Below are 72,089 nucleotides of genomic sequence, written 5' to 3' on the forward strand. Positions count from 1 at the left end.
CTGCAAATTTTCCACTCGGTTTCTCTGTTTCCTGTGAAATGATTGTGTGGTTGGTGGGTAAACCTAAAAGTCAAAACGAAATGACGAAACTACCATTACTAATTTGATGAATTACGAAAATACCAATATATTTATACGACACAATGTAACTTAGGGTGTCAACATATCATTTTTATTTATTTTTATATTAATTTCTCTTAACTATTTTTTATAATGCATCAATATTCTTCTAAGTATAAAATATATCGTGATTTTTCTTACAAAAATAAAAAATTATTCAATTGATTAAGAACAAAACACGTCCTTCGTGTATCATCGTGTTTAAATTATCCATTCCAATAGTTTCTTAAATGTCTGGTGTTTCTAAAAAAATAATAATGTACAAAATCATTTGGATTTGATCCGCCTCGTTAAAACCCTTACCAGGAAAATCCAGTGGGACAAAACCATGGTGAAGGGAAAAAGAGTGTATAACATATTTATTTCTCTCCCTCAGGCATACATTTATATGTGAGACGATATTCTTTGTAGTTAGGGGTGTTCGCAGTGCGGTTTGGGCGATTTTGACGCTAAAAATCATCTGAACCGCAAAAGAAAAAATGTGCGGTTCGGTTTGGTTTGGTTGACTTCTAGAAATAAAACCGAACCAAACCAAACCAAACTAATGCGGTTTGGATTGGTTTGGATTGGTTCGGTTGGTTCGGTTTGTTACAAAAAGTTTATTCAGTCATACATACACATATAGAGGAAAATATAATTTTGTGTTTAATCGTTCATACATTACCATAAAAAGTTTATAATTGTCAAAATAAGTTTATAATTTGATACATAAAAATGTTCTTACAGTTTTATATTAGGTCTAAAGAATGATATACATGAAATTACATTCGTAAATAAATATTATACAAAGAAAACGATAAAATATATTTTGTCAAAATAGAATTTATAAATGAATAATATTTTGTTTTTTGATGATATATAAATTAAAATAAATATCATACGAAGAATATGATAAAATATACACATAATATAAGTTGATTTCTCTAAAAAAATTAAAGAAATATATATTGGTTGGTAAGATTTTGTAACATAATGCAATTTGGTTCGGTTTGCAAAATACAAGAAAATGGCCCAAACACATCCGAACCAAACGCGGTTTTTTGCGGTTTTGGTTTGGTTTGGTTTTGCAGTTTTCTATTGGGCTGGTTCGGTTTTGAACACCCCTATTTGTAGTAGTTGCTTAAAATTTCTTCTTCAAAGTGACTTCATGTAGTGTTAATAGTTATGTAGGATTTGATGAAGTTGTTGCCATGAGTTGTTTCATAGATCTCTAAGAAATAGATGTACCATCACATGTAAACAAATAACATGTTTTTGATCTATCATTGCGAGGATCTGACAAGTAACTTACATCTCTAAGATAACGAAGTATATGTTTGACTCTGTTCCAATGTCTTCGTGTAGGTGAATATGTTTGACCACAAATGATATATCAATACATGTATAATTAGCAAGGTACATTAGGGCTCCAATTGCACTAAAATATGGTACTTCAGGACTAAACAATTTTTCATCATTTTCTTGAGGACTAAAAGGATCTTTCTCTACATCTAATGATATAACAACCATTGGAGTAGACAACAGATGAGATTTGTCCATATAGAAGCGTTTCAACACTTTTCTATATAACCTTCCTGATGTATAAATGTTCCATTGTCCAAATTCTTAAATTGTAAGCCTAGACATAAATTTGTTTTTCTTAGGTCCCTCATCTCAAACTCTTTCTTTAAGCAATTTATAGCCTTTTGAAGCTCTTTAGGAGTTCCAATAATATTTATGTCATCCACATAGGCAACTATTACTACAAATTATTTTCCATATTCTTTTATGAAAATACAAGGGCAAATTGAGTTATTTGTATATTCATCCTTTAGCAAATATTCACTGATGCGATTATACCACATTCGTCCATATTGTTTCAACCCATAGAGAGACTTGTTCAATTTGATGGAGTAGTTTTCTCGAGATCCAAAATTACGTGCCTCTGGTATATTGAACCCTTCAGGGAGTTTCATGTAAATGTCACTATTAAGTGAACCATACAGACAATCTGTTACAACATCCATCATGTGCAAATTAAGCCCTTCACGTGCTACAAGACTTATTAAATATTGAAAAGTGCTTGCATCTATTACAAGTGAATATTTATCATCGAAATTAATTTCGGGTCTTTGCAAAAATCATTGAATGATAAGTCGATCTTTGTATCTCATAATTTCATTATTTTCGTTTTGTTTTCGCACAAAATTCCATTTGTATCCAACTGGCTTCACACCTTGAGGTGTTTGAACTACAGGTGCAAACACTTGTCTCTTGTGAAGTAAGTTTAATTCTGCTTGAGTTGCATATTTACAATCCTTACTTAGTGTACAAACTTTAATAAACGTTGATTCATGATCCTCTTTGTCATTTATCACATTTAGCGCTATATTGTATGAAAATATCATCAATGTCGACTTCGACTCTGTTTGGTAAAAATAACGGCTGGGTGATAAGCTAGCTGATAGCTTATAGCTTATGGCTGATGGTTGATAGCTTATAGCTTGTAGCTGATGGCTGATGACTGATAGCTAATAAGCTAATTAAAGTGTTTGGTAAAATTAGCGGTTTAACTAGCTGATAAATGTAAAATGACATTAAAAGGTATTTTTTTAATTAATAATTAAATGTATACTTAAAACAATTAAAATTTATAAGGGTAATAATGGAAGAAAAAATGATAAGCTTTAAGCTAAAACGTTATTTAAAATAGCGTTTGGAAAATAAGCTATAAGTTAGTAAAATAAGTTATAAGCTCGTGATGAAAGACTGTTACCAAACACGTATTTTATTATCATACTAGCTTTTAAGCTATAAGCTATAAGTTATAAGCTCAAAATTGAGCTTTCCAAACAGAGCCTTCATGTCAGTTCCAATGTATTCCATTATGGACATAATTAATCAATATCTATTTATTTTCATAAGTTTCAGGTACCTGATCAATCTCTTCTAGAGATATAACGTTTATTATGTCTAAAGATTCTTTTAGATTTTTTATATCCTCAGTTGGGCCATATTTATTCTTAGCTCCCTTTATTTTTCGATGATTTTTATCTTTGGAAACGTTTCAGACGTGGTTGAGACTAATTGGATTGTCCAGCAGGAATATCAATTTTTATTGGAGCATTAACAATTGGTATATATGATTTAGTCACACCTTTTGGACTAGTGAATGCATTTGGTAATTGATTTGCTAAGTTTTGCAGCTGAATTATCTTTTGTACTTCTAGTTCACATTGTTTTGTTCGAGGATCAATATGAGATAATGATTACTCATTCCAACTGATCTCCTTTTCCAACTTCTTATTCTCTCTCCTAATGCTGGAAAATTTGATTCATCAAAATGATAATCAGCAAAACGAGCAGTGAATAAATCTCTTGTTGTTGGTTCAAGGTACTTACGATAGATGGAGATTTATATCCAACATATATTCCCATCCTAATTTGAGGACCCATCTTATTGTGTTGGGGTATATAAATTGGGACATACACTGCACATCCAAAAATTCTTAGATGAGAAATATTATATTCTTTACCAAAAACTAATTGTAAAGGGAAAGAGGTGTGGTAACTTGTTGGCTGATGTGAATAAACTTTGCAGCATGAAAAATTGCATATCCCTAAGCAGAAACTGGGAGTTTGCATCTCCTAATAAGCAGTCTTGCAATTAATTTCATATGTTTAATAAATGATTCTGCAAGTCCATTTTGTGTATGAACATGTGCTACTAGGTGCTCAATGCAAATTTCAGTAGACATACAATACTCATTAAATGCTTGAGATGAAAATTCTATAGCATTATCAAGACGCATTTTCTTGTCAGGATAATCGGGGAAATGAGCTCTTATTCGAATAAGTCGAGCTAGCAATCTCGCAAATGCCTTGTTGCGAGTTGACAATAAACAAACATGTGACCATCTAGTTGATGCATCAACTAAAACCATAAAATATCTATATGGTCCACATGATGAGTGTACTGACCCATACATATCACCATGTATACGCTCTAAAAAACTTATGGCCAAATTATCAATTTCCATTACGAGCAAGAGTTGCATGAGAACTTATTTGACTAAATAATTTCCCGGCTCATTAATTGATGACCGCATAAATTTTCAATTATTTTTTATATCATTATATAACTGTGATGGCCCAACCGGTCATGCCAAATTAGAAATTTATCATTATTTGTAAACTTCAGATTTATAGTCGTTAATATTGAAACTTACTTTCCTACCACGCTTCATGCACGGTTTCAATTCATTTGCAATATAAGATTATCCAACCGGAGAATCCACATCGATTGTAGTATTAGAAGTTGTATTTGGTTGTATATAATTTATAAATGAAAAATATTTCAAACTTATGATTCATATTGATTTGTACGAGGATCAAGATTTAAAATTGTTTATTTGAACTTCTCGTTCATTATTTTAGATGCTTATTCTCTCCCCCTAATATTGAGAAAAATAATTTATTAAGTGATAATCAGCCTACTGGGCTGCAATCAAGTATTTTATATTTTTTCAATATTCTTTCATGACTCATCTTAATGTATTATATCGGAACAATTGAAATATACACAACACATCAAAAGGTTCACTTAGATGAGAAGTATTAGAATGAATTATAAGTTAATGGAGGACTAAGATATAGTAACTTGTTAGCTTGATGCGAATAAATATTTTAATATACTTGATTGCATATTCCTAAAGCATAATTTAGAAGTTATAATCTCATCAGTATCAATCATACAACTAACTTTAGACGTATAAAGAATGAATCTTCAAGTCCATTTTTTTCATATGAACACATGCTACAAGATGTTCAATATCAACTTTTAATAATATATGTGATATTTATCAAGAAAGTTCTGGAAAGAAAAAAATTCAGAAAATGAGATTGTAGTTTAAGAAAACAATTTCATAAACTTCTGGTTGTGAGTAGACAATAAATATTTTTAATAATATTTTGGTTGATGCAACAATTAATGTCATGAAAAACTCAATTTGTTTGATTTTTAATTTCCTTTAGAAACACAAAAATTTACTGGATTGAAGAAACTTCGGGTTTTTCAATATTAATTATTCACATTATGTTATATCCGAGATGACTCAACAGATTTTATCAACGACACATTTAAGTTTAATTTGTAAACTTATGGTTTACAATGGCACGTGCTTCAATTATACTAATATAAGTGTAGTAGAAACTCGAGAAAAAAGTTGGTAGTTGTTCAATTACAAATGTCATCCATACACTATACTTGTAAATAGAAAAGAATAGCATAATCAAGATTTATATGAGAAATCTAAGCACTATTAGAACAACTTTAAAATATATAGCAAATTTATATTTATTCATAACAAAAGTATGATATAAGTAGTGTAATATAATTAATATAATTTATATTTATTCCTGGTAAGTAAAGCAACCATGGGATGGATGGAGGATACCGCAGGGTGTGACTCTTGGTGTGTACATAATAAGTCATTTTGGTGCTGCAAAGGGCTTATTTGGATAAATTAATCACTTTACAGGTTCATCCAGTGCATTTGTTGTAGTAGTATAAATACATTTTGTTCTCAGGTCTCAGCCATTACTATCAATGATTTGTTGTGCAGAACCTTTCCAAAATTCATTCCATCCCAAAGAATATATAAGGAATCCTGAATTTTTGTGATATATGCACAAGTGTCTGCAATATATAAGGAATCCTGAATTTTGTGATATATTCAAGCATGTCTCTCCTGTCATTTTAACATGTTTGTCTTTCAACTATTTTATCTGTAAAAAAAAATCGTGTTGATTTTCGTTTCCAGTATGGTGTGCGATTTATTTTTTTAGTCTTTAGTGCAGTTTTTTTATGATAGCATTCAAAGTTTCTGGGGTTTGTGTTTGTTTTGATTGTGTGGTTATAGCACAATAGTTTGATTGTTCATTAATGTTGTGAGGTTGATGTGAAAGTATCCTAAATTATGTGGTTTACGATTTTTTCCTAGAGGATATTATTCATGAATGTTATGTGGGTTCTTTTCAGTGATCAAGAGGAATTTGAGGTTGTACAGAAAGTGGGAAGGGGAAATATAGTGAGGTGTCTGAAGGCGTAAATGTTAACAGCAATGATCAATGTGTTATCAAAATTCTCAAGCCTGTCAAGAAAAAGAAGCAGGTATTAATTGTATAAGAACAAGTGGTTTCCATCACAATAATATATATATATATATATATATATATATATATATATATATATATATATATATATATATATATATATATATATATATATATATATATATATATATATATATATATATATATATATATATATATATATATATATATATACCATACTACTTAATTGTATAAGACATTAGTAGTAGCAAGTATTAGAACATATCACATGCCAAAGTACTTAATTCTAATATCATTTACTTAATCATCTTAATTGAACTAACAAGTTTTACAACTGTAGTACAAAGCTTTTTATTTTATTGTATAATATTGATAATAGTTTTCAATTAAAACAAAAGTGAGTTTTCCATTATATGTACAATACGTTTCAAACACTATGTCAGGTTTGTTTGAGAAATGATTCAAAATGCAAATTTTGGTTGATACATAATAAAATCTTTGGCTTGGTTAGATAATGGTTTGGTTGGTTTGAATTGATACTATAATTTGTATTGGTTACAAAACATGGCTGTGGTTTTGGCTTATGTGTATTTCTAGATAATGAATAAACCCTGCTGTAAAAAAAGTGTTGTTATCAATGCACAATAGTCTATGAGAGGATAGCCGATAATGTTTTATAAAATATGATAAGTACTTGCATTACATTATAATTGGTACTTCAACTATTTGTGTATAGAAATACCATGGAATTATTTCCATTAAGTGAAGCATTTCTGCTCACTTAAATGTTTTAGATTACTCTAAATAAAATGGATTTGTAAGTATTACTTACTTGCATAATAACAAAATGGAGTTAGTTGCATCACCTGCCTTTATATGGTGCAGAAACCAATTTCTGTTTTTCCTAACAACTAACATTGGCTATTATTAAAACTTCTACTCTGCCCTTTCTTCTTTCCTTGCCTATAATCCATACTCTGTATATTTGTAATGTTCATAGTTGTAAAATGATCTTTCCAATGCCTGTCTCCAATTTCTGTGAAGCCTAATTAATGATCAAGAACTAAGTATCATGTATCAACTAAGTATCAACTTTGTACTCAAATAGGGTATTTAATTACTTTAAGCATTTTTATACAATTTTTAGTATGGACATTTCTATTTCACAATTAGTTTTTGTAAACCACCAAACAAAACATTTCTTATAACCATTAGTTATTCAGCTACCTTTAATAGGGACTTTTCTATTTTACAATTACTATTTGTTGCTTTCGGATATTGCTGATTCTTAACTAATCCTATGCAAATTTTATAGCACACTTATCATGTTTCCGACTGTTGGACTGCATCGACCAGTCCAGGGCAACATGTAATACTAGATATTTATTTATTGTTTTCTATTGGAAGTGACAGCACATAACAACTTTATAAAAATCTGTTTCCTAGGTATTTCTCTTTTACCAATGTTTGGTTTATAAAAAGTTTCTTATATTATAGTAACTTTTTGCAATGTTTATTAGATTTTTCTCTTTTTCCTGATTTACGTTTCATGTCCTATCACAGACTTTGCCACCTAATCGTACTTTGTAACATATTAAGAAATGTCATGTTTTATGAGTATTGATGGTGTTTGAAATAGGTTAGTTATTTACATGGGACAAATGGATGACAAAAAGAAAACATATCAGGTCTTACGTCTCTACGCATATTGTTGCCTATGACTTTTTAACTTCATTTCCTGTAAATCGGTTGACATTTAACATGCCATCCTTGAGTGATAATGTTTGTAATTTTAGCTTTCGAACAACTATGACCTATGTTGCAATAAAATGTAAGTGTCAATGAGAATTTTCATGTGGAATGTGATATTACTGTTTCTAATTTCAAGGCACTATTAGTAGATTCGTTATATTACCGACACTGTTATTGGCACTATGAATTTTCTATTAGCAATTACTCTTAAATTTAGGAACATAAATTAGGTACTGCAATGTTTACTTTTAATTTGGAATAGCATCCTTACTGCATGTTACATTTTGTAGCCACATATTTACCTTACAACATTATTAATGTCAAAGCATGTAATAACTTTCAACTTTAGGAACACAAAATAGCCACTGCAACTTGGATTATTTAAATGTTGTTTTTTTCACGCATTAATTTATTAAAGACCATTTTATTGCCATAGAACTTTGGTTAGTATATACCACCACTTCCTGCTCTTTTAAAAGGAGTAGTTTTTTTTTTTTTTTTTTACTTTTGTATATCTGTCTTTTGTGTTTGGAGAATGTTCTTTTCCCAACAATTTTCAGTAGAAAATTTCTATAATATGTGAGTATTTCTACTGACAATTTTCTTTTCCCATTTTGTAGGATTGTTGTTCTCTTCAATTGCTCACAAGTTTTTGTCTTATCATTATCTTCTATGTATGAGTCATGATTGAATTTCAATTTAAAAACTATTAAGTTGTTCTTACTTTTGATATTCAATGAATGTTGATACTTTTACTTCCTGTTTATTACAATGAACTGTTTCATTATATTAACATCCTTTATTACTCTATAAGGATTGTTTACCATTATATGAAAATTATTTTCAATTTCTCAAATATTAAATTCTTTTCATTTGAACATGGACCAGTTAAGATATTAAATACATTCATATTATTATTTAATATTAATTATACAAAATATTATGTTTAGCATTTTATTTCATTTAATATTTATGGAATGAACTAAAAAAAAAACAGTTAACTTACCTTTATGTCACACTTCTTTAGCTTAAAATCAAATCAATTAGAATTAGAAAGTCTGTGTTGGAAAACTTAGATAACTTTGATCATGTCTTGGAAATCAATTAGAATAAGCATGAGACTTTTACTAAATGTTTTACATTAACTATATCTGAATATTATTGTTGTAAAGCTTGACAAAGAAAAATTTTCATGGGTCACTATCATCACAATACCTTTTTAATTTTAATCAACAAATTTTTTGTAAATATTTATAGTTATTAGTAATATTTATAAATATTTATAGTTATTAGATACGTTGAATTTATTATATTGGTGATATGCTACATATTTATTTTTAAATATTTGCAGTTATTAGTGATTTTATAATAATAATTATATATCAGTAACATCTAAGCCGATCTAAGATACTGAATTTTATTACTGAAACTCACTATTTTTACGGGTCACTATCACTATAATACTATTCTTAGGTGAATTTTATCACTGAAACTCACTATTTTTACGGGTCACTATCACCATAATACCTTTCTTATGTGAATTTTATCATTAAAACTCATTACTTTCACGGGTCACTATCACCATAATACCTTTTTGCCTATTGCATTTCCAACTTCTTTTTTTAAAATAGCTACTATATAAAGCTTCATTACATCTATATTATGTTTTATGAATCTTAATTTAACATTTCTCATTCGCGTTTTTAAACTTCTTTTTATGCGTTTGTAATACATGATTCATCTTAAGATTTGAATTACCCGTGCGGATGCACGGGTCCGCACGGGTCTTCTACTAGTTATCCTAATCAAATAAGATATAATAGGTTAAATAACTAATATATTTTATGAAACTAGAACAAACAAAGAAAAATATACCTGAGAGCTTCGTGCTGATAACGTGAAATTCACCAAAACAATATAGAGATGGATGAGAGAAAGAGAAGAGAGAAAGTAATCTTATTAATTAAAGTTGTTAAGTCATTGAAGTAAATTTTGGAGCCAAAACTAAGGTTAATTTAGTCATTGTTAATATTGATTTGTTTTTATTTCAAACAATTTAATAATTGTCAATATTAATTTATTTTAATATATTATTTAATTAAATAAAAATATTATAACTTCTCCACTCCTATAAATTTAAGGAACCACTCTCCACTCTCTCAAACTAATCTCTACTATCTCTAACCAATATTCACTCTATATATTTTGCATTGCATTCATAATGTTCAACTATCATAATTCTTTTCTGCTTTTTCTTTCTTCATAATACCACCCACCACTCCTTTTACTCTATGTTACATTCAAATTAACAATATATTGTATCGCTATTTTCAAAACTTTTTTATATTAGACCAAATCGTTTGGTTCAATTGAGAGAGTAGTAAGTTTATTGGTTTGATTTCAATTTTATCTTAGAGTGTGTTTGGATTAAGCATTTTAATGAGGGAAAGTAATTTTTTGAGAGAATTGAAAATGATTTGACTAAAATCCATTGTTTGGATGAAAAATATGGAGAATTGTTAAAATGATGTAAATTTATGAAGTATTTTATTCATGTTAAATTTAAAGAATTTCAAATGACACCAAAAAATAAAGAATTTGAAATTGCTCCATAACCTGAGTGTTAAATTGTTTATTATTAATTTTTCTAAATTTGCAAAATGGTCCTTATATTTTATTAAAATTATAAATTTATCCTAAAATTTTTCATAAAATTGCAAATAAGTCCCTGATAATTTTCCAAATTTACAAAATGGTCCTTAAAATTTTCAAAAATTGCAAATTAGTCCCAAATTTTTATATTTTAAATTTGGCCAAAAATTTTAAAATTGATAAAAATGACCAAAAAATTTAACAATGAATCATTTTAATACTTCATCCAAACAAAAAAATTTAAAATTGAATGAATTTCAATTGAATCATTTGAGTTGCTTAGAATTTTAAATTCTTTGAAAATTCTTAATTGCCTCATCCAAACACACTCTTAGTCAGTGTTTTAAAAACCAGACCGGTCATCGAACTGGTGAGGGTACTGGGTCACTGGTTTATCGGTCGAACCACTGGGTCACTGGTCGAACCGCAAGATCAAACTGGATTAAACCGGATTAAATCGGATAACTCGGTTGAATAGACCTGTCATTACATAGGTATAAAACCGGTCGAACCGGATGATTCAGTCTCTAAAAAAATATAACTAGCTTTTAAATTTTTTAAAAATATCATATCATAAATTCACAATTTCATAACTTAAATTCAAATTTTAAACAAAGGTATCACACATAACAAAATAGTAAAAAATTACAAAGTCTAATTGCAAACAAAGTCTAATTACAACATAATCTAATTGAATAGTTTATAACAAAATAACTCCAATGTGTACCAAATTTAATTCAAAATAGGATCCTCCTAAAAAGAAAATCAAATAAAATTCAATATGTTTATGCTATTTAAGAAAATTTATTAGCAAAGATAACAAATAGACAATAAAGTTTTTAATTTGTCTCTAACGAAAAAACTATGTGAGAATGCTATTTAAGTAATACACTACTAAATATATTAAAAAAAAAAGTTTAAAAGAAATGTTAAAAAAAATTTAAAAAAAAAAGTTAAAAAAAAAAGCAATTAAACCACCGATTTTCCGGTTTTCCCGGTTTTCACCGGTTTCCACCGGTTTGATGGCATACCCGATCTGACTATTGAACCAGATCGGTTATCTGGCCAGTTCTCGGTTCGACCGATCCGGTCCGTTTTTAAAACGCTGCTCTTAGTGTTCCTTAATTAATCCATATTTTCCCTAAAAAACTTATAATCCTTTAATATACTCTAATTTTTTTTAATGTATATTCAAATCTATTTGATCATATATAATATTTAATTTTAACAATTTTTTTTAGGTTCAAATATCTTTGGCATATTTTTTTGATACATATATTGTTGAAAAAATTCTATGTAACTTTTATAAAAGAGGGATGATTATGTTTTTTATAGTACAAACTTTGGCAACACAATTTTTTTTCTCTTTTTGATATTTGTTTTTCCGATCAAATAATAATAAAATAAAGAAAAAACCTAATTACTAAACTCATGTTTCTAAATAGCTAAAATATCCACTTGCTCTATGTTATATTTGATTTTTTTTATTACTATAAGTCATTATTAGTTTTAACTCTCAATACTCATTAATAATTAAATAATTTAAATATTAACTAAAAAATAGGATTATATCGTTTTCTTCTCATGGCTAAAAGATAGAAAATATATTTCTTGTCCTGGACTGAGTCAAGATTCAGCCCAGTCTAGTTTCGGCCTAATTGGACTTGGAGGCCCTAATCATCTCTAAGCACATGAGGAGCAAACACGTGCTCGGCTCCTTTGAGACCCAATGACGTTTGAGCACTGCAGTGCGTCCTCGGCATTTGATGCTCCTCGCGAGCGTCCCATCTGACGAGGACTTCCCTCCTCGTCCAGACTCAAGCTTACCAGGAACGCTCCCTGCGAGCGTCCCTTCCGCCGAGGGCTCTCTTCCTTGCCACCTTATGCCGAGGACCCCCCCTCCTCGTAGGGTTGCTTCACATCCAAACCCCCGAATAATACGGAGTCCACGTAGTCCCTGAAAGACCGCGTCTCCCTTAAACTTCGGAGTGGTTAACCAGGACGAAGACCACGTACTGGTCTCCGATATTTCCGCCTGGAATCCTGGAAGTCTCCTAACTAGGCCTAGGCATCTCTAGTCCAGTAGCGAGATCTTGGCCCAGCGCTGGGGGCTATAAATACCCTCTTTCACTAGAGGGTCAGGTATTCACTTCTTCTATCCTTTACATTGTACTCGCGCTTTGTTGCTCGTCTTCTTACTTTAGCATCGGAATACCTTCTGTCATACCCCAAAATTTCATACCCCAAAATTTGCCTTCCACATTTCATTCACAATGATTCAAAGCTCAAGAGTTTCATCAAGACATTCTCCTAAGCAAGAATCTCCTAAAGCTAGGGTTTGGTACTCCCCTAAGGGAATTAGCAAAGCAATACCTCTAACGAAGTGCTCCATGACCTATTATGATCCAAGGTACCTTCATGTCAAAAGTCAAGGCCCAATTCCAAAATTTACTTGTTCAACAGCTCAGATGATCCACAGGCAACTGATTTGACCTAAAAGTCAACCATAATCAAAACACAGTCAAAACCTCTGACTTTTGGTCAACATCAAGTATGGAAGAATATATCCATCATTTGATCAAAGGTTGATCATGATTCATCAATAGAAACTCAGAAAGGAACAAATGCAAAAAGGTTCAAATTAGGGTTTTTATAGGAGAAAGTCAACTCAACTTTGAATGACCATAACTTTCACATGGAATATCAAAAATTCCTCGCTAAAGGCCTATTTTAAAGGAAATTGGATTCTCTACAACTTTGTCTCTCACAAGCCAAGGCCAGAAATGCTTCATTTGGGAGATATAGCACAAAAGATTATAGGTCCTCTTCAAAAGTCAACCAAAGACAGTTTTTTGTCAAAGGGCATATCATCAAGATAACATCTCCAAATGAAAAATATGTTCCAAAGTGGCTTATAGAGGACCTCTTGAGGTTTCCAAAAAGTCCTAGAACTCCTTCATAGCTTAAAAATTGAGAGAGATATGCCTTGTCAAAATTGGGTGATTTTGGAGGCAAAATGTGAAATAAAAGAGGTTCAAATTGGAATTTTTTGCAAATGGGCCTATATTTTTATGATTCAACCTTGGTACACAAGTTACTTATATTACCCAAACCAAGTGCCACGAATTCTATCTTTTTATTTGATTTTATATGATTTTTATTTCATTTAAGAATGATTTAAAATGATGTAATTAAAGGAAAAATCAAATATTGTGTTAAAAGATTCACATTGACCAATTCCAATCATATTTATGACAAAATTACAATATATTTTCGTGGTGGATTGATTGGGAAAGGATTGGTATAAAATTTGACAAAAATAGGAAGATTCCATTCAAGAATAAAATCAAATTTCCAAGCTTAGCAAGATTGAATTCAAAGAGATTTTGGTTTGTTTTGATTGACCTAATTCGTTGCCTATAAGTACCTAACACATGCCACATGAATAAGGGTTGAAAATTCTGTCCAGAGGTACACATATAAAGAACAAAAAATCACCAAGAAACTCAAATTCGGTTTGGGAGAATTAGAGCATTACAAGAAGAACAAAAGGTTGCAAAAGATTCCTGGGATCATTTTGAAGGTGTTTGGATCACTACGCTTCATCAACACCCCTAGATTATTCTCCAATAAGCCAAAGTAAGTCACTCTAAATCTTGGATCGATTAGCATGATGTGTGCATATTCATGATGGTTTGATGGTGTATTTGGCTTTGTCTAATTGCTATGAATGTTTCTGGAGTGTTAATTAAGTTTTTGTGCCTTCTAGCGTGATCGGCCATTGGAGGCCGAGTTGAGCTTTAGGGTTTAAAATTGGGGATTCTATTTTAGGGTTAAATTAGATCAAAACGAGGGTTGGGTTGAATTCGCATGAGGTAGACGAAGGGATCTGACAGGTCGCGAAACATTTATGTGAAGGGATGTGTTATTCGCTATTTTTTTAGGTTGGTTTGCTATGACATTATCCCCAGCAAAATCGTAGCAAATAGTTGCAGGTTTTATGAGACCTGTGAGGAAGATGATGAGTTGGCTTCCTCTGATTTGCCCATTTGAAAATTCGCGCGCATTGTTCATTGCAATTTGTTTGTTTTTATTTATTTATTATACTATGTTTTGTTAACACATCATGGATATGGTTGGGTTGGCGCGTGTGTCTGTTGGTTACCCCAAGGGTCCAGGGTTCGATCCCTGGCCCTTTATATTATTTTTCCGAATATTGCTACATAATCCCATGTGCCTGTATTGCTATAGCCCACCATACACCTTCAATGTTCAGCCATTCAATTACCAGTCATATAGATCCAATGCGCCCAGACGCGTTTCCATACCATGAGCCCTTAGGATTACCACATTGAATCATTCAGGCCCCTTAATGGGCCAGGCCTTGCTATTAGCACCCTTTTATTTTTCTTTCTAAAGTAATTTGTACCCCTTTTTTTTAATAAAAATAATAAAATTAATAATAATTGTTAATTGTTTGTTCATATTATTTTCTCCTCGATCCGATTATAATCATTAGTCGCATTGACGAGAGATGAACTTAATTGACTAAATTTAATTCATTAATATTACTTGATATTTACCCTTGTTTGAATTCTCTTCTCGACCCGACTGAATTTATTGGTCGCATTAGGCAAGAGATAATAAAAAATATGAATTAATCTGTCATCGTGTAATAACTGAATATATTGGTTATGAGAGTTGATGGTAAAAATAACTTTATTAAAACACATTTCATTCGCTGCCCGCGACGATCAAATCTATTGATCAGAGTAACCAGTGATGCACAATTTAATTCATTAATTATTATGATCAAACCTATTGATCATTGGACCTAACGAAAACATATTAAATCAGGGTTGTACGCCCACAACCTCAAAACACTTCCCAAACCTTTTCAAAATTGCGATTTATCATAACTACGATAAGGCAACTCAAAAGCCTTCAAACCATATCAGATCAAATTCAAAAGGCGTACAACCCTTATCCCGAACTACATAGACTCTGATCCTCCATAAAGAGGTACGTAGGCACTTGGCAACAAGGCGAGTCCCCCTCTTCCAAACTCTAATCATGTTCAAATAATTAGCCTTTTAACCCTATTAACTGTCTGTCGCTTTTCTTTATGTTTAGCCATAAACCTTGACTTTACAATGCAAACCTTAGGAAAGGGTTTAGGGTGCCTAACACCTTCCCTCGACCTGAATATAGTATCTTACCCTGAATCTTTATAACTGCGCGAGGTTTCCTATTCGCCTTGATAGAATAGGTGGCGACTCTAAAGGTTAAATTTTAGGGCAGGTTGCTACAGCTGGCGACTCTGCTGGGGAAAACACTTAATGGTGAATACTATGCTCCTATAGGTTTTGGCAGGGTTTAGGTTTGGCAAAATTTTAGGGTTTGGCTAATTTTTGCCATCTTTAGGGTTTGTGTTTGTTTTTTATTTTAGCTTTGTTTTTATTTATTTTATTCAATTTGTTTGCTTATTTTTATTTTTCTGCCTAAAAATGTTTATTTGTTTATATAATATTTTTTTATGTTTAATTATATATTTGTTATAATTGCACTGCTGGGATTATAAAATTGTTGTTAAGCCTAAGCGTGGGAATTATATTTAAGACCAAAGGGGAATTACATCGCCTACGAGTCTTATTATAATTCCACTCAGAGTGGGTTAATATCCGGAAAGGTCTGATACGAGGCTTGACCTTGTTGAGGGCTGGACTTGTTATTTAGCTGATCTCTCTGGGAACCTACCCCTTATTTTTATTTTTCTGCCTAAAAATGTTTATTTGTTTATATAATATTTTTTTATGTTTAATTATATATTTGTTATAATTGCACTGCTGGGATTATAAAATTGTTGTTAAGCCTAAGCGTGGGAATTATATTTAAGACCAAAGGGGAATTACATCGCCTACGAGTCTTATTATAATTCCACTCAGAGTGGGTTAATATCCGGAAAGGTCTGATACGAGGCTTGACCTTGTTGAGGGCTGGACTTGTTATTTAGCTGATCTCTCTGGGAACCTACCCCTAAAATTCGAACCTCATGGATAAAATGAGCTGTTCTAAATTCCAAAGAGACAGAAAGTCTCGGCGGCTACGAACGACCCCATGAGACCTTCTAGAACATACCCATGAGAAGGGTAGGCTCCTCGAGCCGCTACGTCGAACCTATGAACCTAGGGCCTATGTGATTATGTGCTAAATATATGATTATTGTTATTATTCTTTTTTGTTTGTTTTTTTATGTGTATATTTGTTTGCATGCATCATACATCATATGCATATTTTTTTTATCATGTCTTATCCACAAGTAGAAAAAAAGAGAAAAAAAAGAATAAAAAGTAATAATTCTTTTGGTGAATATTCAGGAAAATGAGTGATAAGAAGCCTGTTGTCCACCTTGCTGTCTCGGTGCCCGATATCAAGAAACTAAGGATAATCAGAGATAAAATGTCATCAAATGGTTTGAACAGGTTTGTGGGCTGTTATGGTGATATTCTGGATTTGCTCAAGGTTAAGGTTCAAGAAGAAGCCATCACCGCTTTGATTCAGTTCTATGATCCTCCGCTTAGGTGTTTCACGTTTCAGGATTTTCAGTTAGCTCCTATCTTGGAAGAGATGGATACTATGCTTGGGTTCTCGATGATTAAAAAAGAATTTATACAGGTGCTGGAAAGAAGGTTGAGATTTCTGATTTGGCCAAAGCCTTAGAAGTGCCCGCTGCGGATTTAGAACCTAATTATAAGACTGATGGTAATGTACATGGGATTCGGAGAACTTATTTAGAAGCTCAAGCTATGTCTTATGCTCAAAAGAAACAATGGGACATTTGTGGACATTTTTTGGCTCTTTTAATTTTTGGCGTTATTTTGTTGCCAAAGAAGGCGGAATATGTTGATCATGCCGCTATTCATGTTTTCACCTCCTTTAGGAATTCAAATGAGGATCCAACTCCCACTATTCTTGCTAATATTTATTATACCATCCATGATCGATATGAAAAGAAAAGAGGAAAGATATTATGTTGTGTTCATTTATTGTACTCTTGGTTGACTTTGCATCTTTACAAAGCCAACTATTTGATCAAAGATTTGACTAGGCATGAATGGTCTCAGAAGTTAAGGACTCTCAAAGCGGATTCTATATTTTGGTTTGCAAGAAAATTGAACTCCGAAAGAATTATTTACAAATGTGGAGAATTCAACAATGTGCCTTTAATGGGAACTTTAGGTTTTATTAATTATAACCCCGTGCTAGCATTGCGCCAATTGGGTCATTCTATGGATTGTGAACCTTCCGAACAACAAGTAGAAGAATTAATTTTGCATGACAATGGGAAAGGTGATCCTAGGACATTAAAGAAAATAATTCAAGCTTGCAAGCATGTTCAAACAAAGAATTATGGGCCGAAGAATGTTATTGCTAAGGAACCTTACACTAGATGGGTTCAAGAGAGAGTTGGAAAGATTTTGCTTCCTTTTGGTGTGGATCCCACATACAAGCCCGATTCTCCTAATCCTGTTTCTCTATCCATCGAAGAGATAGAAGGAATCAAGGCTGCCCTAGAGGCGTCCCGTAAGGAAAAGGAAAAATTAGGGCTTGACATACATCGACTTTCTAATGAAAAGAGCAAATTACGCCTCGATCTTAAGGAGAAGAACCAAGAACTCCAAGTCGCTAAGGAAGAAAATGATAGACAAAGGAGTAAGAGAAAGAGAGCAACCGAAGGAGTCCTAAGTGCTAACTTTGATTTAATTGCACATAATGAAAGGTTAGAACAAGCAGGCGTGGAAATTGCAAGGTGGAGAAAACGTTATGAAAAGGCTTCCCATGATAAAGCGGAATCCGAGAAAAATCTAGAAGCTGTGGTTTTTGAATTAACTGATAGAACTAAAGATCAAGAGGTAGAAATAAGGTATCTCAAATTTGATCTTCAAGAAGCCTGCAATTCTGGACAAGAAGAACGCACTAGGAGATTGACTACGGAAGAAGCACTTTTACAGTGCACCGGGGAGTACAACAGAGCACTTCAAGCCATGGCTTCACTTAGGCAAGTATTCATAAGGAAAAGGGAGATATATGAGGCTGCAAGGGATGAAGGGGATTATTGGAAAAGACAATACACAATTGTTTCTACGGCTAATGAGCACGTGAGCATGGTTCCCAAGATGCTTGAAGAGTATTAGAAGTGTCGTGAGAATTATGATAAGCTAGTTTATTTGTGCAATGATTTAATCCAAGACATTCCAAAGAGTTTGGAAAGAGCGGAGTCTTCTCCCATCATCCTTCCCGAAGTAGTGAAGGAATTCATGGAGCTTTGTAGGGACATGGTGGACAAATTCAAGGAGGATATTCATAGGCGTTCTTAGTCATTTATAGTTTTTTTAACTTTAATTTTGGAAGGTTAATTTCTTTTGATGTTTATTTCCTTTTGCAATATGAACAATTTAAATTGTATTTCTTTGCAAGTATTTTTGAATTAATAAAGTGTGTTTATTTCTGCATTATTCATTTTCTTTGCAATTATTCACCAAAAAGGGTTATAAAAAAGAGAAGGTTCTACTACAAAAAAAATATAGAAAATATATATATATATATATATATATATATATATATATATATATATATATATATATATATATATATATATATATTTATACTATGTGGATAAGACATGAGCATAACATAAACATAACATTCATAGCATGCATATCATATTTATTTTCAAAGCATTAAAAAGGGAAATTATCTTTATCTCCAGTCACACCATTGGAGAAGACAATCAAGCAATCACACCGCCATATCAAACCCGGTCTCAGAAGAAGAAAGCAATGGAACAATTAGAGCAGAATCAAGCCGCCCTTCGCGAAGAAGTGACCCAATTGAAAGGTACTGTGGAGGAGATTAAGGGAGGAATGACTCAGATGCTAAGCTTCATGAAGGACCTTATGGACAAGCAAGAAAAGGCTAAGGAAGTTCAGGGTCAGTATGAAGAAATACCGAACGATGGTAACCCACTGTTAGGATTTGTTCGAGGCTTTGACCCTCACAAGTCAAATGCCCGCTCCTCTAAGAGAGTTATCAGAACCCATGAAGAGGGAGAAGCTTCCCATGAAGGATACATCCCCACCACTCAGAAAGAGGGGGCACCTCGCACTGTTCGCACCCCTGCTAACAATCCGCCTAAGGACGAGGACTACGTGGATTTGCAGTATGGGGACGTGGATGAAGCAAATCAGGGACCCCAGTATAAGCAAACTCAATCTGATTCAAAAGAAAATGCTAAGAATAGCGGACAAATCAAGGAGCTAGAAGAAAGGCTGAAAGCGGTAGAAGGATATGACGTCTTTGACGTAGATACTTATGAGATGAGCTTGGTGCCAGATTTGACTATTCCCCATAAATTCAAGGTACCTAAATTTGAAAAATACAAAGGACTTACATGCCCAAGAAGTCATCTACGCATGTACGTCAAGAAAATGGCTGCTTATGCCCACGATCAAAAGCTAATGATGCATTTCTTCCAAGACAGTCTAAGTGGGGCATCTGTCGACTGGTACATGCAATTGGAAAAGACACATATCCGAAGCTGGAATGACCTTGCCAACACATTCCTAAAACAATACAAGTACAACTTGGATATGGCACCTAATCAGATGCAATTGCAAAACTTGTCACAGAAAAAGGAGGAGTCATTCAAGGAATATGCCCAAAGATGGAGAGAGATGGATTCCCGAGTCCAACCTCCTTTTTTGGAAAAAGAGCTGGTAGACATGTTCATGAGTACTTTGCAAGGACCATACTACGATAAGATGATCGGAAGTGTATCCTCAGGATTCTCATATCTAGTAGTCATCGAAGAAAGAATCGAAAACGGAATCAAAAATGGGAAGATACAAGGAGCCTCATCTAATTCTTATCACTCAAAGAGGCCCACCCCAGCTTTCGCTAAAAAGAAGGAAAGGGAGACCAATGCAGTAGTGCACCAAGAATCTAGACCTCCTATGTCATTCCTACCTCAACAAAACAGGTTCCAGGGACCTCCAAGGAAATTTGATCCTTTGCCCACTTCCAGAAGTGAAATACTGAAATACTTGGTAAGCGAGTCATTGGTAGAGCTTAGGCCTATGCCACCTCCGCTTCCTGGAAAAGCTTCACCCAGGTTCAACCCTAATGAAAGGTGCGAATATCATGCTAATTCCCCCGGACACACATTGGAAAAATGTTGGGCTTTCAGACACAAGGTTCAGGACTTGATAGAGTCAGGGGCAATCGCCTTTGACAAACCTAATGTGAAAACAAATTCCATGCCTCATCATGATGGCACAGTCAATGCAATCGAGGTCGTTACTGAGCAAAAGTTAGTTCAACAACGGAGCTCCCCCATAGATGCCCTTAAGAGGTATCTACTAGCAAATGGGTTCATCCTAGAACATAACGAGGCTTTTAAGGACACTCTGCAGAGGCTCATGGATCAAGGACTGATTCAGCTGAAAGAACATCCCGAAGAGGAATATGTGGGTATGCTAGAAAGAAACGAGCCGCTGATAATACCCACTCAAGGGGCAAAGAAGCCGTTAATTATTCCCTGTTCTAAGGCACCAGTGATGATACCCACACATGGGCACACTAGGATAATCCCGGTCAGAGCTCCATACCCTGTGGACAAAATGAAAGCAGTCCCTTGGGAATACGATTCTAGCACCAATGCTGCCGTGTCAAACATTATTGGACCTGGGGGCATGACTCGTAGCGGTCGCATATTCAAAACTACACAATCTAATGAAAACTTGGCGCAAGCCAGTAATCAGACTGCTGCAACACCAACTGAAGAAGGCGTTCCCAAGGATAAGGAAGCCACTAATAAGGATGCTGGGGAATTCTTAGCATTGATCAAGAAGAGTGATTATAGAGTGGTGGACCAGTTACAACAAACACCATCTAAAATATCGCTCCTCTCACTACTGGTACACTCCGAGAAGCATCGAGACGCCTTGATGAAGATCCTGAATGCTGCCCATGTGACTAAAGACATCACTGTAAACCAATTCGATGGAATGGTGGCTAATCTCATAGTCGGGGCATGTCTAGGGTTCAGTGATCATGAACTACCTCCACAAGGGAAGGAGCATAAAAAAGCCTTGCATATCTCCATACAATGTGGGAAATCTCACCTATCTAGGGTTCTGATTGATACAGGTTCGTCACTAAATGTGATGCCAAAAGCTACCCTCGATAAAATAGCTTTGGAAGGCCTAATGGTTAGACCAAGTCGTCTGGTAGTTAAAGCCTTCGATGGATCACAAAGTCCAGTGTTCGGAGAAGTGGACCTCCCTATTGTAGTCGGTCCTCATACCTTCTGCATCAATTTCCAAGTGATGGAGATTGAACCAGCTTATACTTGCTTATTAGGACGTCCCTGGATTCACGCCGCTGGGGAAGTCACTTCCACCCTTCATCAGAAGATAAAATTCGTGGATGGAAACTCTATAGTAACTATCAATGGGGAGGAGGACATATTTGTTAGTAATCTGGACTCATACCGATACATTGAGGCCGGAGAAGGGGCATTAGAAACTGCGTTCCAAGCACTAGAAATTGCGACTGCCATCACGTTGCCTGTGGAGAAGATACAAAGAGCGGTGACATCCTGGAGAGACCTTCAAGACTTGAGTGCAGAAGGCTGGGGCAAAGTACCAGAAATCCAAGAGAAGAAGGATCGCCTAGGGCTAGGGTATCAACTAACAAAGATCACGAGAGCTGCAAAGGAGGAGCAACGATTCCCTCCGATCATGAAAACTTTTGTTACAGGCGGATATGAACATGTATCTATGATATCTAGCGTGGATCCTAAGGAGGGTACATCCAATTTCATCCGAATGATAAGACCAGGAGAGCAGCTCCAGAATTGGACAAGCCTGGAGATACCGGAGATAGTTTCTATTTCAAAGTAATTTGTTTTTGTCGTGTGTTTTATTTCCCTTCAATAAAGAAAAAACACAATGTCGCTCATGCCTCGCCCAAAGCATATAGTTGGTTTGTAAGGGCCCCATTTATTTTCAAAGTTTGAGTTTATTAATAAAATTGTCATTTGCATTTGATATTGAAAACATTGTCTCTTTCTTGCATTTACTTTCTTAAAATGACAAATAACTTTCTTGCATAAAAAAAAGCACAACCATATCTGCATACTAAAAGCAAAACATAACACATGTGTAGATCACTTTTTGACACTACCGATAATAATACTGCTGAAACTCAATATAAATTCGAGGCTCTCGCTAATCAGTCCGAAGAAGAGGATGAGGAAGACGATGAATTTCCGGAAAAACTGTCGAGGCTAATGGACAAAGAACCCAAAAGCAAGCTCCCTCCTCGAGAAACCATCAAAATCATAAACTTGGGTACAGACAAAGAACCTAAAGAAATCAAGATCGGGGCAACGTTGAATGAGGACGTAAAAGCATCGCTGGTCTAACTTCTCCGTGACTATGCAGAAATATTTGCTTGGTCATATCGTGATATGCCAGGGTTGGATACAGACATCGTAGTGCACAGGTTACCGCTCAAAGAAGGTTGTGCACCTGTCAGACAAAAGCGCAGAAGAGTTCGACCTGACATGGATAACAAAATCCGAGAAGAGGTACTCAAACAATTCGACGCAGGATTTCTTGCCGTGGTTGACTATCCTCCATGAATTGCCAACATAGTGCTAGTTCCTAAGAAGGACGGGAAGGTACGCATGTGCGTGGATTACAGGGACCTAAACAAAGCAAGTCCAAAAGATGACTTCCCACTTCCCCACATAGATATACTGGTGGACAATACGGCACAAGCTTCGGTGTTCTCCTTCATGGATGGGTTCTCTAGGTATAATCAAATCAAAATGGCCCCCGAAGACATGGAGAAAACAACTTCAGGACATCTTGGGGCACCTCCTGCTACAAGGTAATGCCTTTTGGGTTACGAAATGTAGGGGCAACATATCAACGAGCTATGATCACACTGTTCCATGACATGATCCACAAGGAAGTCGAGGTTTATGTGGATGATATGATCGCTAAATCCTGTACTGAAGAGGAACATATTACGCACCTACAAAAGTTGTTCGAACGCTTAAAGAAGTTCAAACTGAGGTTGAACCCAAATAAGTGTACATTTGGTGTAAGGTCAGGAAAGCTGTTGGGATTCATTGTGAGCCAACGAGGCATAGAGGTAGATCCCGACAAAGTGAAAGCAATACAAGAAATGCCAGTTCCAAGGACAGAGAAAGAGGTTTGTGGGTTTGTGGGTTCTTGGGTCGTTTGAACTACATCTCAAGGTTCATCTCACATCTTACAGCCACGTGTGAGCCTATATTCAAACTACTAAGGAAAGATCAGCCGATCAAGTGGAATGACGATTGTCAGGTAGCATTTGAAACTATAAAGAGCTACTTACAAGAACCACCAATACTTGTACCTCCCGTACCAGGAAGACCATTAATCATGTATCTCACAGTCCTCAGAAGGTCTATGGGATGCGTATTGGGGCAACCAGATGAAACAGGCAGAAAAGAACACGCTATTTACTACCTCAGCAAGAAATTCACGGATTGCGAATCTCGGTATTCACCATTGGAAAAGACATGTTGTGCCCTAACATGGGCCTCCAAACGTCTACGGCAATATATGCTGAACCATTCCACATGGTTGATATCGAGGATGGATCCTTTGAAATACGTGTTCGAAAAACAGGCTCTCACGGGAAGAATTGCTAGATGGAAAATGTTACTGTCAGAATATGACATACAGTACGTCACTCAAAAGGCGATAAAAGGGAGTGTGCTGGCAGAACATCTAGCCCATCAACCCATCGAAGAATATCAGTCTATGAAGTTCGACTTTTCTGACGAAGATATTATGTTGATAAGAGATTACGAAATACCAGGACCCGACGAAGGACCCGAACCAGGGGAAATATGGACGCTTATGTTCGATGGGGCCTCGAATGCACTAGGGCATGGTATAAGGGATGTTTTGACATCTCCTGACAATAGGCACATACCCTTCACTGCAAGACTATGTTTCGACTGCACCAACAACATTATAGAATACGAAGCATGCATATTGGGGTTAGAAGTAGTAGTCGATCTAAGGATCAAGCTACTCAAGGTGTATGGGGATTCAGCCCTGGTAATCCACCAAGTCAATAAAGAGTGGGATACTCGAGATGCAAAGCTAATCCCATATCGAGACCTTATACTGGAGTTAATGGCTGAGTTTGAGACAATCACCTTTACTCATATTCCAAGGGAAGAAAATCAAATGGCCGATGCATTGGCAACACTTTCCTCTATGTTCAAAGTGACTTGGCCAAACCACGAACCACAAATAATAGTTAGAAACTTTGATGAGCCTGCTTATTGTCTCACAATCGAGGAGCAACCTGACAACAAACCCTGGTACCATGATATCAAGAAGTAACTGGAAAAACAGGAATACCCAGAGAGCGCCTCGACAATTGACAAAAAGACACTAAGGAGGTTGGCATCCAAATTCTTCCTAAGTGGAAATATCTTATACAAGCGGAATTACGACTCAGTGTTACAGAGGTGTGTAGATAAAAACGAAGCCAAAGAGATTATCAAAGAAGTACACGAAGGGACCTTCGGAACTCATGCAAATGGATACTCAATGGCGCGAAAAATATTGCGAGCAGGGTACTACTGGCTAACAATGGAGGCTGACTGTTTCCAATATGCAAGAACATGTCACAAATGCCAATATACGCTGATAAAGTACACGTACCGCCAAATCCGTTGAACGTATTAAGTTCACCATGGCCGTTTGGAATGTGGGGGATTGACATGATAGGGATGATCGAACCCAAAGCTTCTAATGGACACCGATTCATATTGGTTGCCATAGACTATTTCACCAAATGGGTGGAAGCTGCTTCCTACACCAACGTGACAAGACAAGTGGTCACCCGGTTCATCAAGCATAACATCATATGCCGATACGGGGTTCCAAATAGGATCATCACTGACAATGGGTCGAATTTAAACAACAGCATGATGAGGGAGCTGTGCGAGGAGTTCAAAATTGAACACCACAATTCTTCACCATACAGGCCTAAGATGAACGGCGTTGTTGAAGCTGCGAACAAGAACATCAAAAAGATAATACAAAATATGGTGAAAACATACAAGGATTAGCACGAAATGCTTCCCTTCGCCCTACACGGTTATAGAACCTCGGTGTGCACATCTACAGGGGCAACACCCTTCTCTTTGGTTTATGGTATGGAAGCAGTCCTCCCTATCGAAGTAGAAATTCCGTCACTAAAAATTCTGGCTGACACAGAGTTAGAAGAATCGGAATGGGTAAAAACTTGTTTTGATCAGCTTAATCTCGTTGAAGAAAAGCGACTGATAGCTTTGTGTCACGGGCAACTCTATCAGAAAAGGATGAAAAGGGCGTTCGATAAAAAAGTCTGTCCTCGAACTTACAAAGAAGGAGATCTCGTCCTCAAGAAGATCTTACTACCTCGATTCGACGCCCGCGGAAAGTGGACACCCAACTACGAAGGACCATATGTCATAAAAACGGTGTTCTCAGGAGGAGCACTCGTCCTCACCACCGTAGATGGGAATGAACTACCACATCCAATCAATTCAGATGCAGTCAAGAAGTACTATGCTTAGCCAAGGCAAGATCCTAAGCCATGAATCCAACACAATTCACAAAGGATAAGGAGTCGTGCAATCATCAACTTCCGAAGTCAAAGGATTACTGGGACCCTCGATAGCAAAAGAGCAACAGCAGTATTAATATCATTTCTATTTGTCATTTTCCTTTTTCTCACTTTTATACATTCGCCAATTTAAGGCAACATCAATAAAAGCTTTCTTTTTCTTTCATACTACGCTTTCTCATCATTTCAATACCGTGTGCAAAGGATAAATTATTTTCATAAACTTTAGATTTGAACTCTAAATGAGAAACTTACAAATTTGCATAAAAAAAGCAGTGGGAACGAAACCATGACATCTCCAGCAGGCAATATACGCCCCACGCTGCGATCATTCTGATCCACCATGATCTCTCTCACCAGGGACGTTACCAGTAGATCATCCCAGAAAAATCTAAACCAGGATCTGCAAACAGCTTGAAAGGGTTAAACAAATTCCATGGGTGACAAAGAGATAAAACATTAAAGTCATCACACATACATATTCATTTACACACAAACATCATTGGCACACCAACATTCATACACACAACATTCGCACGCAAACATTCATACGTTTACATCATACAAACAACAAGATCATAAGCATACGCATAATGCATTTGCAAAGTAATCTTCTATGCAGGTGAACTTGTCCGTATCGAGGTGAGTGAATCTTTTTGGTCCAGGTGAGCTTGCTAGGGCTATGGCAAGTAATCCTTTTGGGATTAATCAAAACTACGATAGTAAGCAGGTATGGCTAACTGCGACGACTTACTAGCACCATAGTAAGTGGGCCACACCATCTACGATAAGCTTACTCCAACTATGATAGTAAGTGGGTCATACCATCTACGATAAAATCACTCCAGCTACCATAGTAAGCAGGTATGGCTAACTGCGACGACTTACTAGCACAAAAGTAAGTGGGCTACACCATCTACAATAAGCTTACTCAAACTACGATAACAAGGAGATATGGCTAACTGCGACGACTTACTAAAGCTATAGTAAGTGGGCCACGTCATCTACGATAAACTTGTTGAAACTACGATAGTGAGCAGGTACGGCCGACCGTGACGACTTACTAGAACTACAGTAAGTGGGCCCTACCATCTACGATAAGCTTACTCAAACTACGATAGGGAGTGGGTATACCAGCCGCGACGGCTTACAATGACTATAGTAAGTGGGTTACCTACAAACTGCAAACCTTTGCTAACACTATAGCAAGGTAACTACTTTCTACGCAGCAAACTACGAGTCCTCGCTACGTAAATCTCAAGCGTTAGCAAGGCATTCCTTTCTTCACCATCGGGTACAAGGCAAATTCAAGGGGTCTTCCATTATTTAATAACTCTTCGATCCAAAGACGTGAGAACTGTGTATCCTCACGCCATTCAATCAAAGGTGATTAAGTAGGGGCAGCTGTCATACCCTAAAATTTGCCTTCCACATTTCATTCACAATGATTCAAAGCTCAAGAGTTTCATCAAGACATTCTCCTAAACAAGAATCTCCTAAAGCTAGGGTTTGGTACTCCCCTAAGGGAATTAGCAAAGCAAAGCCTCTAATGAAGTGCTCTATGACCTATTATGATCCAAGGTACCTCCATGTCAAAAGTCAAGGCCCAATTCCAAAGTTTACTTGTTCAACAGCTCAGATGATCCACAAGCAACTAATTTGACCTAAAAGTCAACCATAATCAAAGCACAGTCAAAACCTCTGACTTTTGGTCAACATCAAGTATGGAAGAATATATCCATCATTTGATCAAAGGTTGATCATGATTCATCAATAGAAACTCCGAAAGGAACAAATGCAAAAAGGTTCAAATTAGGGTTTTTATGGGAGAAAGTCAACTCAACTTTGACTGACCATAACTTTCACATAGAATATCAAAAATTCCTCACTCAAAGCCTATTTTGAAGGAAATTGTATTCTCTACAACTTTGCCTCTCAAAAGCCAAGGCCAGAAATGCTTCATTTGGGAGATATAGCACAAAAGATTATAGGTCCTTTTCAAAAGTCAACCAAAGACAGTTTTTTGTCAAAGGGCATATAATCAAGATAAAATCTCCAAATGAAAAATATGTTCCAAAGTGGCTTATAGAGGACCTCTTGAGGTTTCCAAAAAGTCCTAGAAATCCTTCACAGCTTAAAAATTGAGAGAGATATGCCTTGTCAAAGTTGGGTGATTTTGGAGGCAAAATGTGAAATAAAAGAGGTTCAAATTGGAATTTTTTGCAAATGGGCCTATATTTTTATGATTCAACCTTGGTCCACACGTTACTTATGTTACCCAAACCAAGTGCCACGAATTTTATCTTTTTATTTGATTTTATATGATTTTGATTTCATTTAAGAATGATTTAAAATTATGTAATTAAAAGAAAAATCAAATATTGTGTTAAAAGATTCACATTGACCAATTCCAATCATATTTATGACAAAATTACAATATATTTTCGTGGTGGATTGATTGGGAAAGGATTAGTATAAAATTTGACAAAAATAGGAAGTTTCCATTCAAGAATAAAATCAAATTTCCAAGCTTAGCAAGATTGGATTCAAAGAGATTTTGGGTTGTTTTTATTGACCTAATTCGTTGCCTATAAGTACCTAACACATGCCACATGAATAAGGGTTGAAAATTCTGTCTAGAGGTACAAACATAAAGAACAAAAAATCACCAAGAATCTCAAATTCGGTTTGGGAGAATTAGAGCATTACAAGAAGAACAAAAGGTTGCAAAAGATTCCTGGGATCATTCTGAAGGTGTTTGGATCACTACGCTTCATCAACACCCCCAGATTATTCTCCAATAAGCCAAAGTAATTCACTCTAAATCTTGGATCGATTAGCATGATGTGTGCATATTCATGATGTTTTGATGGTGTATTTGGCTTTGTCTAATTGCCATGAATGTTTCTGGAGTGTTAATTAAGTTTCTTGGCCTTCTAGCGTGATCGGCCATTGGAGGCCGAGTTGAGCTTTAGGGTTTAAAATTGGGGATTCTATTTTAGGGATAAATTAGATCAAAACGAGGGTTGGGTTGAATTCGCATGAGGTAGACGAAGGGATCTTACAGGTCGCGAAACATTTATGTGAAGGGATGTGCTATTCGCTATTTTTTTAGGTTGGTTTTCTATGACGTTATCCCCAGCAAAATCGTAGCAAATAGTTGCAGGTTTTATGAGACCTGTGAGGAAGATGATGAGTTGGCTTCCTCTGATTTGCCCATATGAAAATTCGCGCGCATTGTTCATTGCAGTTTGTTTGTTTTTATTTAGTTATTATACTATGTTTTGTTAACACATCATGGATATGGTTGGGTTGGCGCGCGTGTCTGTTGGTTACCCCAAGGGTCCAGGGTTCGATCCCTGGCCCTATATATTATTTTTCTGAATATTGCTACATAATCCCATGTGCCTGTATTGCTATAGCCCACCATACACCTTCAATGTTCAGCCATTCAATTACCAGTCATATAGATCCAACGCGCCCAGACGCGTTTCCATACCATGAGCCCTCAGGATTACCACATTGAATCATTCAGGCCCCTTAATGGGCCAGACCTTGCTATTAGCACCCTTTTATTTTTCTTTCTAAAGTAATTTGTACCCCTTTTTTTTAATAAAAATAATAAAATTAATAATAATTGTTAATTGTTTATTCATATTATTTTCTCCTCGATCTGATTATAATCATTAGTCGCATTGACGAGAGATGAACTTAATTAACTTAATTTAATTAATTTAATTCATTAATATTACTTGATACTTACTCTTGTTTGAATTCTCTTCTCGACCCGACTAAATTTATTGGTCGCATTAGGCAAGAGATGATAAAAAATATGAATTAATCCGTCATCGTGTAATAACTGAATATATTGGTTATGAGAGTTGATGGTAAAAATAACTTTATTAAAACACATTTCATTCGCTGCCCGCGACGATCATATCTATTGATCAGAGTAACCAGTGATGCACAATTTAATTCGTTAATTATTATGATCAAACCTATTGATCATCGCACCTAACGAAAACATATCAAATCAGGGTTGTACGCCCACAACCTCAAAACACTTCCCAAACCTTTTCAAAATTGCGATTTATCATAACTATGATAAGGCAACTCAAAAGCCTTCAAACCACATCAGATCAAATTCAAAAGGCGACAACCCTTATCCCGAACTACGTAGACTCTGATCCTCCATAAGGAGGTACGTAGGAACTTGGCAACAAGGCGAGTCCCCCTCTTCCAAACTCTAATCATGTTCAAATAATTAGCCTTTTAACCCTATTAACTGTCTGTTGCTTTTCTTTATGTTTAGCCATAAACCTTGACTTTACAATGCAAACCTTAGGAAAGGGTTTAGGGTGCCTAACACCTTCTCTCGACCTGAATATAGTATCTTACCCTGAATCTTTATAACTGCGCGAGGTTTCCTATTCGCCTTGATAGAATAGGTGGCGACTCTAAAGGTTAAATTTTAGGGCAGGTTGCTACACCTTCCAGGTACACCCCCCTCAGTTCACTGAAGATCCAGATCCTTGCAGGCCTTGAAGATCCATCTGATCAGGTAAGATCACTTCTTATGTACAATCCCACTATTTTACTCTATAAATTATACTATTTTATACTTTTAATTTTTTCTTTTTCTTAATTATGTTAAAAATATATATTTTATTTCAAAAATAAATTTGAAAAATTATTGTCAAATTATTTTTATAAAAAATACACCCAATATAAAAACAATTAAGTATCACTATTTTAAATTATTTTTATGTTACTATAACAACTATCAATACTAATTTAATAAATTATATTCGTGCATCGCACGGGGTAATTGTCTAGTATTATATTATATTCTTCAAGTCTCATTTACATTGTAATGTGGATCTTATTTATAGATTACTAGTGTCTGTACCCCGTGCGAGGAACAGGTTAAACATTCGTAAATTAAAAAATTTAAATTTTTAAATTAATTAAAATTTCCTAATATTGTTATAATAAGTCTATAATCAATTATAAAATGTTTTTAAAATTAGTATTATACATAAAATAATTTTAAGAAAATATTTAATATATGTAAAATTTGTATAAAATTTCTGTAAGTTATTTTAAAAAAAATAATGCAGTCTTTAAATAGATTATATTACTTAGTTATAGCAAAATAACGAAACAAAATATATGCTCGTTTCATTGCCCAATTTCCTAACCGTTACAAACTGTCGAAAACCTCGTTGTACACTACATTCGTAGTTTCCGTACACGAGTCTCCTTCACTGTCTAAAATAAGAATCTTCAATCCCTTTCGCGAGTTAACTCTTGAAAGAGCAACGTAGAATTGACCATGAGTGAATATCGGACGTTGTAAATACAAACCGACCTGAGATAGTGATTGGCCTTGGCTTTTATTTATGGTCATTGCAAAACACTAGGCAATTGGAAATTGCTTCCTCTGAAACTTGAATAGAAAGCTCAGATCGGAAGGAATTAAATTCATCCTTGGTATGTAAATTTTGTCACCAATATTTCTTTCCCTGTGATCACTGTGGCACCAATAATGTTTTGACTAGGGATGTAAATGGATATCCATTGGGACGGATAATATGATATCCGTGTCCGCCCCGTTGGATAAATATGATATCCATAGCCACCCCATACCCGTCAGATATCCTCTAAACGGATAATCCATGGGTTTTAAGATATTCGCGAATATTTACAGATATCCATGGATAATACTATTTTTATAAAATTATGTTTTTTGAAAAAATATTTTCAACTTGTTTTTAAGACACAAGGCGTTATTATCACATAACATTCATACAAATATCTCTTATTTTAACAACAAAATTTCATCACATTAATTTCCTTCATTTTCACCAAAGCATAATATTCATACATTTTATTTTTAACAAAAAAACAATGATATTGTGATTGTGAGTTATGGTGGAAGAGTGGACAATGGAGAAGTAGAAAGGATGATACTAGTTGGACGAGAAAAGATCGGTACTAATTGGTTGGACAGTGGAATTGTTGAAGTGAGGTATGGAGTATAGAAGAAGCTTAAATATGAAATGACCAATAAAATTTGTATAGAATATAAATGAGACTAGTTTTGTAGTTTTTTAGAAGATGAAAAGATAGAGTATAATAAACTAATAATACTTAAATAATTTTTATAATTTATTAATGGATACGAATATCCGCGGGTATGGATAACATTAAACTCGTATCCATATCCATTAATAAACGGGTATTAAATATCCATTTATTTTATCCGCGGATATCTTTTAAACTATCCGCCCCGTACCCGTGACGGATTTTATCCACGGGTATGGATATATTTGCCACCCATAGTTTTGACAGAGTTCAGTTACCAACAACCTTGTGCCATTGCACAACCCATTTGACTGGTCTATGTTCCTCAACAGCATGACTGGAACATCAATCTTTAACCTCAAAATGTGATTTGGCATACCCTAACATTTCATCTCATTAAGAAACTCTGGCGTGAACCAATCTACTTGAATTGAAGAATTTTCATCAGAAATAATAGTTGAGTCAGAACTGAGATACTCCCTTTCGGTTCCAGGAATTAAAGACAATACAAAAGCAATAACAACAACTACGACATCATGAGTAGGATCAAGTAATGCCCTTTCTTTGTAGAATTTCAGATTGTTCATGTTCTGTAAAAGAAGTGGATAAGTCACTTCAACCAAATATACAGTGGATTATCCGATTGTGTAACTAATAAGTCGTCTGGAATTTGAATCGTGCTCTCTCCATATTCGTCTGAGCATTGTTTACCATTTCCAATATCAAGCATCCAGTCTGAAAAATCTTGTATTTCACCCAAATTTTGAGAGAAGTTTGTTGTGGACAGTCGCATGTTTTTTGTTAATGTCAGCACCTTGCAATAATTCCACAGCTCAGATGAGTTTATTGAAGCAGATACGACGTCGTTTCTACAGCCTTTTTTGACCACAGGTAATATTTGCCGAAAATCTCCACGGAATACAACCACCTTACCACTAAATTGTTTTTAATAATTTGAATCATATACAGTCCATATTATGTTCCTCAAAGAACTATCAACAGCCTCGACACAAAATTTATTCAGCATTTGCGCTTCATCCCATATTATAAGCGAAGAATGCAAGATGAGGTTGTTTCAATTGTAACTAAAGGAATACAAAACATATAGTGTGTTGTCTTACCTCCAGGTAATAATAGAGCAGTAATCCCACTTGAAGCAACATTTAAAACAATCAAACCTTTTGACCTAAGCGCCGCCGAAAAAGTTTTCCAAATGAACGTTTTTCCCGTGCCTCCATATCCATGCAAGAAGTAAAAACTTCAAGAACCAGTTTTAATAGAATTCACTATTTCATCGTAAACCATCCTCTGTTCAGCTGTCAATGTCAACATCAATGTCATGTGGAGTGCTTCCAAATTTTCCTTATCGTATTTTAATTCGGCAGCCATTAAACTATTCCTAAATTGAGCCATCTCTGAAGTTGAAGGTTGTGGCATGGACTTAAAATCATCAAGAGATTTACCGTTTAATTACAACAACTTTTCGATCTCAACCAAACACATATTCTTTAAGTCATCATCAGCAAGATGAAGATCTACAAAATAAATTAGGAAGTTCAACATATAACTCAACATATAAATATGACAAAACAAAATATGTATAAAACATTAAAACATATATGTTAATACCTGGATTGTTTAGACGTTTCCTTGCATCATACAAAATTCCATCGCAAAGGAGTTTCCACGTTACAACCCAAATGACATAAGTATTTGTCATTGAGTCCATAAACAAACATGACAAACAATCTCCTCAACTGGTTACCAGAGGCTAAATGACAGGCTTATGTAATAGCAGACACAAATTCGTTGTCATTTTGCAACAACCCCAAAGCAATGCATGCTTCCTTAAAGGTTTTGTGTATGGTTCCAAACACGGTCTTAATATCGTTGTAGCAGGTGCAAACCTTTTTGTATAGTCAACAATAGCCTCAAATAAAAAACATTTCCACTTTCGGGGGGTATATAAGTAAGCATTTCTATTGACTTACCTCTTTGTCTGGGACGCCACGCTTTGGACTTTTTATCATAAACGAACATTGTGGGAAATTCTGCATAAGTCAAATCTTGTCCTTGTGGATATTTTTTATTTGCCTCAAACCAAGCCAAAAACATGGTGTCTATGTCTTCATTTGAGTCTACGATAGTTTGAACAGAATGATTTTCTGAAAAAATTATAGACTGCTCGTTTTCCAGGTGAAAAGTTAACCTTATGACAGGAGGCCATCTATGATGTATATCAAACTCTAAAATTCTCTAGACAGCCTCACACGGTGCAAAATAACGACATTCATAGTATTGTTTGATTTCATCAAAACTCATCCGTCTTCAAATTTGTTTGAAATCTCAATTGTCACTCTGTCAGGACCCTTATTAACATATTTAAACAAATACTTAATAGTATTTCCCTTGTTGCAATACTCAACATTGATATGTGCATGATATCTCACTAATAATTGTGGATTATAAGGAACTACATACCTATTGTCCAAACGTATTCCCCTTTTTTGAACAGACAGACCATAATCTCGACGCATATACTTTGGATAGCCCTCATCGTTTATTATGGGGGAACTTTGGTAATCCTTTGGGAAATATTTCGAGCACTTGCCATCTTTCATGCATAGTGAGTTTACGTTGGCCTTACCGCATGTTTCATGCATCATAAACGTTGAAACAACACTTGCAAGCTTAGGATAGAGATCACCATCGGGTATTTCTGCACATATGTATTTGTCAATGTCAGCACTGGTTTTTAGCGAATTTGTTGTATCGAGCCATAACAAAATGTGTGCGTGTGGAAGACCTCTCTTCTGAAACTCTATGGTGTAAGTACCTGATCAACAACATAAATTTATTAAAACATAGGGTTACTTATATAGTTAAACAGCCAATAACACTTCAAATAAATTGTTCAATTACCTGCAACAACGTTCCCGAATATATTTTCATTTTTAAAGTTACTAATCATTTCATCAAGCATTCCCTTAAAGACTCTGCATATGATGTCCGGACGATCACTTGGGGTAAGGCCTCGCACGTAATGGTGATGAACAAATCAGGATAACCAAATTTTTTACAAATAACCATTGCATCTTGACAGTTGTTAAACATGTATCTTGGACCTCCGGTAAAAGATGCAGGCAGTACAACACGTTTTCCTACTGCAGATGGATTAACTTCTCCACTATGAACAGCTTCCTACAATCCACTTAAGATATCACATCTAATTAATGACTGGTTCATTCGTAGCCAATTCAACCCTTGTGACTCAACTATGGAGAAACTGTTGACAACAAACTGCTGAAATAGCCTGCCAACATTAGCAATGGTTCCATATTCGAAAGCTCTTTCCTGAATACGAAAAGAGATAAAGTCTCTAAATGTAACTCGAAGCTGCTTCCTAATTCCTTCTCTTATAACAGATTCTCTGTAGGGAATATTTTCAGTATATCGGTCTTCACCGAACAGAAACAACAACGGATATTGAAGTGGAAGGAATGAAACATGTGTATCTTTGATTTTTTTCCAATTGTCCGCACGACTGCCTAACAATAATGTCTCGACCAGGTTCAAGGTTGTCAAGATCATCTACAATTAATGCAGCAACCTCGGAACTTGAGGGAAGATTGTGTGTTCTTGGATCCTTTGTTCTGCTCCTAAACAATCTTAAACAAAAATTGGAGGTGTTTCCGCGCTGTATATGGTCGCGAACCTTTCTAAAAGACCTGGCTAATACATTGTGTTCATCAATCATATTCTTAATGTCTTCAACTAATGTTTCGTCCATGCACTTTTTCCGATCATTGGAACTGGATAACGAAAACAAAAGTCAATCATGAACGTAATATTTAAAAACAAAGAAAGGAAGGAAAAGAAGAAACCTGAAATGGGAGAATCTATTGTTTATCTCATTTGCTATGTCATGAATATACAGTTGTGCATATTTTGGAACAACTCCTTTTTCTGGAAGCAGACTGCCAATTCTGTGAAAATTTTGTCCACCAAGAATAAATTGGGGAGGCCCACCGCGAGAGTTTGACTGGATCTTACCACCCATGGAGGTAAAGCAGAACATACTATTATATGCTCGAATGTTATCTTTGAAATGTTTACTTCTACGGTCTTGGCCATTCATTAGATTAAGTAGCAGTTCTGGAGGCCGATTTTCTTATGGAAGGTCAACTACTCCTTTCATACAGCAAAGGGAAAAATTTACATTTACGTTTGTGTTGGTACATTTGTCGAACCGCTCCTCATACCATATTTTGGCACCACAATCAGAACAAACATATGATGGCTCTCCAAAATTAATAATTTCTGATGTAAAAAATATAAGAAGTTGTAGATTATGCATATCTTTAGCACAATGATATTAAATGACAAAAGACATCATAATGGAATTTCTGTGTGTGTCACCTTGAGTTTCAGCCTCCTCGTATTTTTCGCAATGAACAACTGGTGCTGGGTCATTTTGAATAGTAGTTGCTAGGCAAAATTAACATCCCTTTATAAGATAATATCCGAACAATAACGCAGTCAAAGTAACGTATTTGTTAAAGAAACAACATACTTGCAATGCTTTTGTAATCGGGCGAGTACCCCTTGTACTCTGTTTATGTTTAATATTATCCCATTGCTTATAAAAAAAGGGTTAAATACGTTTTTAGTCCCTATAAATATGTGACCCTGCAATTTTAGTCCCTTTAAAATTTTTCTTTAATAAATGGTCCTCGCAAACTTTTCCGTCCCCAATATTGGTCCCTCCCGTTAGTTTCCACTAACGGAGGTTGACGTGGAAGATAGTTGGACAAATATTTGAAAACGTTTGAAATTGCGGGGGTTTTAAACTTCTTCAAAATTAACCCAGGAAAAAACAAAAAAAATTGGTTCTGGACTTTTCTCAAACACCTTGCAAGCAAATTTGGCAACACATAAGTTCTGATAACCAATATGCAGATTGACCTATCTTTGAGAACCATAACTGTAACACCCCATAAATTTCTTTATTTAATTTAATTAATTTTTTATTAAATAATAGAATTAATTGAATTATTTGAGAAATATGGATTAATAAGGCTAATGGGCCAGTGTCGCAAGTAGCAATTGGGGGGTGTGTTAGTTGCAAAGCCTTTTTTTCTAAAGTAAGGATGTATTTTCATAAAATAGAAAAGAGGAGGATTTTGTGAAAGGAGAACCAAAAGGGAGAAGAAAAGAGCTGAACATGAAATTGTGAGAAGAGCAAGAGTGAAGAGCAAGGGCATCCAAGAATTCGACATCGAGGTAAGGGGGGATTCTTCTCATTAACCTCTATTATGGGTTGTATGAATGATTCAATAGAGTTTGTATGTTAGGATTCTGAATTGGATTGTATCTCGGGTTTGGGGTTTTAGGGTTTATAGAACTTTGGTTCGATTTAGGTTGTGAATGATGATTGGTGTTGAATAATGATGTTAAGCATGATTAGAAGTATGTGTAAATATGCAAATTGTGTTGTATGTGTGGTTCTTTTTCTGAAATTCGTACTGGTATGATTTTGAGGGCATTTGGGATGTATAGAATGTTGTTTTCTGCAGGTTGGGGTTTCTGAAATCGCCGGTTGGCGCCGCGTGCACAGGGTTGGCACCGCGAACAGGTGGGCAGAATGCCAGGATGTTGTGATACGCACAGGTCGCGCCGCGTACCTGTGTTGGCGCCGCGAAGGCGTAACTTTTTCTCGTTTCGCGTCGCGTACAGGTGTTTGCGCCGCGAATAGCTTGGCAGAGAGCCAAGGATTTTTGGAACGCTCAGTTCGCGCTGCGAACCAAGTAGGCGCCGCGTGCTGTTGATGTTTGGGACTTTTTAAAAAGTTTAACGATGCATAAATTTTTAACTGTTAGTCCGTTTGATGTGCCGTTTCGAGCACAGGGAAGCTAATTAAGCGATTTACGCAATAAAATAGTGTTTTGAGTTGTGACTCGATTTTATTTTAAAACGCTTGATTTAATTAGTTGTGGTGGTTTATGCGTACAAATTTACTGGTGAATGTTTTGGCTATTAACTCGTCTTGGTTGTGATTGATGATTAATATACATGTGTTGCTGATGTAAAATGTATATTTGAGTTGGTTGAAAAATAGCATAACTATTGTGTGGCTATTGTTGTTGCATTAGTTGATGATTATGATTGTTCAGTTGTTTGGTATTGATGATTAGCATGCGGTATGTGATGCATGCATTTCATAATCATGTTGTGGGCTGTATCCCTTATGGTGGTGGGACAGCGGTAGCTAATTCCCTTTGTGTGGAATTGGTGAGAGAAGTAGCCGAATCTTTATGGTGGTGGATCGGTGAGATGGGTTATCCCATGATTGGTACCACATGCATTTAGTTGCATTGCATTAGGTGTTGTGTATAATTGTAACATGAATGGAAGTTTTCCAATGTTACAATTTGTGTGTATTTTGGTATGAATGACTGTATTTGATGAATGTTGCTATACTATCTGAATATAATTGAATTTGGGTGAATAATGTATGAATGAAGTTGTATTGTTTATATTCCTATAACATTTGTTAATGCGAATGAAACTCACCCTTACTGTTGTTATTTTTCAGATTGAGGAGTAGCTTGTGTACTTGGTGAGGATTAGCTCATCAAGTAGTTCGTTAGAGTCAGTTGGGTCTGTGTCATGCTCTGGTCGTGTAACACTGGGAACGTTATTTTAGGATTGGTTGATAAATCCTTGTTTTGTTTATGGTTTATGGTTGGATCATGAGTCTCCGACTCTGGATGTTTAATTATTCAGTTGTTAAGAATATTCCGCTGTGTTAACATGATATCTGAATAATTTTTTTTATCGTTCCTTTACGGCATGACATGAATATTTGTTTATTTTGTTGGAGTTGTAATACCCTTCTTCATGTTTTACTCTGATTTTTGTTAAATTTTCCGCGGGGTTTATAAGGGTGTTACAATAGTGGTATCAGAGCATAGTCGGTCGTTTTAGTCAGAGTCTTAATGTCGGTTAATCCTTTGTATACGATTAGTGTAAGGTTGACACTGTCGATACTTCTTGTTCTAATGAATATTGTTTAATATTTAGCAGAACAATGGCCGGAAGAGGAGGAAGAAATGACGACGCGATTGCTGAGGCTCTGGGCATGATTGCTGGTGTACTAGGAGGGAATGCCAATGGAGCTGGTATTGGTGCTGACAGGCAGCTGAACAGTTTTCAGAGGAACAATCCTCCGTTGTTCAAGGGCACGCACGATCCCGAAGGCGCTCAGAGGTGGCTGAAGGAAATTGAAAGGATCTTCAGAGTGATCGATTGTGCTGAAAATCTGAAGGTGAGGTATGAGACTCACATGCTGTCTGAAGAAGCTGATGATTGGTGGATGGCTAGTAGAGATGAACTTGAATCTGCAGGTGTAGCGATCACTTGGGCTGTATTCAGGCGAGAATTCTTGAGGAGGTACTTTCCTGAGGATGTTCGGGGCAGGAAAGAAGTTGAGTTTTTGGAGCTGACACAAGGCAACATGATGGTACCGGAATATGCTTCAAAGTTTGTTGAGCTGGCCAAGTACTATGTCCACTATAACAATGATGAAGCGAGCGAATTTTCGAATTGTGTTAAGTTCGAGAATGGTCTTCGTGATGAAATTAAGCAGGGAATCAGGTACCAAAGGATTCGTCAGTTTACAGATTTGGTGGATTGTAGCAGGATCTATGAAGAGGATAACCTCAAGCTGAAGTCATCTCACTCCCGCGAGTTAGTTGACAAGAAAGGGAAGAAGCCTATGGACCGTGGTAAACCATATGGTAGGGGTAATTATAAGGCTGGAGGTTGGAAGAAGCCTAGTGGGGGAGACTCTAGTGCCCCTGTTAAGTGCTGTAAGTGTGGGGAACCTGGACATCGTGTTCACGAGTGCAACAGCGAAGAGAAGAAGTGCTACAGGTGTGGTAAAGCAGGCCACATTGCCGTTGACTGCAAGGGAAGGGCTGTGACTTGTTATAACTGTGGTGAAGAGGGCCATATTAGTCCACAGTGTCCTAAGACAAAGAAGAATCAAGCTGGGGGTAAAGTTTTCGCTTTATCAGGTTTAGAGACTACTCCAGAGGATCGATTGATTAAAGGTGTGTGTTTTATCCATGGCACTCCTTTAATTGCAATAATAGATACTGGAGCAACTCACTCGTTTATTTCGTTGGATTGTGATAAACGTCTGAACTTGGAAATATCTGATATTCATGGAAGTATGATCATTGACACTCCTGCGTCGGGTTCAGTGACTACTTTGTTTGCCTGTTTGAACTGTCCAATTGATATTTTTGGTAGAGAGTTCGGAATGGACTTAGTGTGCCTTCCGTTGGAACAACTTGATGTCATCCTAGGTATGAATTGGTTGCAATTTAATCGGGTTCATATCAACTGTTTCACGAAGACGATTATTTTTCCGGAAGATGTCGGTGTCGAAGGTTTGGCAATGACTGCTAGACAAGTGGATGAAGCAATGAAGGACGGGGCTGCCGTGTTTATGTTGATTGCATCCATGGAAGTAAAGAAGAAAGCGGTGAGCAGTGATTTACCGGTAGTATGTGAATTTCCAGAAGTCTTTCTAGAAGATGTAAGAGAGTTACCGCCAGAGAGGGAGGTAGAATTTGCTATTGAGTTAGTTCCTGGAACTAGTCCTGTGTCGATGGCGCCGTATCGTATGTCGGCATCTGAATTAGCAGAGTTGAAGAGTCAACTAAAGGAGTTACTAGAAAAAGAATTCATTCGTCCTAGTGTGTCGCCGTGGGGTGCGCCGGTGTTGTTGGTAAAGAAGAAAGAAGGCTCTATGAGATTGTGTGTGGATTATAGACAGCTGAATAAAGTTACTATCAAGAATCGGTATCCATTACCGAGGATTGATGATTTAATGGATCAACTGGTTGGTGCGAGCGTGTTCAACAAAATTGACTTAAGGTCGGGATATCATCAGATTCGGGTGAAGACGGACGATATTCAGAAAACGGCATTTAGAACAAGATATGGTCATTACGAGTATACAGTGATGCCATTTGGAGTGACTAATGCGCCAGGTGTTTTCATGGAGTATATGAATAGGATCTTCCATCCTTACCTGGATCAGTTTGTGGTGGTATTTATCGATGATATTCTGATATATTCTAAGAGTGAAGAAGAACATGCAGAGCATCTAAGAGTGGTATTAAAACTATTGAAGGAAAAGAAACTTTATGCGAAACTGTCAAAGTGTGAGTTCTGGCTAAGTGAAGTAAGCTTTCTTGGGCACGTAATTTCTAAAGATGGTATTGTCGTTGACCCAACGAAAGTAGAAGCAGTGTCTCAATGGGAAGCTCCGAAGTCAGTTTCCGAAATCCGTAGTTTCCTTGGTCTTGCGGGTTACTATAGAAAGTTCATTGAAAGTTTTTCAAAGTTAGCGTTTCCATTAACTAAGTTGACTAGGAAGGGTCAAGCATTCATCTAGGATTCGAAATGTGAAGAAGGATTCCAAGAGTTGAAGAAGAGGTTGACTAGTGCGCCGATCTTGATTTTGCCGAATCCGGCGGAATCTTTTGTTGTATATTGTGATGCTTCGTTGTTGGGATTAGGAGGTGTACTAATGCAGAATTAACAGGTAGTCGCTCATGCGTCGAGACAACTCAAAGTGCATGAGAGAAACTATCCGACTCATGACTTAGAGTTGGCAGCAGTGGTATTTGTGTTGAAATTGTGGAGACATTATCTGTATGGTTCGAGGTTTGAAGTGTTTAGTGATCACAAGAGCTTGAAGTATCTCTTTGATCAAAAAGAGCTGAATATGAGGCAAAGAAGGTGGTTAGAGTTCCTCAAGGATTATGATTTTGGACTAAATTACCATCCGAGTAAAGCAAACGTGGTTGCCGATGCTTTGAGTAGGAAGTCCTTGCATATGTCTATGCTTATGGTAAGAGAATTGGATTTAATTGAACAATTCAGAGATTTGAGTTTAGTATGCGAAGGCACTCCTGTCAGTGTTAAGTTGGATATGCTAAAGCTGACTAGTGGTATTCTGGAAGAGATTCGAGAAGGTCAGAAAACCGATGTAGAGTTGGTGGATAAGTTGACTCTGATTAACCAAGGCAAGGGAGGCGAATTCAGAATCGACGAGAATGGTATTATAAGGTTTGGTAATCGTGTTTCTGTTCCTAATGTTCCCGAATTGAGGAAGAGTATTCTCGAAGAAGGACACCGTAGTGGATTGAGTATTCATCCTGGTGCTACCAAGATGTATCATGATTTAAAGAAGCTGTTTTGGTGGCCTGAAATGAAAAAGGAAATAGCTGAATTTGTCTATGCTTGTTTGACTTACCAGAAGTCGAAGACTGAGCATCAGAAACCATATGGAGCTATGCAACCGTTATTTATTCCGGAATGGAAGTGGGATAGTATATCTATGGATTTTGTTTCTGGTTTGCCGAAGACAGTGAAGAACTATGAAGCCATTTGGGTTATTGTAGATAGGTTGACAAAGTATGCTCATTTTATACCAATGAGAATGGATTACCCGATGGAGATACTTGCTCAATTGTACATTGAGAAGATAGTGAGTTTACATGGTATTCCTTCGAGTATCGTGTCAGATAGAGATCCAAGGTTTACATCCAAATTTAGGGAAGGGTTGCAGAAGGCTTTGGGTACTAAGCTGAGATTGAGTTCTACTTATCATCCGCAGACGGATGGACAGACAGAAAGAATTATTCAATCGCTAGAAGATTTCTTACGTGCTTGTGTGTTAGAAAAAAGTTGTACTTGGGATAGTTATCTACCCTTGATCGAATTTACCTACAATAATAGCTTTCACTCGAGTATTGGTATGGCTCCGTTTGAAGCTTTATATGGTCGGAGGTGTAGGACGCCTTTATGTTGGTATGAATCTGGCGAAAGTGCGGTGATTGGACCAGAGATTGTTCAAGAAATGACGGAAAAGATTAAGATGATTCAGGAGAAGATGAAGGCTTCTCAAAATATTCAGAAGAGTTATCATGACAAGAGGCGGAGAACACTTGAATTTCAAGAAGGAGATCACGTGTTTATGAGAGTTACTCTTATGACTGGTATCGGACGAGCTCTAAAGTCAAGGAAGTTGATTCCGCGTTTTATTGTTCCGTTTCATATTTCAGAAAGAGTATGAGATGTGGCGTATCGCATTGCGTTACCACCGACGCTTGCAAATCTGCATGATGTATTCCATGTGTCGCAATTGAGGAAATACATTGCTGATCCGTCGCATGTGATCCAAGTGGATGATGTACAGGTAAAGGATAATCTGACAATTGAAGCTTTGCCTATGAGGATTGAAGATCGGAAGGTGAAACAATTGCGCGGAAAGGAGATAGCGTTGGTCAGAGTAGCTTGGAGAGGACCAGCCGGTGGAAATGTTACATGGGAATTGGAGAGCCAGATGAAGGACTCCTACCCGGAACTCTTTGCCTAAGGTATGTTTTCGAGGACGAAAACTTTTCTAGTGGGGGAGGGTTGTAACACCCCATAAATTTCTTTATTTAATTTAATTAATTTTTTATTAAATAATAGAATTAATTGAATTATTTGAGAAATATTGATTAATAAGGCTAATGGGCCAGTGTCGCAAGTAGCAATTGGGGGGTGTGTCAGTTGCAAAGCCTTTTTTTCTAAAGTAAGGTTGTATTTTCATAAAATAGAAAAGAGGAGGATTTTGTGAAAGGAGAGCCAAAAGGGAGAAGAAAAGAGCTGAACGTGAAATTGGGAGAAGAGCAAGAGTGAAGAGCAAGGGCATCAAAGAATTCAACATCGAGGTAAGGGGGGATTCTTCTCATTAACCTCTATTATGGGTTGTATGAATGATTCAATAGAGTTTGTATGTTAGGATTCTGAATTGGATTGTATGTCGGGTTTAGGGTTTATAGAACTTTGGTTCGATTTAGGTTGTGAATGATGATTGGTGTTGAATAATGATGTTAAGCATGATTAGAAGTATGTGTAAATATGCAAATTGTGTTGTATGTCTGGTTCTTTTTCTGAAATTCGTACTGGTATGATTTTGAGGGCATTTGGGATGTATAGAATGCTGTTTTCTGCAGGTTGGGGTTTCTGAAATCGCCGGTTGGCGCCGCGTGCACAGGGTTGGCGCCGCGAACAGGTGGGCAGAATGCCAGGATGTTGTGATACGCACAGGTCGTGCCGCGTACCTGTGTTGGCGCCGCGAAGGCGTAACTTTTTCTCGTTTCGCGTCGCATACAGGTGTTTGCGCCGCGAATAGCTTGGCAGAGAGCCAAGGATTTTTGGAACGCTCAATTCGCGCCGCGAACCAAGTTGGCACCGCGTGCTGTTGATGTTTGGGACTTTTTAAAAAGTTTAACGATGCATAACTTTTTAACTGTTAGTCCATTTGATGTGCCATTTCGAGCACAGGGAAGCTAATTAAGCGATTTACGCAATAAAATAGTGTTTTGAGTTGTGACTCGATTTTATTTTTAAACGCTTGATTTAATTAGTTATGGTGGTTTATGCGTACAAATTTACTGGTGAATGTTTTGGCTATTAACTCGTCTTGGTTGTGATTGATGATTAATATACATGTGTTGCTGATGTAAAATGTATATTTGAGTTGGTTGAAAAATAGCATAACTATTGTGTGGCTATTGTTGTTGCATTAGTTGATGATTATGATTGTTCAGTTGTTTGGTATTGATGATTAGCATGCGGTATGTGATGCATGCATTTCATAATCATGTTGTGGGTTGTATCCCTTATGGTGGTGGGACAGCGGTAGCTAATTCCCATTGTGTGGAATTGGTGAGAGAAGTAGCCGAATCTTTATGGTGGTGGATCGGTGAGATGGGTTATCCCATGATTGGTACCACATGCATTTAGTTGCATTGCATTAGGTGTTGTGTATAATTGTAACATGAATGGAAGTTGTCCAATGTTACAATTTGTGTGTATTTTGGTATGAATGACTGTATTTGATGAATGTTGCTATACTATCTGAATATAATTGAATTTGGGTGAATAATGTATGAATGAAGTTGTATTGTTTATATTCCTATAACATTTGTTAATGCGAATGAAACTCACCCTTACTGTTGTTATTTTTCAAATTGAGGAGTAGCTTGTGTACTTGGTGTGGATTAGCTCGTCAAGTAGTTCGTTAGAGTCAGTTGGGTCTGTGTCATGCTCTGGTCGTGTAACACTGGGAACTTTATTTTAGGATTGGTTGATAAATCCTTGTTTTGTTTATGGTTTATGGTTGGATCATGAGTCTCCGACTCTGGATGTTTAATTATTCAGTTGTTAAGAATATTCCGCTGTGTTAACATGATATTTGAATAATTTTTGTTTTATCGTTCCTTTACGGCATGACATGAATATTTGTTTATTTTGTTGGAGTTGTAATACCCTTCTTCATGTTTTACTCTGATTTTTGTTAAATTTTCCGCGGAGATTAGAAGGATGTTACAATAACTGCCAGATTCAGTTGGTGGTGCAGTAGCTATAAAGTTCACTGAAAAATGTATACAGTTGTATCATTGCCCACCAGTTGCACTACACGGGAGAAGGGTAATGCTAATGTAATGGGTTGGGGGTATTGTTAGATAACCCATTTAATTAGTTAGAGACAATTCGATAGTTTTTAGATTCATATAGTTAGAGAAATAGAGTACATTATTACAATGTATATAAATAATCAAGAGAGTAGTGAGAAGGATCTTGAGTCAATTTGTTAAAATTGGAGCCTTTTGACATTGGGAGGTGCAGACAAATAGGGGAATTCTTCTCTATTTCATTTGAATAAAATTTCAATACATATCAGGTGACTACCCTACATCACTGGTGTGGTTCGGTAGGTGCTGATTGTCATTGTTTAAGAAATAAGATATTGCATGAACTTTCATATAACATCTTGACATAGCTTTTGTGGTTTTTCTTTTTGTATATTGGTTACCAATGATAATTTATTATGTTACTGTTCTTCCACTACAACACCATGTCTAATGTACTAAATTTATTGTTTTTCCACTTTGTTAGATTTTCGGCACGACAGAATACCTTTATGGGAAAAGAAATATTGCACTTTGAGTGGGTGTGTACCATGGCAGAAGATTGTTGATTCCAAAAAATTGATCTACTGCCACCAAAATGTGCTCGATTGGAAGGATTCAGGTGCCAAAGTAGCCTTTCAAAATGCCAAAAAACAAAAAACAGTATTGGCTGAAAATCAACAGCCTTCCCTATGACGTTTCTCTGCTTGATCCAAATGCTTATATCGAGCAAATAGATTGGAATCCTTGTATTGAACCTGAACTGATCAAGGAAATAGATAACGCACACTTTGGTTTTGGATAGGCAATGATTATGATGGGGCTTTACTACTAGTTATCAGAGAATTTATGTGTTGTCAAACTTGTTTGCAAGGTGTTTGCTACAACATTTCTTGTCTCTGGCAACACTTGGAAAACGTTGTCAGAACTCTTAAAATCGTTGCCTAAAAGAATAGGGGACGTTTTTTAGGCGTCTCTTATGCGAGCGTTGCCTATAATCTAAGAGGACGTTTTTTCGTGATCTTTGGGCACGCTTTCTAAAAACGCCGCCTAAACAAAAGGAAAAGGGGACGATTATTTGTGGCTTTTGGGGCGACATTTTTTAAGCGTTGCCATATGCGGCTACAATTAATAAGCGTTGCCTTAGATCTGAATCAAGAGGACCATTTTTAAAGTGTAGCCATAGTTCCTCATAAAATATACAATTTTTCATTTATTTTCTAAATAATATAATTGATTATGACCGACCTATAAAAATGTCAATTATTATAACTTAAACAAGATCAAATTTAACCGTACATCCATAAAATTTGTAATATTGTAATAAAATCGAGATAGTATCCCGTAAACAAAATTCCTAATGTAACATTTGAAGTATGACCCTAGTAAAATAACAAAAAAACATAGTTCAAGAAAAGAAAAGAAAAACATAGTTCAAGTCTAATGCTTTCAACTACAAACCAAAAAAGACATCATCCAACTCATTCATGTTAATCTTCTTGGAATTCATCATCCAGATCGTCCTCTTGAAATTCATCACATATGTTGTCTTCCAAAAATTATTCATCTACGTCGTCCTCTTGAAAAATTCACCATCTATATCGTCCTCTTGAAATTTATCATCAAGATCTATGTTGTCCTCTAGAAATTCGTCACCTACGACGTCCTCTTGAAATCCATCATCTACGTCATCCTCTTGAATTTCATCATTTATCTCATTCTTTTCAACATCTTCATTGATACCTTGTTGCATAAGAAAAAAAATACATCAACCATAAATATTTTTGATCCAAAAGACAATTAGGACATCAACAAGAATTAAACCTTGCACAAATAAAAACAAAAACAACGAGCAAACCATACTCAATTATGCATTAACATACCCTTAACAACATGGTCGCGAACGCCGCTAATCAAAAGTATCAGTGCTACAACCATGACTATATTTAAACTCTACAGCTAATACTACCCTTATTACACACACACACACACTCAATTATGCATTAACATACCCTTAAAAACATGGCCGCGAACGCCGCTGATCAAAAGTATCAGTGCTACAACCATGACTATATTTAAACTCTACGGCTAATACTACCCTTATCTCACACACACACACACACACACACACACTCAATTATGCATTAACAGACCCTTAACAACATGGCCACAAACGCCGCTGATCAAAAGTAACTGTGCTAAAACCATGACTATATTTAAACTCTGTGGCTAATACTACCCTTATCTCACACACACACGCACGCACACGCACACGCAAATATATTACAAATCTGGAAAAGTAAATATATATATATATATATATATATATATATATATATATATATATATATATATATATATATATATATATATATATATATATATATATATATATATATATATATATATATATATATATATATAACACAACTGACGCTACAACATTTTTTTCTCTTTTAGGACACAACAATTTTTTGGTGGAATTATTTCTCCTGAGATTGGAAAATTGAAAAAATGGTTTCTATCTATTTCAAAGAGTAACCTAATTGGTTCAATTCAACAATAAATTGGGGTTTTGACAAACCTTATTTATATTGATTTATCATTCAATTCTATATCTAATTCTATATCTGGTGTATCATCCCTGAAACCATAAGTAACCTGAGTAAAATAAATTTCCTTATACTTTTCCTTATACTTTCTAATAACAAGTTGTCTGCTATCCTTGCAAAATATTTACCAATTCGAAAGTAATAGTAGTAGGGAATCCATTTTCTATCTATTAGTTTGTTAACATTCCATTAGAGTTTTGATTAGGTCAAAAAAGAAGAGAAACTCTAATTTAGGAAAAACCTAAATCATCGAGAAATCAAGTTACTTTGGCTGAAATAAAAATAAAAAGAAATAGATCATCCTAACTCATAACCAAGCACAATAGCAACGCATATTACACACAGAATTTTGAAAGTTGAAACATACAGTATCTATAAGAATATTTAGTATAAGTCATGTATTATTCCTAAAAATCAAGCTCACCATACAATGTATCCGGTTCAAATGATCTTGCAGCTTCAACACGGCAAGCTCTAAGTATTGTTCGAGCGCAATAACACAGCAACACTCGCAACAATATGACTGGCGGCAACACGACCCGCGATGCACAGCAACGCGACCGACATCAATAAATTTGTGTATTAGTTTGGTTGTTCGTGATTAGGTTTCTATACAGCATTTCTCTTATACATGTGTGAACCGGTTATGGGTATTGGGCTGGCCCAGGTGATTTTTGTTCATGAGTGTTTTTTTTTTCTTTTTTCTTTTTAATTTTTATTATATAAAATAATTTATGTAAATTATTTATTCACCGCAAGACCGTTTAAAAAATATATAAATCTTATTTAAAAATTATTGTGTCTTTAAATATAAGCTTACTTTTAAATTTTAGGATGGATTGATTGTTTTATTACAAAAGAGTTCTTTGTTTTTAAATTTATATTACGAAACATGTTTTAAATAATTTAATTTCATAAAATATATATTTTAGTATTAAATTAAATAAATATTATAATAATTGAAGAAATGTTAAATAAAATTTTAAATGTTTGAAGAAATGTTAAATTAAAAATATTTTGCGATTAAATTAAATAAATGTCTTTTGGCCAAAAGACATTTCTTACTAGATTTTTCTAATAGAGATTTTTATACCTACAATATTTTTTATTAGTATTCTCTTTTTTTTAAAGAGATTTCTATGCCTACAATATTTTTTATTAGTATTATCTTTTTTATTTTATTATTAGTAAACACGTACACGTTGAATTTAATAATTGTAGAGAGGAGAAAAATGTGATAATTCTAAACTACATTGCTCTCACATAATTAAGAACTATTAACTATTAATATATTATTATATTTTTAGTTAGTTGTAATCTCCGTGCTCATAAATCAATTCATGTGTGCCACTTAAATTTTCAAATCATATTTATATTATTATAATATTTCTTAACAAAAATTATATTATTTTAATAAATGATTGAACTTAAAATTTTATATATATAATAGTATATTATTATATTATGTGTTAGATGATTTTTTATATTTAAATTTTTTCTAATAATATCTGGAAAGAAATAATTGTTTTTTAGCCTCGAAGACTGCACCAAAAATTTGCTGTTGTTAAAATTATATGTAACATTGAAGAAATGTAGCCTTTTGTAACAATTTAAAAATGTCCCCAAAAATATTTAAGGGGACAATTATTAACCATTGCTAAAGAAATAGTAAAATGATGCTAAAAAATCGTCCCCAAAAGTAATTAAGAGTACAGTTAACAGTCGTTGCCAAAAATATAAAAGTTACGCTTCAAAAATGTCCCCCAAAGTATTTTAGGCAACGATTATCAAGGGTTGCAAATATATTTTTGGCAACAGCCATAAATCGTTGCCTATATGAATTTTAGGCAACAATTTTTACATGTTACCTATAAAAGTGTTGCTAGAGACAACAAATGTTGTACCAGAATCAGTTTTTTTTGTTTTTTCCTGGTTTGTTTAGAAGAGGTTTAAAACCCCCCGCAAATTCAAATGTTTTCAGATTTATGTCAAGTGTCTTCGACGTGTCGTGCCACGTCAGCCTCTGTTACTGGAAACTAACGGGAGGGACCAATATTGGAGACGGAAAAGTTTGCAAGGACTATTTATTGAAGAAAAATTTTAGAAGGACTAAAATTGCAGGGTCGCATATTTATAAGGACTAAAAACGTATTTAACAAAAAAAAACTGGTTCACCAGCTGAATTTTTCAGTTCCAGGAAAACTATAGGGGAAGAAAGGATCGATTGAAAAACATGGGCAGGTTGACACACACGCTTTGAAGGTTGAATAAAACTTGGATTTAAAATTTATGAATGAGGTGTGCTGAATTTAGAACACATGTGCTGGGTTTAGAACACATCTGTCAATGCGAGCAGCAGAACTTCCAAATGAGTTCGCATCAGAGGTTTCATTGCTAGCTGGAACATAATTCCAATTACAAAATACGTATAGTAAAAATTTTATATCATAAATGGACATCATCACAACAAAACATATGTAATAGAAAAGGGTTATAGAGAATTACATAATATTAACGTAGATAATGGAGTTCTCTGAGCAGGATATGTATACGGGATGAACCTCCATGTCCAGATGTAGGCACAAGAGGTGTATCATTCTCGTCTACCAATTAAAGAGCATAAATTTAATCTTCATAAACAATAGTTACACTGATATCATGACTATTATAATATGTTTACATAATATGATTACATACCTGTGACTTCCATAATAATTTGTTTGCGCAATATCATCTTTCTACGTAATCTGGCATTGGAGTAGCTGTTTCCTTCCATGGGTTTAGAAGGATTTGTTCACAATATCAACATATGTGAGTTATTGAAAGATACCAAAACATATATACTTTGATATGTCAATGTGTGTGTTATGATAAGAATTAAATGAAACAACAAATGAATTATTTCCTAATGAATGCAAATATAACTCTCAACAATTTACCTTTTGGTTTTTTGCTTAAGTAATGTAAAACCAAACAGACACCATAATAAAGAAATAAAGAAATAAATAAAGAACGAACATTGAAGCATAAGTCCTATTAAGGATTGAAATATATAAAATATATTCGATTAAAATAAGTAAACATACTTCTGTTCTTCCATACATCATCAATAAAACTAACACAAAATCTAAAAATTAATAACCGGCCTAAAATTATGCCCCCAAATTCTAAAATAGTAATCATCCAGCACAATGAAATGTGCAGTACATATTGAAACCAACAAACTGACGTAAATGAAAACAGAATACTAAAACAGAAGCATGTAAATTATTCCTTCTCAATCTTAATGTTCTATGTAATTCTTGAGTTTGCTCGGTCATTCTCATCAGCGAATTCATCTATGGCCCTTTTAGCAGGACTGATTTCAGAGGCATTGTCTTCAACATGTTTGGAAGCCGAACAATTATCTCCACATTTCTCCTCAACAGCAATGTCCTCAAACTTGATATCCAAATTCTGAACTACACCAGCATCTATGTCATTATGAACTACACCAGCAGCCAAATCATCTTCAACGCCACAAAAACTCTAAATCAAACAAAAATTAATATGAGGTATAAAACAATGCATCAAGACATAAGAAAGAAGTTAAACTATAAAATAATTCAATTCTATATGACAACATATAATACCTGAACATCAATTTTGAATTTAGCCACGACATTTTGGTCAATACACAAATTTTTAACACGAAATGACTGTTCAAACCCAGAATTCACATCATTGTTCACAACTATCTTAAAAAGCATTGTTTGTTCAACCAATTCACCAATAACCGTTGGCAAAATGAATGGCTCCACATCCTAAAATCATAAATGACACCAACAAAATGTGTTAGATTACACACTACTACATTTTTTGCCTACGGCCACGCTAAAATTTTCCACAGCTCAGAAACTGTGGTCACATATATGATTTGGTTAGGGTTTTAAAAGCGTAGAATTATGTTATAAAATATTGAATCCGGAGTATGAAACTGTGGCCTTTACTTCAATTACCACGGTTATACAACAGCAGATATTTTAAGCCGCAAAGGAAAACCGCGGTCTTATAATTTTGACAAAAAACTGTGGCCCAAACTCAAAAAATATACCCGCTAGAACTTCCCTCTATTTTTTTAAGTTTCCCCCTCCTTAATTTTTTTTCTAATTTATTTTAAATACAAAAAAAAAACGTTGAAAAGGTAAATACCACATCCCTCTTATCTCCTAAAACCAAAACCCTATCTTCCACCTTCACCCTCCCTCTCAAACTCAATCGCCTCCACCCAAAACCCTTCAGATTCTCTTTATCCCCAAAATGCAGTGGTGACGTAATTCTGGTCGGGGAAGCGTGTCCGGCGGCGTGCTCGATTGGTAGAGGAACAATTGTCGAGACAAAGAGACGCGTGGATCTTGGCATGGTGGACTCACAGTAGCAACGTTTCCGGTTGTTCTCGCGTGTTTTGGTGAGTTCTCATTTTCTTGAGAGTTTCCCTCTTCTTCTCTTCTGTTCGATTCTGTGTTGCAGAGTTGTTGTTGTGTTGGTATTATTGTTGATTGGTGCTCTGTCCTTGCTACTAATTGCTTTCAAAGTAAAGAGTTTTTCATCTTGCACACAAGGTGTTTGATGAAAAGTCTCAACCAAGTTCTTTTAATTTTTGTTTTGTTTCAGTTTGACTTTTGTTTTTTCATACTCATATCAGTTTCATTTGGAATGATATTTGATACATATTTGGTCGGTTCCATTTTTTTAATAGTAGCAGGAACTATGGCTAGTTCTCGCTTTCTGGTTGCGGCTCTCGCTACTGTACAAAGATGCAACAATAAATCTTCTATCATTATTCCTTAGAAAAAATATCGCAGCCTGAAAGAGCATGAAACATCACATTGAAGTATCCATGGAGTTATTAATACAGGTATGGATGTTGGTAACCTATTTTAGTTTCGATTATAAGATGATTGATGTGTGTATCCTCGCTTTCTCGATGTTGGCATAAGTTCAAGTGATGGAACAGTCTGTGTCTGGGAAGTTGAAACAGGCCAATATTTGAGACGGTGGGAGGTTGGCGAAGTTGTGAGCTATGTTGCATGGAATCCTCTGTCCGATTTTCATATTTTGGCAGTCTCTACGTAAGTCTAGTTTCATTGACTAAAATGCGTAGTTTTTTGTTTATAAAATCTACCAGTTTTCCTCTTTAATGTTCTACATCAAAGAGTTACCATATTGATGGCAATAAAGAAATGATAGCTATTGGTACCATGAATATTTTTGGTTCACTAACCTCTTGCTACCCCACAACAGGCCCGTTTTCGCGTTTCGCTGTGAATTACAATGATGGTTGCAAAACTGCAGCATCAAACATTGTAATGTCAATAGCAGTGATGTTGACATTATTATTCCTAACACCTTTGTTCCATTACACTCCTCTAGTGGTGTTATCCGCCATAATCGTATCTGCAATTCTTGGACTCATAGATTATCAAGCCGCAATCCATTTGTGGAAAATCGATAAATTTGATTTTCTAGTATGTTTCAGTGCATATGTTGGAGTTTTCTTTGGCAATGTCGAAATTGGCTTAGTACTAGCAGTATGTATCACTAAACTCTTTTTTTTTCTTTTCTGTTTTGATATGAATTTCTATTATTGAAATTAATATATGCTTTTTTTATGGATATGCAGGTTACATTATCTATACTTAGAGTACTTTTATTTGTGGCAAGGCCTAGAACATTTGTGTTAGGAAACATTCCAAATTCATCAGCATACATAAATGTAGAACATTATTCAAATGCACATCATGTTCATGGAATACTAATTCTTGAAATTGATGCGCCGATTTACTTTGCGAATGCAAGCTATTTAAGAGAGAGGTGAGACACTAATTAGGTATATGATGAAAAATAATATAATTGGAAATTTACTAGAAAGTTTTGTTTATAGGATTACAAGGTGGATTGATGAAGAGGAAGAGAAATTCAAAGGTGCGGGAAGTACTAGTTTGCAGTACGTTATAGTGGATATGACAGGTAAAATCGTGATTAAAAAGTGATTAAGAGATTAATTAACAATCTGGTTAAAAGATTTTGAGTTTAACTTGAAGTTTATTTTGATTCACAACTGTTGCGAACATTGATACAAGTGGAATAAGCATGCTTGAAGAGTTCAAGAAGACCCTCGATAGAAAAGGACTACAAGTAATTATTTTAATATCAAATATTTGTCCCTTTATAATATCGAGCGAGTATTAATCAAATTTTTGTACACTTCTTTTCCTATGTGTTTAGCTCGTTTTGGTCAATCCCGGAAGCGAGGTGACAAAGAAGCTGAACAAATCAAAGTTCCTAGATGAAATAGGACATAAATGGGTTTATGTGACAGTTGAAGAGGCTGTTGGAGTATGCAGTAGCTTCATGCTTCATACACAAAAGGCTAACCCTAAAGATGAATCAGAAGGTTTGAATAGTGTGTGAGAAGAAGCATTGTTTATTATAGAGTTTATCTTAGCTACTAATTGCTACTATATGTGGCATGTTAGTTTCTGAATCATGCTACAAAATATATAGTGAGGCATAGAGAGTGCTAGAGTATTATAAATTAATAAGTTTCTCAAATTTGCATCTTGAGTTGGAAGAATGTTTCCAACATAGGCTGTTGAATATTTATGTATCCATATAATATGTTTTAAATGGAAAGTAGTTGTTATGAAATTGAAAATGTCGTTAGACGTTATAACAATTCACTAAGTCTCTCTTGGAAGATACATACTTATTCTTATAATTGTATTTTATTTTCGAATAAGTTAGCATTAAGTATGAATTATAAATGTAGTATCCCGCGATATAAGAAGAGTGTAGAAGATACAAAACACTTAGCTTGGGTGATGAAGAAGAACATAAAAGGATTAAGGAGCTTCTCTACGCAGTGCTGACTCAATAGAGCTTGGCAGATTGTGGATCAGATTGCTGGGAGAGCAACTAGTGCTTATAATCATAGTCAGGTATTTATGGGGTTGTCTAATTTGGTTTATTTGATTATCACCCCTTCACTGGACACTGGATGAGCCTTGAAATTGTTCTTTTTTCCACATCAGGGTATTCAGGGTTTGCGCGATACAATAGCTGTCGGAATTGGAGAGCGTGATGGTTTTCTTGCTAATGCCAATGACATTTTCTTGCTAAGCATAACAGTATGTAACAACTTATAATTATTTACAACTTTATTCAATTACATATTTCAATTAAAACAAATTTCAACTTAGAAATCACATACAACAACAACAATCACATACAACAACAACAATCATTGCAAGGCATAGACCTACATCAACACTGTACCAATAAACAAAGGTACTCAACGTCTCTTCAACACTGGCCATATGCCTACAACTTGATAAACTTATGAAAACTTATAACATACAACTCAATTCAATCAACATTGGTCATAAGACCTGCAGCTCAATAATGCCCAAAAACCGGGACAAGACAACTTATTCAACTGTACCTGCAAATCAACTTATTCGACATAATTCCAACCAAACAAACTAACCAAAAATATCTATAAATACATACGAACTACTTCGACAATTTTCAACTAATTCCGGACAACTAATTATACCGATTAATTTGGCTAATTCGGCTATTCGGCACTGTTTCCATTAACTGTTATCACCGCTACTTACTGACAGAGCTTCTGTTAATTAACTTACCGATTTAATGTTCCTGCTATAACAACTAGATTACTTCTAAATTAATTACTGCTAGATAATTATTCCAGTTTGCTAACATATCAATTCCCGCTAAATTCTGCTATTATATTGTTCCAACATTTACTGCTATCAGTACTCCAATCAACCACTGATCCTGAAATTATTACCAAAATATCTCTGTTATTTAATTCCCTTGTTATTTACTCATTAATACTGCTACTCGTCAACTGCCATACTACTACTTTAATAATGCCACCACAACTTTATCCTACTCTGCTATTTGACTGGCTCTGCAGATTAATTACTAAGAGCCTTGCTAATAATTATTTCAGCCTGCACATAACTACTAATTTGATTCTACTAAAATACCAATTCCTATCGATTTCATTAAAACTACGGTTTTCAGCTGAATCTACTAACATATTGCTTCTACTGCACATCCTGATTTATCATGTTTATTATCCAGTCATTATTATCCTTCAACTAATCAAATTATATTACTTTACTAAACAATATATTGCTACTAGATAATATATATTAATTACTAAAAGAATTGGAATTAAAATTAATGGAGAACTAATTAACATAACCATGAAAAACAACGTGGCCCCCACATATTGAGGTAAGGGGCCCCCACCCTTAGTGATGTGGAACCCGCCCCTAAAAATCTTTTTTTCCTACAAGTTGGGGCGCCCACCCCACTCTTATGGGGCCTCCGCCCCTTACTTTTCTTCTTCACTTGTTTGTGTGCCCAGAAACACCACAACCACACCGATCCTGAAGTTTTTTATTACATCGATCCACAAAACCAGCACAACAACAATCACGGTTTCTAATTATCAATTCAATCTACATTAACAACATTGAATTTCAGTGTCAATTTCCACCGATTACAGTAACATAAATTCAACACAGAAAACAGACAATTTAATTCCTTGACAGAACCAACAATTTACACGATCAACAGTTTATCACAACATCAGACATTACAAAACTAGCAAAAAATTCATGGCATAAATTTGTACAACCCAATCCCACCTATGGTTCGTCATATACATGGTTATAGAGATTGAACCCCACCCTTACCTCGGAATGAAGGTCTTTCCATGATTTTCTGGTCGAATCCGCTTTGCCGCAGCTTCCAATTTTCGTGCTCTACAACTTCCGTATTATTCTTCTCTACAAACCCTTGTTCCTCTTTTTCACTACGTATAGTACAAAAACCTATTTCCTCTTTTCTTTTTAATTCCAACCACCAAAAAATAATACTCTTAATGGGTCTATTATCTACACCTCCTTATATGCTATTTAACACACAACAACTAAATCCAACTAAATAAAATAATATTCTCATAAAACTAATATTATTTCAAATATTAATTCTCTGACTAATTCGACCATCCACTTAACAACTCTAATCAACATATCAATCCAATTACGCCTTTAGAATAATACCGGTAATTCCCAACTTCGACTATTTCCAACAAATAAACCCTTAATTAATTTAATTAAGCAATTAATTAAATTCGGGACGTTACACCAACAAGAAACAAAAGGTATGCTCGCATAGCATACCTCATGTGCATGGTAACTTGCTCGGCACCATCATCGGCATCTCGTGCACGTTGTACCTCCTCCTCTAACACTTAGGCCAAATAATTGTACCTAACGTGACTACCTCGGGTTTTACCAATCTCCTCCAAGTCACTCTCAAGGGTAACTCCCAACATATTAACCAACAAATCCAACACCTCCTCCTTACCGATCCTCTAATGATCTAAGAATCTCCCTCTTATCAGAAGATGCAGCAGACATGCGACATCGTCGAATGTGATCGTCATCTCACCACGTGGTATGTGAATTGACAATGTCTCATGGTGCCACCTCTTGACGAACACGTTAATCATACCCCTGTTGAACACGATGTATCCATACTGGGCCAAATATTTCAACCTTCTAGGCTATAAAAGCTCATCAATCCATGGCTCTATAGAGGGAAGAGGAAGAAGGAATAAATCGGACGATCCTCCTCTAAAACTATGAGGCGCCGCAGGCTGTTCAGGTGCTCGTGATACAGGTGCAGGCTGTGCACGAAGCCGCCTCTGGTGTCGTCCCGGGCTGGGATGGAAGCTGGGATGAAGGCTCTGACTGAGGATGAGAGTGGGCCTCTGGTACCTCTGGTGTCGCCTGAGAACCTGAGGTCTCTCCTGCCTCAAATGCTGTAGGTGGAGAGGCGCGTCTGCGAGACGACGGAGTGGAGAAGGATGGACTGGAGAATCTCATTTGCTGCGGGAGGCCGAAGTAGTGGGAGTAGCAGGAGGAACACCAGAAGATGGAGCTGGTGCATCCGGTACGACCTATCCAAATGCAGGAGGAGCCTGGATTTTCTAACTCCTTTCGCTCTACACAGCTGCTTGTTGTGCTACCCTGCCGTGTCTCAATCGAGATGCTCTGTTAGTCATTGCTCCTATAGAAACATGAAAAGAATGTTAACTTAAGGACCAATGTTGAAAACAAACTTGAAAGCACATAAGGAAAAAAACCCAGAAATATACTTGTGGTTTTGTTCTTGATGAAAACTAGAAGTATATTTCCACTTTCTGCTGCAATTTCAGAGGTGCGGTAATGACACCCCACTCCCATAAAAGAAATCAAATAAATAGCCCTTGATCATTTAAAAGACATGCTTAACACCTTAGAAATGATTTATAATGTTCAAAACAATCCACAAGTACCTAATATCATACCTAAAACACATATTTAAGTGGATTTTACATAAACTCTAAAAATTTCAAAATCAACTTACTTATTGATTGTTGTTGTTTTTTGTTGTTTGATTGTTGTTGGATGCTTGATACACCGATGCTTGATGCCTTAGAACGACTTCGGTTGTAAATGTGGTTGATTCGGTGAAAATGATATTTAGAGAGTTTTGATAGAGTGAATGTGTTTTGTTTTTGTTTTTGAAATTGTATTGGGAGGGGAAGAGTCAGTGCGCCTTTTAGAAGTCCCACAAACCAGAAATATACTTGTGGTTCCATACCGTAGTTATATTTCCCGTTAGTTCCAACGTTAATGTCAATTATGGTGTGCACCGGAAATATACTTTCAATTTTGAGGGACATTTTTGGAATTTCACGTGGTGTATTGAAAAAGAATAGGGTGGAATAAGAATTCCCCTAATTTTAAAGTCTAAGCCATATGATTTTTTAAGCCTCGTGAACCGACTCATACTGGCTAGCCTATTTTGACAGCTCTAAAAATGAGAATGATATTTCAATTAATATGTATTAACTCATTTATTTGGATGCATATATTCTTTTAATACAAGGATGTTTATTTGTTAAAATAGTTTAGTAATTATATTATTATATTAATATAACACATGAATGGAAAAATTCCATAAACAACATAAATATGGTACGTGGCACAATTAGATAAATAAACAGAAAGGATAGCACTATTATTAAAAGAAAAATACATATGTATTTCAATTTATTTTTTTAAAAGAAATATTACCGAAAGAAAAAATGTATAGGAAGTTTAAGTGTGTTAAAAAAAGAGCTCCAGGTAGAAACTTCATTATTTCACTTCTTTCATTTTTTCGGCTTTTTTTTGCAATATCTAATTTTGCAATATCTTCATCTCTTTTATCCGAGTCTTCAACCCTTTCACCTAAAAACAGGTATTGTTGAATTGATGTACAACCGTAGTGCTCCTATTTTATTTTCAAATATGTTGATCTCTTTTCTTGCAATATCTTCATCTCTTTTATCTGAGTGTTCAACCCTTTCACCCTAAAAACTTCATTATTTTATTTAATTTTTGTTATTTGATTTCTCTTACCTAGTATATATATATCAATTTGTTCAATGAAGTTTTTTTTGGGAAATAAGCTGGAAAACAAGAAATAAGGAAGAAGGTTCAATTGATTTAAAGAATGGTTAATAAGATAAAAAAATTGTATTGTATATAAAAAGTGGGTATTGCAAACACAATTTCTAAATTCTTATTCTTTCCTCATTGTATGCAAAGGTATGGTATAGACAATTTATAGAATTGAGAATTTGAAAAAACACTTTTAAAAACTGAATTCTTTGCATTAAAGAGTTTTGTGTGAATGGGTTATATTTTCCATGCACATTGGATACTAGTTTTTAGGGAATGGTTGTATTGTGTGAATCACAATTTTGTTGCTTTATTATTTTTGTGCCATTTGTGTGCTTATAGGGAAGTATGAGTAATGAGGATTAGTATCATAGAATTTTAATATTGAGTATATGCTTTCTCATGTCGGATTTTAGTCCTTAGGAATGGTTCGTAGTAAGTATGCTCGTAGTAGGTTTAAGGTGAGATTTATATGAATCATAACTTTATTATTACTTTATTATTATTACTTTATTCATTTTTATTATTACAAACAATTTTATTAATTTGCAGATTTTCATGTAAAAATATATCGGCAGGTATATTTGCGTTTTTTCTGTTAATTTAACTAATAAAACATAATTTTTCGCGGAAACAAAATTGACAAAAATTTATGAAAAAAAAACCATGTGAAATTTAAAAAATATTATCCTAACGTTCAAATTAGGGGTGTTCATTGGTTCGGGTAAATCCGAACCAAACCAGAATCCGAACCAAACCATAGTGTTTGGGTTGGATATTTTTTCAGTTCGGGCAAAAACCGATCCAAACCAATAATATCCAATGACAATCGGTTCGGGCATCGGATTTTCAATTTTCTACCCGCAAGCCCAACCCAAACCAACCATAATTAATTATTATGAAAATTACTACCAAGCATTCAACTTCAATAAGAAAAAAATAAAATGTTTATGCTATTTTAATTTGTTATTAGAAAATTGATAGTGTAATATGAAAAATGAATATAAAGTTACGAAACACATTCATTATCATATTAATTCAAGTGACTAGTTATAGATTCAAAAGTCTTAATCTTAGATATTTTTCTTGTTAGATATTTTTGAATCTATTAGAGAAAAATTTCTAGTATAATATTTAAATTTGAACACTATTAATATTATATTTTTTATAATATTATGAAAAATTAATTTTTGTAAATAAGTTATTTTTTAAAAATATTTTTGCATTTTTTATTTACCCGATCAATCCAACCCAAACCAATCCGTTGTTTCTCGGATCGGTTCGGTTTGGGCTTTATCGCAAAAATTTGTAAATCCAAACCAAACCAATCCATTTAATTTTAATCGGTTTGGGTATCGGATTGTCTCAAAACCGAACCAAACCGGCCCGCGAACACACCTGAACTTCAAATGAATTTTACTATCTGAAACAACTGGATCAAAATCATCAAATGAAATCAATTAAATTGCCATCGATTGTTTATTTATCCCACATAATGGGAAAGGAAAACATCGAGTAAAACCTAAAGGGAAAACAAACAGTGGTCTTACGACCCAGAGAAAAAGGTAAGGGTGTCGGTTACGCAAGGAGAAGGGATTAGCACTCCTCACGTCCGTCGTACTCGACGGGATCCGCTCTTGTCAGTCTAAATCTATGGGTGTTATCTAAAAATCTAAAGCTAAAAGCTAAAGGGATATACACAAAAAAAACACGGGAAAAGAAAGAAAATATATACAAGATTGTGCTCGTTCAGGCCCCGCGACCTAATGTCCATGTAACCCGAATAAGGAATCAGAGCAGCTGTAGTTCGGCTCAAAAGTTTTTGTGTGTGTGATGTTAAACATCGCATTCCACTGTTGTTCGTCCTTTGGAGACTTACACAATTGTCATGGAACGAAATTAACATGTGCTTAAAAAGGAAAGAAAAGAAAATCGAACAAATCATTTTGAAAAGAAAAGAAAATATAAAAGATGAATATATATACAAACATAAGTAGCTAAGAAGGAAAATAAACAAGTTAACCATTTAATCAATTAATTAAAAATTGATTAAATGAATTAACCAAAATTAAGAAAAATCAATTAGTAAACTAATCGATTTTACTTAATGAGGATCAACTAATTAAATCAATATTTAACTAATTGATTAAAAGATTAAAGTGTGTAAAATAAAATCGAATAGGAGACTTAAAAGGCTAATTAAAATATTTTGAATTTTTTTTAATATGAAAATAAAATCAAAATTAAAGCATATTTTTGGCGTTTTTGGTAGAAAAAAAAATTAAAATGATAAACAAACATTTGAAATTAAAATGGTAATCTAAACACAAATGAGCTAAAAGAAGTAAAATGACGTGTTGCAAACAAGGAAATCCGCTGGGCTAAAGATTGGCAGGCCAAAAGACAAAGTCTCTCTCACTCTGTTCTTATTTTTATTGCTTCGGTCAAGCTTCCTCCATTCTTACACAATCAAAACCTCCGTTCTCTCACTCGGGATCACTCATACGCTCAATCTCTCTCAGTCTCTCATCTCTCTGCGGTTCGGTTTCTCATGAATGACAAACAACAACAAATAAACTCACTACACCTCTTTCTACCATACAAAGACAACAACAAAAAACAAAGCTCACGGCTATCACCATGATTAACACGATTCAGAAATAAACACAACAAAAGCAACAACTATTTTCACATTTTCAATCTATTCCTACACAACAATCAACTAAGATACACGATAATATGGAAAGGAAATGGAACCTGACTTATCTCGATGAAAACAAAATTTAGAAGACCAGAGGGGAGATGATAATCTTTGTTAACTCCTTTTTGTTAAAAAAATCAATTTAAACCGAATGGAATCGAGGCTAGAATCGTGTATGGAACACTTTTCTTATAGTATTTCAAGCACTTCCAATTTGTCTCGGAGTTTCTACGCAGGAATACCCAGGATAATTCAGCCTTCTCGAGTTTGCGCAAGACCGGCGAAAAACTCGAATGTAGCGAAGAGTGCTTTGAAATTATTCTAGAGGATTTGTATTTTTGTGATTGTTATTTTCTGAAAATACAAGTGAAATTTGTTGTCTAATGTAATGTATTAGACCCGACATAGCATTTGAAATTAGTAAATGAGTAAATTTACTAGCAATTCAAATGGTGAGCATTGGAAGGCCATCACAAGGATTTTGATTATCTTTTAAAAATCAAAGTCTGGACCTCCATTATGGTAGGTTTCCTGCCATATTAAAAGGATATACCAATATGAGTTGGATATCGAGTGTTGGAGATCATATATTTACAACTAAATGAATATTTACACTAGTTGCGGGTGAAATTTCTTGGAAGAGCAAGAAACAAAGATGCATCACTCTCTTGACCATGGAACCATGTGGATCTCGATTCCACTGGTTAAGAATTTGAATGGTTGAAGAACCTTCTGTTGGAAGTTCCATTGGCTAAAGACAATGTTTCAAAAGTGTTAACACTAATCGATGGAACTTCCAACAGAAGGTCCTTCAACCATTCAAATTCTTAACCAGTGGAATCGAGATCCACATGGTTCCATGGTCAAGAGAGTGATGCATCTTTATTTCTTGCTCTTCCAAGAAATTTCACCCGCAACTAGTGTAAATATCCATTTAGTTGTAAATATATGATCTCCAACACTCGATATCCAACTCATATTGGTATATCCTTTTAATATGGCAGGAAACCTACCATAATGGAGGTCCAAACTTTGATTTTTAAAAGATAATCAAAATCCTTGTGATGGCCTTTCAATGCTCACCATTTGAATTGCTAGTAAATTTACTCATTTACTAATTTCAAATGCTATGCCGGGTCTAATACATTACATTAGACAACCAATTTCACTTGTATTTTTAGAAAATAACAATCACAAAAATACAAATCCTCTAGAATAATTCTAGAGCACTCTTCGCTACATTCGAGTTTTTCTGGGTATTCCTGCGTAGAAACTCCAAGACAAATTGGGAGTGCTTGAAATACTATAAAGAAAACACTTTTGGAAGCTCCTTCTGTGCGTTGTGGCTGTTGATACGCTGGGGTTGGGCCTAACTCATCCCTACTGTCCCCACTTATAAGGACATGTTCAGGCCATATATTGTCCGATGTGGAACTCTTAACACACCCTCTCACGCCCAGGACTAGACAACTGGAGCGTGGAAATAAATGGTGGGTGGCCCATCGGATCTTAAACGAGGCTCTTGATACCGTGTTAAGAAATGTGGTTGGGCCTAACTCATCCCTACAAAACCGGCTTGTAGGGTGAGGATTGCCCCCACTTATAAGGACATGTTCAGGCCATATATTGTCCGATGTGGAACTCTTAACAGGAGATGTGGTGTTGCAAGCAGTTGAATCGCAATGAAATATGATGAAATTGAATCACAAAAATGATGAGGATGCTGTAATTTTGACGCTGGGAAGCTCTGTGAGCTTGTTGGAAGCGGAACGGTTTGTCTCTGTTGAATGAATTGTTGCTTCAGTGATGACTCGGTGATGGTTTCGATTGAAGGCTCGGTTGTGGATCTGTGATGTGATGAATATCAGATGGCGTTGCAAATCTAGTTGTCGTGTTGTTGAGCTTGCCGACTGTGTGTAAGTAGTACTGATTACATCATTTCTTGAAGGATTGAATTGAAGGTAAGTTGTTTCAGATCAGTGAAAGTGTATATGAAGTTTTTTGAAGATTATGAATGGTTGGTGATGAATTTGTTGGAGGAGAGTTGTGGTGAAATTTTTGCAGCGTAACAGTAGCTTTTTCTCCTCCCTTTTCTGATTTGTGAACTGTTGTATTTATAGTGTGAAGTGGTGAATTTCGGTGAAGAATTGAGAGGGAAAATTGGTTAGAAATTTTTTGAGTTTTTGAGGGAAATTGAGAGCTATCTGCTTGAATCATTGGAGTGAGTTTCTGGATTGATGATTTTGAATAGAAGGCTCTCATGGAAGTAGTGAACTGAGTTTCCTCATATGCTGAAAACGTGACCTGTTTCCTTTGCTAAAAACGTGAAATACCATTTGTACATGGGGACCCCACTTGCAATTCCATGCTTTTCCTACTTATTTAGACATAAGAGACAAAAGAAAAACAATAATACTAATAATAATAAAAAGAAAAAGAAATGGTTAGTAACTACTAACATAATGTAAAATAAAATGAAAAAAATCAATGACATAAAGAGAAATGATTTTATATTAAAAATTAATTTGAACTCTTAACAATAATTCAATTTTTGATTTTGAATTAAAGCTTAAAAATTAAGACTAAAGTTTAACATAAAATCATGGTGATATTTATGAGATTAAAATGAAGACAATGGAACTTTAAACCTCAAATCTGGATTGACTCGAAACATTTGACTTTTGGGTCGATTCTCTTTGAATCGTCTCTCAAAACTGGATATTCTCGATTCAGTCCCTGTCTTACATAATCACAAAAGAAACAAGACATATTTTTTGCAATTTTGATTAATGGTTAGTAAACATAAAATATAATCTGATAAAATGCGATGATACAAATGAGATAGAATCTTAGGGTAAAAATCTGGGTGCAACACTAGCCACAAAAATATTTCAATGTCATGCATAAGGTTTCTTTTACATAATTAAGGTTTTAGGTGGACAAGTGATGTGTCTCTCCCAAAGTATGTCCCAAGTCTAATATGCTCCCTCGTTGACTCCCTCCCGAGTTGCCTCCAACAGTGGTATCAGAGCGTTTTAGGTGGACAAGTGGTGTATCTCTCACAAAGTGTGTCTCAAGTCTAATATGCTCCCTCGTTGACCCCCTCCCGAGTTGCCTCCAATAGTGTTATCAGAGCCTTTGGTTTCAAAATAGGGACCGACTCACTAGTATTGAAACACTTCCCGTAGGTGATGGGTAGAAGGTGTTCTGTTGAAGAGTATCAACGGTGGTACAAGTGTATGTGGAAGAGAGAACTTCCACATGAGGGGGGCATTGTTGAAGACTCACACTTGAGGGGGAGTGTTGAGAATAAAGTGCGGGGAAGAAGTCCATATTGGTTAGAAAAAGGGAAGAACGAACATTTTATAAGTGAGAGAACCCACACACCTACCACCTTAAGGTTTTAGGTGGACAAGTAGTGTGTCTCTCACAATGTGTGTCCCAAGTCTAATATGCTCCCTCGTTGACCCTGTCATACCCCAAAATTTTCCCACTATTAGTTCAAGACAATTTGTCTCCTCATACTCAAATATTCTCATTTGCCCAAGAGTATTCAAGGTTTTCACCAAATAAAAGCTTCTCCTAAGTGACATGGCCCAAAATTAGGGTTGTGATTATTTTCAAAGAAACTGAACTTCTAAGGCCTCAAATGGACTTCGTGGTATCCTATAGGACCCAGGGTATCCTCATACTAAAATTCAAGCTTTGAATCACAAGATTGCTCATTAAACCGTACAAATGATCCACAATCAACCAGTTTGACCTAAAAGTCAACTATGGTCAAATCACAGTCAAAACTTCTGATTTTTTTGGTCAACATCAATATCTTGAAGTCATTTTCATCATTTGATCAAGGGTTGATCATGATTCATCAAGGAAAGCTCAAAAATCAACAAAAGTCCAAGTTTCTAAATTAGGGTTTTAAGGAGAAAGTCAACTGAAATTTGACTGATCATATCTCCCACATGGTTCATCAGAAATTCCCCAACCAAAGCTCATTCTCAAGGAAATTAAATTCTCTACAACTTTTATGTTGGGTCCAAGGTCAAGAAATGCTTCAGCATAAGAGATATGAGCCAAAACATTACAGGTCCTTCTAGAAGCTCGCAAAAAGCAGTTTTCTCTCACGAGCCATATCATCAAGATAAAATCTCCAAATGCAAAATAGCTTCCAAAGTGGCTTGTAGAGTACATCTTGATCTTTCCAAAAAGTCCTAGAATACCTTCATAGGATAAAAATTGAATGAGTTATGATTGATGCAAGTTGGGCGAAATTTGAGAAATGCATAAGGCCTTAATTGACAAATTTCATATTTTTGAGTAATGGGCCATAATTTTTGAATCACCCACGAAATTCCAAGGCCCATATGTCATTGGATATTTATTTTATGATTTTATTACATTTATTTTTGGATTTATTCATTTAAATTCAATATAAATCAAATAAAATCAAATTAAATCCTACAAAATATGCCATGGAATATTCTTTTCATCCAAATCAAATCCAACTCCATCCAAGGGCCAAGAGATCGTGAAAAACATGCACAAAATAAGATTAAACTCAAGAAGGAAAGTTTTGGTGCAAGTTTGAAAAGCAAATATTTTTTAATCAAAACATGATTTCTTTTCCATTCTTCCAACCCTAAGTTGATTCCCTATATAAACACAACACCACTAGTTTCATTCTTGACGAAACCCTAGCCTCCCAAGCAATCTCCAAAGTTCCAAATATCACATAAAAACAATTTTTTTCGTTTGCAAAGGAGTAGCCAGCATAAACTCAAACCAATCACTCTATTCTTTCCCTTAGACATCAGAGAGTTTTGACGTTCGAAGGATTTTTCGCAGAAAAATCCGCAGCTAGTTCCATAGCTAAATCCGCAAGAAAAATGAGGAAGATGATGACGTGGAGCACTGACTCTTTGACCGCCACGCGTAGCGTTTTGATCTGCCAGTCAACAGAGTCGATTTCTTCCTTTGCTTTGATTGGCGCAGCCTGACGTCCAGTGGGGTCCACGTTTGAATCTGTTTGAATTTCCATTTAATCATATTATTCGATATTTATTGTTTTTTGTGAATGTTATTTGCAACTAACACGTTCAGTGCAGGTGGCCAGCGTTTGCTTCCTATGACCATGAGGTTCTGGGCTCGAGTCCAGGATTCCTCAATTTTTTTCCTAGTTTTTTTTTGTTTTCTAACCTTCATTACTTTTTTTTAATTAATTAGTTTTTTAACTAATAATTAACCAAAAATCACAAAATTTAATTAACCTCTATAATTTAAGCTAATTAGTAAATTTTAGGTTTTCGATAATTTTAAATATAACTTGTTTATTTTCTTTATAATTTAATTAATTTAATAGATTTAGGCTAGTTAATTATTTAAATAACTTAATAATTAGTTTTAAATTTAGTATTTAACCAAGTAATTTAATTTAATTTGTTGTTTAATTTTTAATTTCTCCCGATTTCTTCTCCCATCTCAAAATCCCGTGTATGGCGCATGTTTGATTTACTTTATTGCTTTTATTTAGATATTAGAATGTATATAGGTCAAAAACGTAAATATTTAAATAAGTCTCTTTACTTTCCCGCATTTTTAATTTCCGTATTTTTATTGTATATTTTGTGTTAGATGTATGCTTAAATTAGGGTGTGTATGGTAAGACTGAATCAAGCGTTAGCTCACTGAAAATACAAGATAAATTATAATCGAATCCAACACACTTGCACTCACTCACCCCTAGGGTACGCCCCTCTTTGGTTGCCTTCGATTATAAGGTCGTGTCCCTCGAAATGTAGAGGTACCCATTAGCAAAGGTCCCTCAATACAAAATCGTCACTAAGTCCCTCGATGACCCTCGACTGTTGCCTACGAAAAAGTGACGATTGTCCCTTCGAAATTGCTAAAGATACCTCTACTTGTTGCCTTCAACGACCATACGATGACCCTTCGATGACCCATACGTCCAGTATAAACAAGGATTACTTACTTCTATGTAATATGGATAATCCTAGGAACTTTAAAAGTATAGAAAAAGACCAACTATTAGGGTAGTACTCTTAGATTGCTTGCTCAAATATAAAACTATTTTCACACTCCTTTCAAAAACAAAGGCTACGCTTTTAAGCTAAAGTCCTTTTATTAAAAAAAAAAATACTCTTTTTCAAACAAACAAACAAACATGAGTTAAGCAAACTAAGAGCCCGTAGATAACTACGGATGAAAAGGGTGCTTACACCTTCCCTTTTCATAACTTACCCCCCGAGCCCGTTTTCTTTTTTAAAAGGTCTTTTTCTGTACTTTTTACCTTTCCTAAAATTGGACAAAATAAAAGTCGGTGGCGACTCTTGCTCACCGCAACATTGGTTGCTTACAAAAATAAAAGTCAGTTCACCGAGTTACAGACCCCATCACAAAGTAAGAATTCTCCCGAGTTGCCTCCAACAATCTTGTTTTAAACCTCAAAATGTGTTGGGCGGTACTGCATATATTCATAACAATTATTGTATGTGCTTTGTACCAACCAATAAAAAGAAACCAATAACATCACCTTTGCATTGATCCATGTCTCACAAAGTATTCTTGTTGGATTATATATATTAATTAAATATTTAACATCCATACTCAAATATAATTAATTGAAATGATTAAAATTGCCGTTTCCGTTTGAAATCTAACCTGTTGAAGAAAAATGTTGTGACTTTCAATATTTAGGTACCACAAATTTACAACATATATACGAATATTATTACATGTAATCTACCCCCACATAAAATATAAAAAATACAGAAGATGTCTTTGTTAAAAACTTATTGCACACACTTGCAGGAGTCATGTCCCATATTCAAGATGCCTTTTGTCTGACTTTATATATTTAGATCTTGTCGGAAATTATTTGTTCTCACTGCTTTATGTAGAAAATAGACTTGTTAATATTTTCTCAACTTGAAAGTTTTGTTGTCGCATATTTAAAGAAAGTTGATTTCCACATATGTCATCCGGAGAGGATGAATGTTTGGTGATGAAAACGATAAAAAACCTTCCTGTGCAATGGAGATTATTTTTCAACTATTGATTTAGAGAAATTTCATAAACAAATTCACAAATATTAAGATCACTTTCTTTAAAATATGTTTAGAATCTTGTCACCATTGTTATAATGTTTCAATATTTCCCATTCACAAGAAAAGGACATGTTGATTGGTTTTGAATCTTGACGGCACCAGATTGCATAACCTTTGTGATCCTAAATGTTCCAGACCATCTAAAATGTAACTTACCAGGAAAAAGGTGCAATCTGGAGTTGAATAGAAGTACTATGTCGCCTATTACGAATTCTTTTTGCGCAAATCTCCTATCATGCCATTTTTTGGTTTGTTCCTTATAAACTATAGCATTTTTGTAGGCATCTCGTCGGAGTTAATCCAATTCGTTGATATCTAAGATGCCTTTGTTACCAGCTGATAAATAATCCATGTTCAGGGCCTTTCTAGCCCAATATGCTTTGTGTTCTAATTAAAAAGGTAGGTGACAAGATTTTTCGTAGACTAAGTTAAAGGGGGGTCGTCCCTATATGGGTTTTATAGGCAGTCTTATAAGCCCATAACGCGTCTTGTAGTCTAGAAGACCAATCTTTTCTTGAGATTGAAACTGTCATCTCTAAAATCTATTTGATTTCTCTATTCGATACTTCTACTTGTCCACTGATTTGTGGATGATAGAGTATCTCTACTCTATTTTTAAGCCATACTTGTTTAAGAGATTCTAAGAATTCTTGAAATGAAATGGAATCCGCCATCTCTTATAACTAGGCGAGGAACTCTGAACCGGGGGAATATATAGTTTTTGAACATCTTAATAACCACTCGTTCATTGTTTGTAGGTGAGGCAATAGCCTCGATCCATTTAGACACATAATTTACAACAACGAGTATATAATTATTTCCCATGGATGATGGAAATGGACCCATGAAGTCGATTCCCCAAACATCAAATGCTTTTACTTCTTGAATATTCTTTTGGGGTATCTTATTGCGTCTTGAAATATTTCCAATGCGTTGGCACCAGTCACATTTGATGATGAAAGCACGAATATCACGTCACAAAGTTGGCTAGTAAAGGACTTCTTAAAGGATCTTAGTGCAAGTTTTGGATGTGCTTGCATGTTCGCCATAAAGAGCTGAATGACAATGAGTTATAATGTTTTCCACTTCCTCTTCAGGTACACAACAACGATATATGTCGTCTTCTCCTTTCTTGAAAAGGAAGGGTACATCCTAATATAAGTGTTTTATGTCGTGGAAAAACTATTTTCTCTATTGATAGGTCAAATTTGGAGGTAGGACATTGGCGGCTAGATAGTTAACGAATTTAGCGTACCAAGGTACACTTGTCACTATTATGGCAGTTTCGACATTAAGTTCTAACTCATCGGAATCGTCATCATGATTTGTCCTATTGTTGACTGGCGCTATTAATATATCATATGTGAAGTCATCATTTATGGGAATATGGTTCGGTTTTAGGTATTCGAGTCTCAAAAGGTGGTCAACCACCACATTTTTAGTTCCTTTCCTATCGGGGATTTCTAAATAAAATTCTTGTAATAAAAGGAACCAACAAAGTAATCTAGGCTTTGCATCCATTTTTGCTTAATAGGTATTGATCTTACCGAGCATATCAGAATGGCCAACAACATTGAATCTTGAAGTCCAGAACGGTTGGAGGAATAAAGGTGGTTGTACCTGCAAGGCACTCCGATGCCAAAGTAAGTGTTTGAACAACAAGGTACAACAAAGTGAGAGATTTTTGGGTAAGAAAAAGGTTACCTTGCCCTCTAAGATTAGAGGGCTATTTATAGAGTTATCCTATACGGAAAAGGTTCCATTTTTGGAGGGCCCATGCGAGGCGCTAGGCTAGAAGTACGCGAACTGGCTGCTACCGAGCACGAGGCTTCAGCGTGCTCGGTTAGGTCTGGTGTTTACCCAGAGCGGGCCGGGGAGCGCTGCCGCGTGTGTGGGCCAGAATGCCTTGGGCCAATGAGTAGATTGTCCCAATTGAAATAATTGGGCCGGTCCAGAACAGGAGTCCCCCAAGTCGTTGTTTCCGCTCGTGGGAGCGACGACTTTGAGGACGCTGGGCAGAGGAGTTCATCCGGGGATGTGGGTCCGATGCCTCCGAG

General features: G+C 35.3%; 1 protein-coding gene, 1 long non-coding RNA gene and 1 pseudogene across 6 annotated transcripts; 1 reads left to right on the plus strand and 2 right to left on the minus strand.

Moving 5' to 3' along the window:
• Window positions 1-31,588: 31,588 nt before the first annotated feature.
• Window positions 31,589-34,192, minus strand: LOC131657110 (uncharacterized; annotated as a pseudogene).
• Window positions 34,193-47,302: 13,110 nt separating this feature from the next.
• On the minus strand, window positions 47,303-49,208 carry LOC131618938 (uncharacterized). Its single transcript, XR_009288922.1, has 2 exons — window positions 49,053-49,208; window positions 47,303-47,759 (listed from the first exon to the last, which is right to left on the minus strand). It is a non-coding gene; the product is annotated as an uncharacterized LOC131618938 (long non-coding RNA).
• Window positions 49,209-52,808: 3,600 nt separating this feature from the next.
• LOC131618945 (sulfate transporter 3.1-like) lies at window positions 52,809-55,346 on the plus strand. Of its 5 annotated transcripts, none has more exons than XM_058890101.1 (7): window positions 52,809-53,075; window positions 53,367-53,525; window positions 53,607-53,739; window positions 53,912-54,198; window positions 54,291-54,481; window positions 54,552-54,805; window positions 54,896-55,346. In XM_058890101.1, the coding sequence occupies exons 3-6, from the start codon at window positions 53,691-53,693 to the stop codon at window positions 54,658-54,660; spliced, it is 636 nt and encodes a 211-aa protein (XP_058746084.1). In that variant the 5' UTR covers window positions 52,809-53,075; window positions 53,367-53,525; window positions 53,607-53,690; the 3' UTR covers window positions 54,661-54,805; window positions 54,896-55,346. The 5 variants fall into 5 exon arrangements, with proteins under 5 accessions (XP_058746084.1, XP_058746089.1, XP_058746092.1 ...); XM_058890106.1 differs by having other exon boundaries at window positions 53,370-53,525; XM_058890109.1 differs by having other exon boundaries at window positions 53,373-53,525.
• Window positions 55,347-72,089: the final 16,743 nt, after the last annotated feature.

This window comes from Vicia villosa, linkage group LG1, assembly GCF_029867415.1.
Source record: "Vicia villosa cultivar HV-30 ecotype Madison, WI linkage group LG1, Vvil1.0, whole genome shotgun sequence".
Classification (NCBI taxonomy): Eukaryota; Viridiplantae; Streptophyta; class Magnoliopsida; order Fabales; family Fabaceae; genus Vicia; species Vicia villosa.

Excerpts from the sequence above, each read along its gene's own strand:
- LOC131618945 (XM_058890095.1), top strand. The coding sequence starts at position 53,851 with ATGATAGCTATTGGTACCATGAATATTTTTGGTTCACTAACCTCTTGC. Across the intron at positions 54,199-54,290 it reads AAATTGGCTTAGTACTAGCA|GTTACATTATCTATACTTAG; the intron begins GTATGTATCACT and ends ATGGATATGCAG. Across the intron at positions 54,482-54,551 it reads GCAAGCTATTTAAGAGAGAG|GATTACAAGGTGGATTGATG; the intron begins GTGAGACACTAA and ends TTTTGTTTATAG.